The 69,709-nt window shown below is 51.3% G+C and overlaps 2 protein-coding genes across 5 annotated transcripts in view; both read left to right on the top strand.

Moving 5' to 3' along the window:
• The first annotated feature begins 19,803 nt into the window (after positions 1 to 19,803).
• ELMO2 (engulfment and cell motility 2) lies at positions 19,804 to 57,935 on the top strand. Of its 3 annotated transcripts, none has more exons than XM_040638416.1 (21): positions 19,812 to 19,892; positions 30,837 to 30,964; positions 31,304 to 31,344; positions 31,793 to 31,865; positions 32,229 to 32,279; positions 35,474 to 35,655; positions 37,435 to 37,534; positions 38,645 to 38,796; positions 41,214 to 41,292; positions 44,429 to 44,479; positions 48,735 to 48,857; positions 49,194 to 49,328; positions 49,892 to 49,996; positions 50,077 to 50,185; positions 50,566 to 50,702; positions 51,810 to 51,973; positions 52,057 to 52,169; positions 52,344 to 52,451; positions 53,208 to 53,290; positions 54,895 to 54,972; positions 56,376 to 57,935. In XM_040638416.1, exons 2-21 carry the CDS (start codon positions 30,887 to 30,889, stop codon positions 56,574 to 56,576), a joined length of 2,163 nt encoding a protein of 720 aa, XP_040494350.1. In that variant the 5' UTR covers positions 19,812 to 19,892; positions 30,837 to 30,886; the 3' UTR covers positions 56,577 to 57,935. The 3 variants fall into 3 exon arrangements, with proteins under 3 accessions (XP_040494351.1, XP_040494350.1, XP_008696260.2); XM_008698038.2 differs by lacking the exon at positions 19,812 to 19,892 and adding an exon at positions 30,521 to 30,632; XM_040638417.1 differs by lacking the exon at positions 30,837 to 30,964 and having other exon boundaries at positions 19,804 to 19,892.
• A 1,569-nt stretch (positions 57,936 to 59,504) lies between these two features.
• Positions 59,505 to 69,709, top strand: part of SLC35C2 (solute carrier family 35 member C2) — a 13,521-nt gene continuing 3,316 nt past the window's right edge. Inside the window, exons 1-8 of one of the 2 annotated variants that reach the window (XM_040638414.1) lie at positions 59,553 to 59,568; positions 62,592 to 62,742; positions 64,190 to 64,564; positions 65,395 to 65,545; positions 66,616 to 66,679; positions 67,375 to 67,447; positions 67,997 to 68,165; positions 68,248 to 68,331. In XM_040638414.1, coding sequence (XP_040494348.1) covers positions 64,445 to 64,564; positions 65,395 to 65,545; positions 66,616 to 66,679; positions 67,375 to 67,447; positions 67,997 to 68,165; positions 68,248 to 68,331 — 661 coding nt within the window. In that variant the 5' untranslated portion in view covers positions 59,553 to 59,568; positions 62,592 to 62,742; positions 64,190 to 64,444. Of the gene's footprint in view, positions 59,569 to 62,591; positions 62,743 to 64,189; positions 64,565 to 65,394; positions 65,546 to 66,615; positions 66,680 to 67,374; positions 67,448 to 67,996; positions 68,166 to 68,247; positions 68,332 to 69,709 lie in introns of both variants that reach the window. The other variant, XM_040638415.1, reaches the window with a different exon arrangement.

The following is a 69,709-nucleotide window of genomic DNA, read 5'->3' as shown; positions in this document are numbered from 1 at the left end:
CAAATCCCCAGAAAAGGCAAAAGAACTCTACAGTAAACATGTCGATACAAACCATCTAGATGCACCAGCTGTTACGATTTTGCCACATTGGCTTTATCTCTCGGTCTCTCTTTCCATACATTGATACACATTTTTTTTCCTGAATCATCAACAATAGTTACCAATATTCTGACGCTTCACTTTTTTTTTTAAGATTTATTTGTTTATTTGAGAGAGTTGGGGGTGGGGTGGGCAGAGGGAGAGAAAGTCTCAGGCAGACTCCACGCCCAGCAGAGAGCCAGCCTGATGGGGGCTCAATCCCAGGACCCTGAGGTTGCAACCTGAGCCAAAGCCAAGAGTCGGGCTTAACCCACTGAGCCACCCAGGAGCCCCTATGACACTTCACTCTTCATCATACATCCCTGAAGAACAAGGACTGTCTCCCCGTTGCCATAGCTGGCTTTCTCGGAAAAAGATTCCAAGGCAGAGGTTTGCATGCGGAGCACCCTTGGGGTCCCTATCTGTGAAAGGGCAGGAAGAGCTGGGCAGAGTGAGGAGGGGGGCTGTTATATAGATTCAGTAAAAGCAGGTGTGAGCTCCAGAGGAGCTCTGAAGTTATGTGGGCACTTCAGAGTTGTCATACAGAGTTGTATGAGGGGAGCAGGCCCTTTGTACTCCCCTGTCAACCAGTAACTGGACATGGGCTGTGGGGGTGGGGGGAATCCAGGACCTTGGGTGAAGCAGTTTTCGTAAGCCCAGGCACTTCCCGAAAAGCTAACAACAGAGGACTATCTGCTGGTAATACTTCCAGCAGCCATGGGAATCGGTCCTTCCCTCCTGAGGGGGAACGGGGCTCTGCATCCGGTGTCCATGACTGTCCACCCCTGCCATTCAGCGCCGCTTCCTCATTGTAGTTCCAGGACTCCCACGGGCATCTTTCCTGGAGGGAAAATTTATAAGAGCAACCTTAAAGGGGCAAACCACAACCCCTGCTAATGCAGCTGGTCTCAGGGCCACACTGATCCTCTTGCTCTGTCAAGGTGTTCGGGATCCAAAAATTGGCTTTGATCTGGAAACAGACAAAAAGGCAAGAGTAGCAATATTCACACCAGACAAGTTGGATTTTAAGATTAAAATCCCCAATTGGATAAAGAAGGACAATATTACTACACAATTTATGAACAGGATGTAATGGGCATAAAACTTTCTGCACCCAACAACACAGCAGGTAAATCTAGAAAGCAAAAATGATCAGAAATACAAAGAGAATCTCATGAAAATACAGTTTCAGTAGGAAGCTTCGATCTCTTTCCAAATCGGTAGCTCTGATTAGGGGAAAGTAGGTGCCTTGAAGAATTAGTAATAGAGTCCACAAACTCAAATAAATATTTCTTCATTTACAGAAAAAATATATATATTTGTGTATACATGAGCATTTACCAAAATGTATCATCTACTTGGTCATAGAAAAATCTTGAAAAATTCAAGAAATTAGATATCTCATCGACTACCTTCTCTGCTCATCATTCAATTTAAAAAAAAAAGAAAGAATTTAAAAGATTACCAAAATATATAACTACTTGGAAATTAAGTATAAAAAACACACTGTTCAATAACACTTGGATCAAAGAAAAGCAAAAGAATTATCTAGAAAACAGAGAAAAGGAGACACCCTGGAAAACTTATGGGGCCAGAAAAAGCTACACTCAGGAAATTTTGTAGCCTTAAGTAACTCCATTAACAAGTGAAGAGAACTTGCTTCTTGTCTGTGACTCACTTTGCCTCAACTCTGGAGCCGCACCTGCACCTCCCCCGTCTTCCCTGCCTCAGTCACCCCTCCCTTCCTCTGTCCTCAGGCACTGTCTTGCTTCAGTGAACCTGATTTGTTGGTCTTACTACGTACAGCAATTCTTCTCAAACTTCAAGGGGCAAATACATCACCTCGGGCTCTTGTTAAATTGCTGATTGTTTTGGTAGTTCCGGGCTGAGGCCTGAGATTCTGCCTTTCTAACAAGCTCCCAGGCGAGGCGCTAATCCCCTCCCCACACCCATACTTTTTTTTTTTTTTTTTTAAGATTTTATTTATTTGCTTGAGAGAGAGAATGAGCCTGGGGAGAGGCAGATGGAGAGGGAGAGGTGCGATCCCAGGACCCTAGTCACAAAACTCTCAGTAATGCTTGGCCTCACCCTGGCTCTCCTCCTCCCTGACTCACTTTCCCCCCTCAGCCTGGTGTCTCTGAGGCTGCACTCCTCCGTGACGTGTTGGCATGCAGACTTTTGCCACAAGCTCTGTTTTCTGGGAGGCCCAGGCTAAGCCCATGCTGCCCTTGAGAAATAGAAAAAGAATGAGAAAATAAACTGGAAAAAAAATTAAGGAGAATTCATTAAGATAGAATGGTATTTTAGGAAGAGTAGGAGAAAATATCCCCAAATCTCTTTCTTTGAGGAAAACAATCCCAGGGTATCAGTCGGGGTTCTGTGTGGCCAGTGATACAAGCCGATACTGGTGATGAAACGGCGAGCAAGTTTGTTAAAGAGACACTAAGTAGCTCACACTATTGCTCTGAGGCCTGGAAAGCCAGACTCAAGGTGAAGTAATGCCCCCAACTCTAGCTGTGCTGTCCTGTCACTGACCCTTCCCCATGCCAGGACCTTGACCTTGGGACCATTGCCGGCACTGCCACCTGCAAAGCTCATTGCCTGTCCCACTGGGACCTACAGAAATGGCAACTCCATGCAGAACTTGATTCCCCTTGTAGCCAGCCCACTTCCCATTCGTCCCACAAAGGTCCGGCGTCCGCATTCTAATAACGAAGGAGGCTTGGGAACTTGAGTTCTGATCCGAGCCTAGAGAGACAGGACTCAACAACTGAATTTCTCCAAATCTAAGAGCGCTGTTCCGAAGATGATTCAAAGTGGCGGTTATAAGACAGCTGTCTACTAGAAGCAATAAGACAGCTACACCCCTCGTGAGCAGATCAAAAATAAGAGAAACGGACCCAACATGTTTAAGAAATAGTCCTGGCAAGCTCATTATCTGGAGTACTGCTGTCCGGTATTAATATGATGGAAGCTGTGAATGTCATTAAAATTTCTCCAGCAGTGACATTAAAAAGAATAAAAAAGAGGGGCGTCTGGGTGGCTTATTCATCAAGTGTCTGCCTTCAGCTCAAGTCATGATCCCAGGGTCCCGGGATCGAGCCCCACATCGAGCCCCACATCAGGCACCCTGCTCGGCAGGGAGCCTGCTTCTCCTTCTCCCTCTGCCTGCTGCTCCCCCTACTTGTGCTCTCTCTCTTTGTCAAACAAATAAATAAAATCTTTAAAAAAAAATTTTTTTAAGGATAGAAAAGAACTATGTGAAGTTAATTTTATTTTTTTTAAAGATTTTATTTATTTATTCGACAGAGATAGAGACAGCCAGCGAGAGAGGGAACACAAGCAGGGGGAGTGGGAGAGGAAGAAGCAGTCTCCTAGCGGAGGAGCCTAATGTGGGGCTCGATCCCATGACGCCGGGATCACGCCCTGAGCCGAAGGCAGACACTTAACTGCTGTGCCACCCAGGCGCCCCTAATTTTAATGTTTAATCCAACATATCCAAAATAGTATGATTCCAACTTTTATGAATGTAATCAATCAATATAAAAGTAATGAGACATTTTATATTCTTTTTTTTTTCATCCTAAGTCTTGGAAATTGGAATATATATTTTTTAAAGATTGTATTTATTTATCTATTTTAAGAGACAGAGAACACAAGGGGAGAGGAACAGAGGGAGAGGGACAAGCAGACTCCACGCTGAGCACAGAGCCTGATGCCGGCCCCATCCCATGAACCTGAGATCATGACTTGAGCTGAAATCAAGAGTCAGACACTTAACTGACTGAGCCACCCCGGTGCCCCAGAAATTGGTGCATATTTTAAACTTACCATTCGTTTCAGTTGGACCAGTCACATTTCAAACGCCCAAAAGCCACACGTGGCTCATAACTACTATATTAGATAGCGCAGAGATAGTAGAAATAAAATCAGAACCTTACTGCACATATCATTCGAACAAAAACAAATTTCAAGTGAATTCAGGTTTGAATCTAAGAAATAAAGTGATTAAAATCTTAGAAGAAAACATGCAACACTATGCCTACCTGGCACTCGTAAGCTCTTTCTATCCACCTGCAATGCCGATGGCAGATAAAGGGTTAATATCTGTATGCAGGAAGAGCTTTGGCAAATTAGTGTCAGAATAAAAATGGTCAGAAGCTCTCATAGAACAAACCCGAATGGTTAATAAACCTAAAAAGATATTCGGCTTCCCCGGGAGTCAGGAAAATACACATTGAATAACAAGACATCCCTTTACACACATCAGACTAGCAAATTGGAAGCTTGAGAATACCTACTACCAGCTAGGAAGGGGCTCTATTCACCACATCCGATTGCTGGGGAGCAATCTGGCAACATTTTTCAAAATAAAACAAATGCACCTAATTGTTTGGCCAGCAATCCCATGCCAGGAAATCCACACCATAGAAGTAAAAGCATCAGAATATATGTAGATAAAGGTGTTCACATCAACAGGGTCATGAGCATAGGTAGAGGAAGGGCTGAGGAAAGTGTGACACGTTTATATCATGGCATGGCATGCAGCCACTAAAAAAGAATTCCTCGTCTCGAGGAGACTTCCATCCTCCATCTCTGCAAGATGCAAAGCAATGTATAAACTAGGGTTCCATGGCTGTAAGAGACGGGGAGAGAAATCTACATAGGTGTATCTGTTTACATCTGATTTTATAAGCATGAAGAGAGAGCTAGAAGGAGATAATCGCTCTGCCATCCAGCTTATCTGAGAGGAGGAGAAGCAGGTGGCACAGATAGAAACATGGGAAGGCAGGAAAGAAAAATATGAGAAAAGGGGGGAAGGGTTGAAAGAAAAAACTATTATTTCAAAGAGGGACTATTTCTGTAAAGTTAACGTGTGTGTTTGAAAAGGGCAAACATTTATCTCCACAAAAATCTGTTCGATAACCCTTGTGGGTGGCATTTCAAATCTTCCATGTGCTTTACTTGATGTTTCAATGGCTTGTTCTGCAGATTTCTAACCAGCATATTAAAGTTTCCCACCGAGCTGTGGATTGCTTGTTTCTCCTTGTAATTCTATCAGTTTTAGTGTTACACGTTTCAATCCTATGTTACTAGGCACATACAAGCACAAAGGCTAGATTTATTGGTAGATTGAATATTTGTCAACGGATAGTTTGGTCTTTTCAAATAACTCTGATCAGTGTTGCGTGGAATCCATTTTGCCTAATGCCATGATTGCACGGCTTGCCTTCCTTCCCCCAGCTTGCCCAGTGCACCTCTTCCCTCTCAGCATTTCCAGTCTTTCTGTGTTACTCTGCTTTTGCTCTCTCTAATAAAACAGATATGCTTTGACTTTTTTTTTATTCAAGAGTCTCTGTCTTTTCACAGTGAATGTAATATATTCACACTGATTATGGTTATTGATGCATTTGTGCATTTCTACCAATTTACTTTGTGTTTTCTATTGTATGTGCTATGTTCGTGTTTCTTTTTCATCTCTACTTTTCGGGTACGTTTTTCTTCTAATGACTTAGAAAGTATGTATTCTGTTCCTATTATATTTATTTGTCAAAACACATAGTTAAGCATAGTAACTGATATCTATGTCTTCCTACCAAATAAAATGATCTTAGCATGCTTTTACTTTTCTCTCCTACCTCCTTTCCAGTCTTCATACCTCCCCATCCCACGTTGTCATCTCACACTTTAGTTAAGTATTATAAGTAAAGATTTTTGTTGAGACTTACATTTTGCTGACTTCCTTGCTTACCTGTGTGTCTTCTATCCCATGTTTTCTTCTTGGATCCATTTTCTCTTCGTTGGAATATAACTGCTACACCAGTGGTTTCTCAACCAGAGGCTATATCGCAGCCCTTCCCAGTGTGGAGTGTGCTGTATTGTCACAGTGACTAAGGAGGAATTCCACTGGCATTTGGTGATGATGGTCAAGGACACTAAGCAAACTGCAGTGTGTGGGTCCGTCTTACGCAATAAAGAATCCTTCCACCCAAAGTGCCAACAGTACCCTGAACTGTGAGTTCACGTAGCATGCGAAGTTTTTTAGTCCATTTCTCTCTTAAAATGTCTTTATGATGCCTCTATGTTTGCTTGATAGATTTGGTTGAGTAAGGACTCCTAAACTCCCAAGTATTCCACCAGAGAACTTTGAAGATACCATTCTGTTATTTTCTTGCTTACAAAGTTGCAAATGAAAAGACTGATGTCAATCTTAGTCTCATTCTGTCCTGGGTAATTCTTCCCCCCCCCACCCCCACTCTGGAAACATTCAGGATTTCCTTTTCATTCTTAGTGTCCTGAGATTTCAGGATGACATAAGTAGATGTAAGTCTTTCCACAATCTTCCCATAAATATTCACTAGGTCCTCTCACCATAAGAGCTCGTATATTTCTTAAGTTCTAAGAAAATGTCTTGAATGGGCACCTGGGTGGCTCAGTTGGTTAAGCGACTGCCTTCTGCTCAGGTCATGATCCTGGAGTCCCAGGATCGAGTCCAGCATCAGGCTCCCCGCTTCTCCCTCTGACCCTCTCCCCTCTCATGCTCTCTCTTACTCTCTGTCTCTCTCAAATAAATAAATAAAATCTTTTTTTAAAATATCTTAAATTATTACCTTGCTTCAAAGACTTTCCTTCTTTTGTTTTCTTCTCTTACTCTGTAACTCACATGAAGCAGACAATGGAACTTTTGCAACTGCCCTTCACATCTCCATGTTCCATTCCTACTTTCCATCTGTTTATTCTTTGGCATTGCATTCTGGGAGAATTCCCGAGCTCCATCTTCTGGTTCATTACTTCACTCTTTAATCCATTTTGCTATTCAACCCATCTATTGAGATTTTTATCTTTAAAAGAATTACTATTTTTCTTTTAAGAGGAATCAAACTTTTTTTGTATTTAAAAAGCTGTTGTGTGCTTTTTGAATGCTTTCTTTTTTTTTTTAAGTAAATCCAACCGTGACATGGGGCTTGAACTCATGACCCCACATCAAGAGTCCCATACTCTACCAACTGAATCAGCCAGGCGCCCCTTGTGTGTGTTTTAAAAAAATTGATGCAGGGGCGCCTGGCTGGCTCATGCGATTCTTGATCTCGGGGTTGTAAGTTGGAGGCCCATGTTGGGTGTAGCAATTACTTAATAAAATCTTCAAAAATTATAAAAATAAAAATAAAAAATGGATGCAATAGGCCCTTTCATTTGTCCAAAATATCAATGATACTTATTCTATAATCTGGTTCTCTTCACTCTCTTAACTCAGTTTCATCATCTGCGAAGCAGGAATAATAATTCCTACCACTGAGTTTCCTGGTGATTATTAGAATTAACATAAAAGAATGCCTGGCACGTAGTGCATTAAATACCTAGCTGATGAATAGACAAAGCAAAATAATAAATGTAAAATACCTGGCACATACATGGTAGGGACTCATTAAATGGAAGCCTCTTATCATTATCCTCATTGTTAGCATTTGCTGAGACAATGGCGTTCAAGATTTTACCCTCTGGGTTTTGACTCTGTCGTAATACCACCACTACTCCCTCCCCCAGATCCATGGCATGGACGGCTTCGTAACTCTGCTAAGGCACGAGTTTGAACTCTAAGGTGCAAGGCTGGTGAATGGGAGTGGGAATGTGCCCAGCATCTGTCTCCCCAAATGGCTCAATGTTTTTATTTAATATATCAAGCCAGGTAACCCTCACCCCCTCCCTGAAAGGCAGGTGTCTTTATGCCACTTTCATAGGATGATAAACCCGAAGAAAGCACAAGCTGTGGTCCACGAGGCAGTGGTTTAGGAAGCTGTGCTAGGCAGTCAGAGTTCTTTCTGACTCAAGAAATGGACTCAGTTTATTCTTCTGTAAAATGGGCCTTGCTGTGCCTGTTTTGTCCACTCTGCTGGAAGGCTACTTCGCACTTGGCCTTGGATGCCGCATGGTCACTTCCGAGGATTAGAACCGTTCAGGAGGAACGCCACCACCTTCCACCACTCCCTCTGCCCCTTCACTCGCCTAAGGCGTCACCCTTTGCTGGGAGTCGGCTGGCTGTACCTGCACCTGCCCCGTCATGGGACTGGGAGAAACTGGAAAGACGAACCGAAGGCAGCTATGAGGTGATTTCCCCAAGTCTTAGAAACAGAGCTGCCCTCTAAGGACTAAATAAGACAAACCAAAGGACAAATTGATGAGATGAGTTGCCATTGACCTGGTAGCCAGGTTGAAGACCAGCCTCAGACTCTCAGTGGAGTCTTCCTAGGAGTGTGCAGGCTTTTCAATATGCACATCCCCCTTGATCTTCCCACGTCCACCTTTGTACCCTACAAGCCATTCTCAACACAGGCTGATCACAGCAACCCATGGGATCTTTCTTCAAAACTCAGACCAGTTCCCTCCTTTCCTCGGCCCTCGTGGTGTGTGAGGTTGACTGTTCCTCTCCAAGTTTTCTCCCAAGACTTCAGGATTAAGTGATTCCTGGCCAAGAAACAAAGGCAGAACCATCTCATTCCCCAGTGGATTGGGAAGAAAACTGGTAATAAAATTAGCTACAACTCCAGGAGGAGGCAGTGAAGAAGAACGAAGCTGGGTCTGCGAGGGAGCACGCGTGAAATGGCGCACACGTTTATGCGGCCGAAGGTACGTGCTCCTATCCTATTACTCTGGGAACTTCACTACTACCCGAACAATCGATAATTTTCATCAGGGAAATGATTCTTCTCTGTCACTGCTTCTGCAGCAGTAGGTTGGTGGAGTAATAAATATGAAAGACCTCTCTAAAACTTTTTTTTAAAGATTTTATTTATCTATTTGAGACAGAGAGAGAGAACACAAGCAGGGAGGAGGGGCATAGAGAGAGGGAGAAGCAGACCCCACGCGGAGCAGGGAGCCTGATGTGGGGCTCCATCCCAGGACACTGGGATCATGACCTGAGCCGAAGGCAGACGGTTAACGGACTGAGCCACCCAGGCGCCCCAACATGCAAGGCCTTTGATTTGAAAAAACAAATTCAAATCAGACAGTGCTACTCCCCTGCTTGCAACCCTCTAGTTTATTCCCATTGCACACAGAAAGCAACCTAGACTCTTCACAGCAGAGCTGACAGGGCTGCATTAGCTGGCTTCTCCCTACCCTCCTCTTCCCTTTGCTTCGATGATCCAACCACCCAGTCCAAGTCAGGATCTTTCCTGCTTCCAGGCCTCCCCACATTATACTGTTCTTCTGCCTGGAACATTCAGCCTTTGACCCTTCACCTTTCACCCTTCACCCGTGAAGTCTCAATGCAATTATCATTTTATTTGTCAAGTCTCAATGCAATTATCACCGCCTCGGAGAAGACCTCCATAACCCTGTCACCCTCCTGCTTTGGTTGCTGGAATGCGGGGAAGTGAACCTAAGCATTCTCCTATAACCTTTATCTCAGTGTATAATAACATATTTTATTTATTTGTTTGTTTGCTATCTGCCCTCTGGGGCTGTAAATGCTCTGAGGACAGGGACCGTGCTTTTGCTCCCCACCCTATAACCAATGTCTGCGTGCACTGAGCGCTCAACAGACGTCTGTGGAAAGCGCAGATGAATTCTTGGGTCGGGAGGTCTCCTACGGTATATAGGAGCCTCTCCACATGGTTTCCACCCCAGGCCAGACCTCCAAGGCCAGGCCCTCTAGCAAGAGGGGGCCTTCATTTCTTCTGGGATGGCTGCCTCAGTTTCTCAACAAATAGGCAGGTACTCCAGACAAACCAGGTCAATTCAATAAAACTTAGGAAGGGGTCTCCTGGAACAAAGGAAACACCACCGGTAAAGGAACCCCCACCCCTCCTGGGGGTCCGATCTCTAGGCGCAGGCTTATAATCAGAGCGATGGAGGCAAGGGATGGTGTCACAGAGGACTCAGGTCAACGAGGCTAACACGTGTGCGCGCGCGCGCACACACACACACACACACACACACACACACAGTGGTTGGCCGTTAGTAACCACCCCCATTGACCGAATGCCCCTGTGAGCTAGAAGCTGGACCTTTACTTATTTTACCTCATGTAACTCCCTCACCAGTCCCATGAGTCAGTTTCTACTATTATCCCTATTTTACACACGAAGATAAGGAATTTCAGGGGTGCCTGGGTGGCTCAGACCGTTAACTGCCTTCAGCTCAGGTCATGATCCCAGGGTCCTGAGATCCAGCCCGGCACTGGGCTCCCTGCTCAGTGAGGGTCTGCTTCTCCCTCTCCCTCTGTGCTAGCTCGCGCTCAAGTAAATGAATAAAATCTTAAAAAAAAAAAAAAAAAAAAAGAGAGAGAGAGAGAGAGAAAAGGAATTTCAGAGAGATCAAGCCAATTACCCCAGAACCCACAATAAGGATGGCAATATTCAGCCCGCGTAGCCGCCCCGGTTGTTAAAATATTGAAATTCTCCCATATTTTTTGGTAAATAGTAGCTGCTTCAAATCCCTTAGTGTTTTCTCCACTTGGTCAGCTGCCCTGACCTCTCCCTCCACCCCTAACCTCTTCACCTCCCCGCATTCCAGGAACTTTTCAGTCCTGGTCCTAGTGATGAGGGAACGAAGGCAAGCTGAGGACAAAGCAGAAGCTGACGCCCTGCACCCCCCCCCCCATGGGATGTATGTGACATTCCTCAGGCACTCCTGGCTGCCCTGAAGGACAAAGAAACAGTGAACCTATAGACACCACAATCTTGCAAGACTTGAGTCTCCTTCAGTTTAGCAGTTTACAGGAACAAAGCTATCAGTAACCTGGCTTCCAGAAGGGAATGTATGCAGACACAATGAAATTTCCTTACTACCTACAGCCCGTTGACGCGTCCTTGAAACAGGCCCGGTGACATTCCTCTAGGAACTCAGCCTCGATGTTAATACTTTTGCTAAGGGTGAAAGGCAGTCCTAGCCTGACCCCCTCCCCTCCACCAAGATCCTGTCAGTCTACTTTAACGTATAAAAATTCCTTTGGAAACTTCCTTTATCTCTAACCCACCCCCCCCCCCAAGATACTTGTTGGCAGTCATCCCCCAAGCATATGGCCCACCGATAGACATCTGAAGGGTCTCATGACTCAGGTTTTATTAGACGGTAATAAATGACCGTTTCCCAACAGTAGCTAGCCCCCTCAAGGTCCTGGAGACCTTGCTTCCAAAATTCCTTAGAGACTTACGCTATCCCTAACCCCCTCCCGACTTGAGGGTATATAATGGGCCATTCCTCACAACCCCGGGGCAGCAGCTCTTTCTGCCCACGGGTCCTGTCCCCGTGCTTTAATAAACCACCATTTTGCACCAAAGACGCTCAAGAATTCTTTCTTGGTCGTTGGCTCCGGACTCCACCCCACTGAACCTCACCTATATTCCCCAACCTCATCAATAGTGATGTGGAAAATGCCCTTACTGCCTACAGTCCATTGGCAAGTCCCTGAAACAGGTAGAGTGACCTTCCTCTTGGAGCTGAGCTGCCTCGATGTTGACACTTTGCTAAGGGCAAAAGGCGCTGGAACACTACATCGAAAACTAATGATGTCCTGTATGGTGACTAACATATCATAATTAAAAAAAAAAAGGCAGTCTTAGCCTAACATTATCCCGATCCCCCAGGATCCTATAAGCCTACTTTAACATATAGAAATTCCTTTGGAAATTTCCTATATCTCTACCTCCCAAGACATATGTTAGTAATCATCCCCCAAGCATATGGCCCAGTGATACACATCTGAAGGGTCTCATGACTAAAGTTTTATTAGACAGTAATAAATGACCTATAGCTATACCCCTCAAGGTCCTGGAAACCTTGCTTCCAAAATTCCTTAGGGACTTACACTATCCCTCACCCCCTCCCAACTTAAAAGTATATAATGGGCCGCTTGTCATGACCCCAGGGCAGCTCTTTCGGCCCATGGGTCCTGTCCCCATGCTTTAATACAGCTGCCTTTTTGCACCGAAGATGTCTCAAGAATTCTTTCTTGGCTGTTGGCTCTGAACCCCAACATTTCCTACATCAGTGGGGGGGGGCAGAGAAATCCTCTAGGAATCTTCTCCAGGAGTTGTCTGTTCTGATCGGTCAGTCCTGCCCTCATTCCTCCATGGTTGCTAAATATTTTACCATTTATTGTTTGGGATCCTCTGCTTCCGTTGTAACCAGGATGCTGGAGAATCAGATCCGAGGAGCCACGTTTATCACTGGCTGGGGGCTCATCTTCCATCCAGACAGGCGCAGTGGGGGTAGGACCAGTCGCCAAGAGGAATCTACACCCTCCCCCAGCCGCCCACGGTAGAGTACAAAAGCCGCAGGCTCACCGCGAAATCCTAGCGTGTTTACCATTTTCTAAAAAATGATGGAGCCGTTGCTGTGTGTCTGCTCAGAGTGAGGTTCTTTTTTTTTTTTTTTTTTTTAAGCAGGAGCAAATCAAATTAATAGTGTACATATGGGGAATTCACACAGACTTGGAAATTCTAATGACCGGCGATGTGATAGCTAAGGAGAAGGGTAGGGGTCTGAGGATACGAAGGGGAGAAAGACCATTAGCAGGAAGGTGAGTTGGAGATGTTTGGAAAACAAAGGTGGTCCTGTTATGCAGAGAAGTTTCTTAGGCAAAGAGGAATCTCTGTTAATAGCTCTCTTCCTGGTAAAGCAGGCAGTTGAGGGGGAGGTAAAGAGCTTTTTCTGAATCTGCTCCGTTTGGATTGCTTTTAACTCAAAATAACGTTCCTGCCAAAGTGGCTCATCTTGGGGCGCCCTGCCCTCAGCCCCTGTAGTTCCCTCCTCTGAAACTTCCCCGAAGTTTCATGCTCTAAAAATTGAGCTGGTCAACTGTTCTGTATCACTGAACCAGTCTTAGTCCTGACGATAGGTCAGTTCAGGTATAAACTCATTTCAGGAGGTGGCGAAGCAGATGTGTTTCCAAATTTGGGTTCGTGGTTCAAGAAATCAGGTACTAGGGGCCCCTGGGTGGCTAAGTTGGTGAAGCGTCCAACTCTTGATTTTGGCTCAGGTCATGATCTCAGGGTCATGAGATCGAGCCCCGTGCTGGGTGTGGAGTCTGCTTAAGATTCTCTCTCTCCCTCTGCCCCCCCAACCTTTCTCTCTCTCTCTCTCTCTCTCAAAAAAAAGATTCTAAACAAGAGGCCTTTCTATGGAAACAAAAGAAAAGCAATGTTTAATGATTAGGTCAAAATAGAAATCAGTTTTTGGGTTCTGAGGACAGCCAGTGAGGATTTCTAGGTGTCAAGGTCAAAGCAACTTCAGAGAGAGTGAGAGCACGCAGTGGCCTTCTGGCAGATGTTCCCGGCGTGTGGTCCTAATGTCTCTGGTGATCTCTGAATGACCCACACAGCGACAGACATGAGCTGTTGTGGTGGTTTCCCTGAAGTTTACATGAGGTCCTTTATATTTAGTTTGCAAGGCGTTAGGGAAAAAGGCAGTTTTCATTTTCAAATGAACCCACCTCTTCTGCCCGTTTTTTGTCACATTTCCCAAGGGTCCCTCAGCTGCAGTGGTATCCCGGGGCAAGCAGGGTCCAGCAAGTTAAAGCCTCCTGCCAACTACACCAACTGTTCTGCCCTTCGAGGTCCTCCTGGCTGGACTTAGAATCAGATTGACACGAGCCAGATTAACAGGAGAAAATCAAATTTAACAGCTTCAGTACAGGGAATCCAGACATGGAAATTCCTGGGTGAGGCACTTTACAAGGGGACTTGCCAGGGGGCGCTCCAGACATAAAGAATGGCCAGTTAGTGGTTTCCGCAGCACGGGTATGTGGGTTCAAGTCCCAGCTCTGCCACTTGATAGCCGTATTATAAATGATTAACCTCTCTGTGCTTCAGGTTCCTCTTGTAAAAAATGGGAGTAAAAATAATAATTTCTATTTCAGACGATTGTGGTGACGGCTAAATTAGATGTAATATGTAAAGTCCCAGGAGTCAATAAAATTAATGTAAAATCTATACAACAGCGCCTGCCCCCTACCCTGTTATATTGGTAAGTGGTAGCTATTATTTTTATATACTGGGTGTGCTAGACATTTCTCAAATCTCATTGCATATACTTCCCAATGCCCTCCTGCCCCGCCACACACACACACACCACCCCCACCACCCCCCACCACGGCTTTAGATGTTGGCGATGACGTCCCATGACTTCCTACGCCAGCAGGGGGCGCCGGTCTCACACAATAAGCTCGTGCACTCCCCTGCTGCGGCTGACAGCTGACTGCTCACCGGGGCCTCCAAGACACCCTCCCGTCTCTTCACTTCCACTCACAAAAATACCCGATAAGCCCCAGTTCCTGGAAGAATGATCTTTGCAAATTAAGTTATCATGAGTTATGTGAACCCCCAACCTGCGAGAGCCGACGCTAGACTGGCTGTCTGTCTCCTGCCCTTTGCTTCCCACTTAAAAAACCAAGTCACCATGAATTTTCCTAATGACACTTTATTCGTCTGTTTTAGTCATTTTTCTTCTCTTTCTATCTGAGGCAGAGAGTTGTCTTAAGGGAGATAGCACAGTGTTGCAGAAAAAACTCAGGCTTTGAAATTAGGCCGAATGGATTTGAATACGGGCTTCCCACTCTACCAAACAACCCTGGGCACACGTCCACACGTCAGAATCTTCCACTGCAGAGTAGAGGTAGTAACAGATGCGCCTCGTAGGAATGTGAGGAGCAAATGAGATAATTAATGTACGGACCTTAGCACAAAGTCTCATATGTATCCCGGCTTATTAATGATTTGAGAAATAGAACAAATTGGAGAATGAAATGCCCAGGTACTATATTGTTTTCAGGGGGTAGCATAAAGAGAAGGACAGGTACTTTGAAGTCAGGCTGACTTGGGTACCACACGAGCTGGTGGCTTTAGCAAGTTTCTTTGCACCACTAACCCTCAGTCTTCCTCATCTGTAAAATGGGTATTCTAATACTCCATAGACATTGATAACTTTGACTAAGCATATATATAACAGTCTCCGACATAAATCTTGGCACATAGACCCACAATAAATACTAGCTCTATTTCTTCAAGCAGATAGAAGTAGGTTCTGACTTTTATGAGCCACCAAATCAGAAATCCTTCCAGTGTGGTCGCAGGGATTATATTTCAACAATAATTTATGTGAAGGGCTACGCTTAGTATATGAGTGTTTAGGAAGATTCAGATATAATATGAGTCAAATTCGTAGAGCTGCTCCATTTACCCATGGCTTGTTTTCCTTTGTTTATTCAGTGCTGCAATACATAACATATTGACCACGTATCGTGGGCTAGATCCCTCTCGGCGCTGGGGATAAAGCTGCAAGACAGTCGACATCCCTGACGCCGTGGAACTCAGGACTCTTGTGAAGTCAGGCAAGAAAAAAGGAATGATGTCGAGCACGTTGAAGGAAGTTAGAGCAGGTGAAGGGACCAGAGTGGGGGTGGGGGTGGGGCTAGATCTAAGCTCCTAGGGTGGTCAGGGAAGACTTCCTGAGATTTTAGAGCAGACCTGAATAAACTGAAATAAGCGGTGAGGATCAGGGGAAAGGGCAGTCCAGAAGAGGGAACCGCATATGCAAAGGCCCAGAGGTGGGAAATCAGGCTGTAAGTCTGCAGCTGAGTGAGTGTGGGGAGACTGAACATAGATGGAGTCAAAGTAGTCAAGTGCCGGATCATCTGGGGTCCTGAAGACCATGGTGGAACCCCCACCATTCTAAAGATGGGCCACCTTACAGCTTAGGCAGACGCGGTTGGGTGTGACAGAGAACCAATGGTGCAGGGGCGACAGGATCCCCACAGAAGCAAAATCTGTGAGTAGGTGAGAGGAGATGCCATCTTCGGAACACCTGCCTGGTGGCCCTTACAGGGCTCCGAGAAGGTGCCTTTCGGTCACAGGAGAGAAGGCGGAGCTCTCTGGTACTGAGGAAGACAGGCTGGGGGGGTTGGCAATAAGAAGGGGAGAGAGTTTTCTCCTTATTTCCTGATTGTTTCTTTTTCTTTCTTTCCTTCATTCTTTCTTTCTGTTGTTTTTGGTTTTGGTTTTTTGTTAGAGAAGAAAGTCATCAACGACAAGTGAGGAGCTGAAGGCAGAAGGGAGAAGACGCAAGAGCCTCTGGGAGAACAGGACAGGCTGCCCCAGGGAAATGCAGTGCAGAAGGGTTGCCCCACAGTGCGGAGGACCCACTTGGGCCCCCAAAGGGTCTGTATCTCTCTCTCTGAGCCCGTCCATTGCTGGGCACAGGTGAGAAAAGGTGGTGAGCTGAGTTTAAGCAGAGTTGGGACTTTCCAGGTGAGTCAGTGGAGAGAGAAGGGAGCACAGGAGTTCAGCATGAACACAAGGGAGTCATTGTCGGGGAGACCAGGCTTCTAAGCTTGAAAAGGAGGGAAACGAGGCCACAAAGGGGACTCCAGACTATCCGAATGTGGAAGGTCTGTGGGTTACAGAACAGGGAGGGGTATTTCGATACACCCAGTTTCAGATGTGGTTTCAGAGGAACTCAAAATATTCTAGATAATTCCCTCATATAATAATACTTACTGAAGGCCTGCTATAGTTTTTAAAACTACCTACAATTTATTGAGCACTTGTTATGTCAGACACCATGCCAGATGTCGTTCATTTCCTGCCTCTCATGTAATTCTCAGGACAATCCCTTAAGGTCAGTACTGTTATTATCCCCATTGTACAGATGAGGAGACTGAGGCTCACAGAAACCTAGTCAGTTACACAAGAACGCCCACCTGGTACGTAACAGAGAGCTCTGTATGATACAGGGCTCTACCGTGTGCCAGATACCGTGTTGGGTTTATGTCATCATGACATCCAGCGTCAGGTAGTTCTCCTGCTTGCTCTCATCCTGAAAACAGACCACCTGGCCTCAACTGCCCAGGGGGAGCAGCTGGGAGTGGAGGTGGAGGAATCTGGAATTCTTCGCCTGTGCACAGTCTGGGTGGAGCGGTCAGTGAAGGGGTCTGCCTTCCATAGCTGAGGGGAGGACGTGTTGCCTGAGCTCAGCCAACCGGACTCTTGCTCCAGGGACTTTGGTTCTGATCAAAGACAGATCTGTTTGAGAAAGGGGAGAAAAGGATGGAACTAATTCTTTTTGACTCCCTCAACACCCACAGCATCTCCAGTCTCTGTCTGGCCCTAACCTGGCCCGCCAGCTTCCTGTCACCACTGTGAGCTAACCGCCAGCCTGCCAACAAATTCCTTTACTGCCGGAGTTAGCTAGAGCTGGTTCCTGAGACTTGCAGTGGCATATCAGGAAAAAAAGACAAATTAGTATAAAGCTAACATGAGTGACTCGTTCCGGGATTAATGCGTACTGAGCAGGGCCAGGACCAGCGCGAGGCAAGTGAGGCACCAGGGCGCAAAATTAAGGAGGTGTCCCCTCAGGCCGTGTAAGTGCAGGACTCGCTCTAATAGGTGCCCCTCTCCTTCTGCGCCCCCCGCCCCCACCCCCGCCAAAGTGAATGGCCTAAAGAACAAAGATTAACTCTCTTTTACAGTAGAGTATGAAGTGACCTGGAAGTGTTCCAGGTCAGCAGGTAGCTTTCTGCTCCACGTGATCATCTGGGGACCCTGGCACCTTCTGTGTGGTGACATTGTCATCCCCCTGCACATTATCATCATGACAAGGTCAAGGCTGGGTCTAGCCAGTGAGAAGGACAAAGAGCAGGGAGGAGGCAGGCCCACTGACTAAAGGCCTTGCCTGAAGTTTCACTTCCACTGGCAAGAACTTAGTTACCTGGCTGTTCTTTTTTTTTTTTTTTTTTTAAGATTTTATTTATTCATTTGAGAGAGAGAGAGAGAGAGCACAAGCAGGGGGAGAGGCAGAGGGAGAGGGAGAAGCAGACTCCCCACTGAGCCTGGATCCCAGGACCTGGAGATCATGACCTGAGCCCAAGGCAGATGCTTAACCCTCTGAGCCACCCAGGCGCCCCTACCTGGCCTTTCTTAACTGCAGATGGGGCTGGGCAGTGAAGCTTAGCTGGGCAGCCAAGTTACGATGGAAGGCAGAGAGAGGGATTTTGGCAGACAGCTGGTTGACCACGACAGTCGCTGACCACATGGAGACCATGTCTCAGTAACAATCAAGGCTGCTGTGTATGCGCACCATGGGGGCTCAGGGAGGGAGAGGTGTTGATGGGCTGGAATAAATGGGGAAGGCAGGAAGGAGGAGAATGTTCCTCAGGAGGTTAATTATAGGAGTTAGCTTTCCCTGGGCCTGGGAAAGGTAAGGCGAACATGGCTTGCCACCTTGCAGTGGGGCAGGAAGGAGTGTGGTAGACAGGATGGGATTCAGAGTAAGCAAAAGCTGGATCCGACTTCTAGATCTTGCACTGACCTCAGGCACATCCTTAACCAAGCCACGCCTTCCACTCCCCCCTTGTAAAAGGATTGAGATGACAGCATCATCAGCAATAATAATAGACAATAACAGTATGGATAATAACAAAGTTGCCGTGAGGATCCCACAAAGCAACGGTCTATACAAGACTCTGATATCCAGCAAACACGTAGACCAGGGGTGGGCAAACTATGGCCCCAGCCACCACCTGGAACACAGCCACACTTGTCTGTTTATCTGTTGCCTGTACTTGCTTTCCCACTCCAACAGCAAAGTGGAGTAGCTGTCAGAGAGACCGTATGGCCGGGTATTTACTATGTGGACCTTTGTGGAAAGTTTGCGGAGGACCTCTGCGGGGGCTGAATTGATGTTAGCTATTACTGACCTTCAGCTTCCCTGAGCACCAGTTTATTCACCGGGAAAATATGACTTAACAAAAGTCATCTTCGAAGTTTCGGGGATCTAATGAGACTGTTTGCAGATTGCAAGCTGCACTATAAATGGTCATTATTTAATCCTTTCTGGGTAGAATCAACCCCATGTAGTCTCTGCGGCGCATCTGTAAAATGGGCAACAAAAGACATGCTTCTCAGGACTGTCGTAAGGATCTGTGAGACAAAATGGTGAAACCATAAACTTTAGGATCAAACCAGCACAGTGTGGCGTCTTGCTCTGCGAGCCACTAGCTGTAGGATGTCTGGCCTCAGTTTTCTTATCCGAAACAAAGGGATCAGCATAACACCTACATCAGGGGTGCTGTGAGTATACTGGGAGAGAGCAGGAGTGAGGCCTTGGCTCGGTGCCCAGCCTTGCTCTGATCCGCAGGTGCGGTGACAAATGCCACCTCCCACGGGACTCCACTGACAGTACGACAGAGCGGTAGCCCTCTGCCTGTGCTCAGCGCCCACGGTCAGCCCCGGGTGCCGGTATAATTAGCTCCATCTCGGTGGTGCGCAGCCACGGCTGCTCACAGCCTCTGACACGACTGTCACCTCCCACTCAGTTATCCCCACTGTTGAGTGTGCATTACACGCCCGCTGGGCATGGGACTGAGTGCCACCAGAGGACAGCTCAGCCCTCAAAATCTCCGAGTTGTCACAAGGATCCAAGGCCTTTGCCTTCACTCCCGGGCTGTGCCAAAAGAAAAGTTGGAGGGAGAAAAGGCTGCCTCTTGGATCGGCTGCGAAATCCCGCTCCCTCTGACCCCCACAGCCCGCGGGGTGGGTGGTGAGGGTGGGAGGGAAGGAAGCCTGTTTCTTTAAGAGGCCTCCGCCAGTGGGGCGGGGACAGCCGGCGCTTCCCCCGGCAGTTGGGCCCTCCCCCTCTCGAGTGACGGGCAGACAACCGAATTGAAGAAAGAGAGTTCAGCGTGACGGCAAAGCGGAGCAATAGGAGCCCGGGTCGGCCTGCGGGGGCGGGGTCCCGGGAAGGCGGGGCGGGCGGAGGCTGGAGGAGCCGCGGAGGCGAGACCCGGGCGCGGGAGCTGGGCCTAGGTCAGCGCCCTGGTGAGTGAGGGGCGCGCCGGGCGCTGGGGCGTGGCGGGCCGCGGAGAGGGGCCTGGCCGGAGGGATGCGGGGAGGAGAGGCCGGGCCGGGAAGGGGGCCGGAGGCTGCGGCCTGCATCTGCTCCGGGGGTTGAGGGGCTGGAGGGCGGGCCCCAGCTGCACCTCGCGGGTTCGGCAGGGGGTCGCGGCCCTGCTGGGTCCGCCGGGCGGGAGGCGCGCGGGTCCCCGATCGCGGGGGGGCGTCGGGTGGGGAAGAGGGCGGGCCGGGCGTGGAGGAGCAGAGGGAGGAGGAGGGTGGGAGGATGGAGGCTGCGGGCGCGACCAGCAGATGGGGGAGGGACGGGGTGGGAGAGCGCTCGATGGGAGCCCGGAGAGTGTTTGCGGCTGGGTGGCCCTCGGCCGCGGCCGGGGAGTCTCTCTTGACATCGCCGCCGCCGACGCACACGCTGCCCATCACCCAGCCCCGTCGAGTTGGCCGGCTCTGTGGCCCCCAGTCCATCTACTGCTCATCTCCGCCGCTCCTCTTCCGTTCAGGCGTCTGTCGCCTCCTACCTGGGCATTGTCCTACCTGATGTTGCCCCCCACGCGCTCGGGCCGCTCTGCTGTGGGCCTCGCACGGTGCGTGGTCAGTGGGATGTTTGAAAATGCACATCAGATCCCGACACTTAACTGCTTAAAACTGGCCAGCTGCCTGCCTCTTGCAGGGTCAGCCCCAGATCCTCTCCCAAGCCCTGGAGATCTGGAACCTCCAACCTCTCCCTCCTGCTCAATAGTCTTCACACTCTCCTTTTCCTGTTCCTTCTACAAACCAAGTCCTGGCTCCCCTCGAGGTCTTTACACTTAGCCTTCTTCTGCCTGGCCCGCTCTTCCCCACCTGNNNNAGTCCAGTAAACTCATCTTGGTCCTTCAAATCTGCACTGAAGTATCACTTCCTTGGGAGGCATCCCTGAGCCCTGACTCCTCCTCCTGGCGAATTCCCCACTTTTGTCACCCTGTGTACTTCACCACACTTGAACTACTGCAGTTTTTTTTTTGTTATTTGTGAAAGTGTTATTTGTGAAAGTGTTAAAATGTCTGTCCATCCCACCAGATAATAAGGTCGAGAAGATAGTGTCTGGTTTTGCTCTTGTATCTCCAGCATCTTACACAGGTCTAGGCACTGGTATTTATGTAAATATATTTAATAAATAATATATTTATATAATATATAATATAATATATATTTATATATAATTATATAATATAATTATATTATAATAAATGTAATATATAATATAATAAATAATATATTAAATATATTTAATATTTATTAAATAAGGGGATGGAGAACTTGGCTTTGACAGGAGGAAGGGGATGTGAATCGTGGTCCCTGATAGCCTGCGGGTGAGGGAAGGAAACCAACATTGGAATACTTTCTGTGTGCCAAGCTCTATGTAGAGCAATACCCAGGGTCCAATAGAAATAGAACGCACTACGCATGTAGTTGAAATTTTTTAGTAGCCGTGTTAAAAATGTAAAAAGAAACAGGTGAAATTAATTTTTGGGACACATTTTACTTAGCCTGTTATATTCCAAAGTAATATTATTTTGACATGTGATCAATATAAAAACACTGTTAACGAGATAGTTCTCGGTTTTGCGGAGGCACTAAGTCTTTGAAGTCTGGTGTGTGTTTTCTACCTATAGCCAGTCCGTTTCAGTGTGTGGTAACCACATGCCCCGTGCTCAGTGGCTACACAGGACACGGGTCAGGGGCTATCATATTGGGCTCTGCAGTTCTAGAAGCTTTGTATACCTGTGGCGTTTAATCCCCTGTAGAGTTTCTTGAGGTATTGTTACCTGCATTTTACTAATAAAAATAAGGAAGCTCCTAAAAGTTCCATTGCCTGCTGGTGATCATCCTAGAGTTTGCGAGTGGAGGAGGGACCAAGAGGACCAGGACCCCATGTGTTAATCTGGAGTCTGGTCTCTCTATACCCTGTGCTGCCTCTAGGAGGTGCCAAGGAAGTTTGGGGGTGCAGGAGGTGGGGACTAAACTTGAGAACAGTGGCACCTGTGGCTATATTGCGTATTCTGTCTGGTTTCAGAGTAATGTGTCTGGACGCATCAGTACCACCTGTCTAGGTGGCTCAGGAACAAGTATATTTGATGCATTTGGAGGAAAACCCTGCAAAGCAAGTCCTTCTTTGACCCAGTCCCTGTACCTCTCAGCACACTCTACACCCTGGTCCCAGGATCTGGGGAGAAAAGTATACACGGCCTGCAGCATCGCAGCAGTGCTGGGAGCGCCACGCTCGAGTTAACACTCTGGCTGCTCAGTTCCACAGTTGCTCACCGAGGGAGGTTCCCCTTACGGTGAGGCCAGCACTGTTCTAGGCTATTCAGGGTGACTGGGGAGTGTAGGTCACAGCCTTCATTTTCAGGATGCTCACCGTGGAAAGACAAGACCAGATCACAGGGTGATTAGATGATAACCACATGGTGTGATGGAGAACCAGAAGCAGGGGTCTGCGGGAGCCTGGAAAGTTGCTGTCGAGGCCAAGCTGTGAAACGTGTGTGAAAGTGTTGAATTTGAGTTCCTTTAGGTGGGGTGGATGCTTTGCAGTTTGCCTCAGTGTCTGCATAGACACTACTTGGCTTGTTTACTTATCTGCCCGGCTGCTTAAGGCATTTGAGTTTGTCACCCCGCTAGGCACGCTGGTTTAATGTGAGTCACCAGGAAAGATGTGTTGAGCACGCCTGTTACGTAGCAGGCCTTGTATTGGCCATGGCTCTGAAACGGACTAAAAAGTCTCCGAGGTGCTTTTCTAGAAGAAAGTAATAATTGTAATAGTGGTAATAATAATAATAATAATAATAATAATAGAACACCCCCACCAGCAGTGCTTTGCCTTTTATATTGATTTGCCTCCTCAGTTGCCTTCACATATGATCTCGTTTTGTCATCAGTATCCTGCAGCCCGGAGGGTAGGAGTTTTTTATGCTGGGAAATGTGGTTACCGTGTTTTTGCAACTTCTTCAAGTTCACACAGCTGGAATTCTGCTTCCTCTGTGTCAGATTATCCCACTTAATATTCATAACCACTTTAGAGAGTAGGGTTGCGTCGAATCCCCATTTTAGATTCGGAAATTGTTAGAGCTGGGATCCGAATCCAGGTCTGGCCCCCTCCAGAACACAAGCTCCTAACCATTAAGTGACCCTGGCTCGCCAGAAGGTCAAGGTGGGAAGAGACCTCAAAAACATCTAGTCTGAACCCCTCACGTCGATCAGGACAAGGGGGCCAGAGAGGCTTGTGGTCGTGGTGAATCTGGGCAGCCGGGTCCTCTGTGCTGCAGAGAGGAAACTAACCAAGACCTTCTTTTGTCCCCAACTGGTGGTGTGGCCTTGCCAGCTTCTCTGGACCTCAGTTCTCTTATTTATAAAATGAGAGGGCTTGGCCTGATTTTACAACGAGAACAATGCTGTGTTGTTATGGTCGGTATTGAAAGAGTTGGGCGCACAGCCCGGGACTTGAGCCATAACCCAGGACTCTTCTGGGCTCACCACACCCCCTCCCTACACGAGCTCTGCCACCCTGTTGCAACCACAGTGGTCTGTTGAAGGGGAACAGTTTCTTAAAGTTCATCAGTATTTTCCATGTCAGTGTCTGTTTCACTTCCAAAAACTGAGGCAAGTAGTCTGTAAGCACTGAGCCCTTCTCAATCTGTCGATTATTATAGTTAGGGATCTGTAAAGTTCTAGGCAATGGACAGCTCTCTGTAGTGTTTTTATTCTTGTTGAAAGGCAGTTAGGTCTCAGGACATCCTGGAGGGTATTTTTATTTTATTTATTTATTTATGTATTTATGTGTTTATTTATTTATTTATAGAGAGGGAGTTGGAGGAGGGGCAGAGGGAGAGAGAATCTTAAGCAGACTCCATGCCCAGCGCAGAGCCCAGTGCGAGGCTCTATCTCACAACCCTGAGATCATGACCGGAGCTGACATCAAGAGCCACCCAGGCACCCCATGGAGGGTATTTTTAGTGTGGAATGCTACAGGCGCCGCAGCGTGCCAGGCATTGTGCTGCGAACTTTGGGGAAGAGTGGGCGGGGGGAGGAGACACAGGCTGGATGCGTCCCTGCTCTCAGATGGCTGACAGTCCTGTTGGCTGTGGCTCTCCGCCCTGACCACTATTAGGATCACTTGGGTGGGGAGGGGGTACAGTGGCCTGGGGTGGGCATCGATGGTGTACAACCAGAGTTGAGAACCGCTGGTCCAGAGTCTGCTTCTCAGACTTGAACGTGCATGGGAACCCCCCGGGGGTCTTGTGAGAAGGCAGATGCCGATGGAGGGGGGTGACCCTCCATGACTGCTGTTGACACTGCTGGTGTGCAGCTCACGCTTCAGTAGCAAGAGAAGAGGCCGCACAGAGAGACTTGTAAGTCAGTGGCACTATGAGGGTTTGTATAAAAGACTGGGGGCGCAGAGGAGGGTGCAGCTAATTCTGTCTAAGGCAAGAAGCCGAGGAAAGCCATACCCATGAGTGACTGTGTGAGCTAGGCCTTGAAGGATGAGTAGAAGTTTGCCAGTTGGCTCAGGTGGAAGGCGTAAAGGCTCAGGCGCGCAGACTCAGAAGAGCATGATGTTTAAGGGAACAGGATGGTCTGGTGCGATGTGCTGACATCTACCCGGGAGGGTCCGGGAGCAGTGCCACCCTGAAGAACCACTGAGTGGAACTGGGGTCAGCCTCGTGCTCTGCTGGGGAGTTTAAACTCTGTTCTGTACGTAGAGGAACCCCGCAGACGGTTTCTGTGCAGGGTAAGAGGGGACCTAGGTGATCCTTAGGGTAGATGTTCAGGGGAAGAAGCCCTGAACAGTTAACCCGGTTCCCATACCTTCCTCACTGCGCTCTGGCGCCAGGTTAGCGGCTTTTAGTGGAGTCTGGTGTTCAGCACATTTCTACAAAAAGAAACGTCAGCCGCCGTGGGCATGACGGTCCCTCTCAGCGTTTCGAGCAGTACCTGGCAGAGGCGGAATCTGCCAACCCGGTGCCCCTCCTCTAGACCTGAGAGCTCATCTCGTTCAGCGGGCCGAGCTCAGGGAAGTTGAGTCACTCCCCAGATGAGAAGATTTCAGAGGGAGAAGCCTCTAGTGAGATTGTGGTTTCGCTTAGAAAGAGGGTGTGACCTCTGGTTCCCTTCCTGGTATGGTGGACTCCGTTGCAGGAAACATAAACCAGACTCACCCACACCACCACCACCCCCCCACCCTGAATCAAAAGCAGAAGAGAACAAAAAAGCGCAAGTCAATCCTTAGCCTTAAAAGAGCAGGGAGGAGGGGGGTGGGAGGACGGGGAGCTGGAAACCGGGCATCTTCATTCTGAACCCCTTGCTAGTGGGAAGGGATCCTCTTTCACTTCCTTTCTTCGGATGGGCTGTGTCACCCCGCCGTCAGAATCCAGCTCTTCGGAGCAGTCCCTGCATGGGTGATGCCTGATAAAAGCTCCACGGGGCCTTTTGTAATGGTGTTGATTTTATAAGCACACCTTCCAGAGGCCACTTAGTGAACGCTCCATTGGAGACACCGATGTTACTATTTCTCTCGTTTCCCCAGCTTTGCCTTTGAAAACGTGCGCTTTCATTCTCCTGCCTTACAGAATTACCTTCCTCAGATCGAATGTGTGCCTCTGTCCTGTCTGTGGCATGTTGAGTTTGTCCAGCCGGCTTGATGTCTGCAACGCTTGCTTTAAAGGGGCTGGGAGGTGAGGGGTGGCAAGCGGCTTCATCTGGAAGAGGGGTATCACTCCTTTGCCCCCGGGACCTGGATGTAAACCACAGCGCCCATATCCCGGCTGTCTGCCGTTGAACCCAACAGCACCGCTGAGCGGCCGAGCAAGAGGCTATTTATAACCCTGAGAGTTTTGCAATGTTATTGAATTGCTTCGACCTAATTTCCACTTCCTTTCTAAAATGAAAATGAAGAGTAAGCAAGCAAGTACTGAAGGAGTTCCCCACAAGGAGACCCTTCATCCAGGAACGTGCTGGGGAGAACCGGACTGCTCCTACTCGCCCGTCTCCTGACGCCTCCACAGCGAGAAAAACGGAGGGACACTCGCTCCTTTCTTTGCAGTAGAGTCAGGGGCACTAAACCTGGTTTTCCAGGGAGACACCTTCTGATGTCAGAGATGACAGCCAGACTGTCAACAGTGGAAATACTGTGTAGTTGGAAGGTGGTGGGGCGTGGAGGGAACACCAAACAACCAGAACAGTTCACGCCAGTCCCTTTCCGTTCAGAGGCAGCCCTAGTTCCTAGGAGTTGAGGAAGTCAGAGGGGATAGATTTACGTAGACACTGGTGCTTACTGAGCCCTACCTGCGTGCCAGGTGCTGTGCTAGGTTAGTGGGCTACAGGGTGTGCCTTCCTTGGAGGAGGAACTAGTGAGGAAGAGGGATGCATAGTACTTAACTGTCATAGTAGTAGGTATGATAATAGTAATACCCGTAACGGAGTAGGACAAGAGCCCTCATAGAGGTCTGAGCAGAATGCGGTGAGGACACAGTGGCCCCATCCTGTTTCACTTTGCTAGGGAAAGGTGGGGACAGCTCAGAATGGTAGAGAGGAAGTGATACCTGAACTGGGCTTTGACGTTTGAGTAGGAGCTCTTTTGACGTCCAGGGAAGGAAGAGGACAAGCAGAGGGACAGAAGAAATGAAAGAATGTGGCCTGCCTCACAGAAACAGCAGGCAGTCTGGGAAGATCTGGCCAGATGGAGAAGAACTGCTGGCACGTGAGGAAGTGTGACTCTTCTCTAGACAGTGGGGAACCACTCCCTGTGGGACCGCTGAGCTCTTGCTCTGCAGGTCTCTTCCCTTCAGGGTGCTTTTGCTCCAGGTACGGCAAACCAGAATCCTCCAGGCACCTGCTGCGGGCCACAGACAGCTCTACCTGCTGCTCACATGGCTTTCAAACGACACCAGACTACCCGGAATCTAATAATTATTATTCGCTGTGTGACACTGAGCATGGTCCTTAATGTCTCTGTGCTTTGCATTGTCTTATCTGTTAAATGGGCATAAAAATATACCACACAGGGTTGCTGTGTGGATTAAATGAATCGATACATGTTTTAAAGTCCTTAGAAAAGGACCTTAGCACCACGTACTAGTTAGCTAATGTCATCAGCATCAAAGAAGTATTATGTAGAGGGAAAAGAACTTTGAAGTCACACAACTCAGGCTTGAGATCCAGTTCTGATCTGATTTCTTTCTTTTCTTTGGAGGGAGAGGAGGCGTGGGAAGGACCCTGTGGAAGACGAGTTTCTTAACCCATCTGAACTTCAGTCGTCTCATCTGTAAAGTGGCGATGATTTTCAGGGTTCCTTGAGCATCAGCTGTAATAATGCTATGGCAGGGAGTGTGATCAGGGGCGCCTGGGTGGCCCAGTGGGCTGAGCGACCAACTCTTGATTTCAGCTCAGGTCGTGATCTCAGGGTCATGGAAATGAGCCCCCCATGGGGCTCCGTGCTCAGCAGAGTCTGCTTATCCCTCTCCCTCTGCTCCTCCACCCACCCCCCTTGTAAAATACATACATACATACATACATACATACATACATAAAATCTTTGAAAAAAAGGAGTGATCAACTATAAGGAGGCTGTCTACCCATTACTATTATATACCACATGATTACTATAAGGCACTTACATAACTGATCTGTTTTGAACACACCAGACTTCTCTAAGTGGGTTGCACTCTTCATTAATGGAGCTGGTGTTAAGTAAGGGCCTGCTCACTGCCATTATCCTGTGCCTGTTACACCGCTGTCTGTGCGGAACCCCATATCAGAGTTCCTTCAAAGCTTAGTGTCAGGCCTTCTCGTTGCAGTGAACAGAAAAAGCAGCTAACGCCATCTAAAGGAGGTTGTTTTTGGCAGGATCCAGGGGAATTTCAGGCACCCCAAGTGCAGGAGTCGGAGCCATGGAATCTGGGAAGTCATCAGGCTTTCTCATCTCTTTTTGGGACTTTGTGGTTTCTGGTTTCTGGCCTCCACTTATCTACACGTTTCTGGATTCTTCCTGCAGAACAGCTTCCTCTGAAAGGCTCTTGGTTTTTGCTTCTCGGTATCTTTGGCGTGCCAGCGGCTTTGGCTTGCCGCGGTACCTGCTCTGAGACTATGACCTTTCTGCTCCAGGGCCCCTTGTCATCCAACTTCCTTGTTCGTGTCTTTAAATTTAGGAGAAAGAATTGGATTCATCCAGCCGAGGTTGAGTGTTCACCTCGGTCCCACCAGCTGGGGCAGGGGTGGGGAGAGTGTCATTCAGTACAGACGGACAGCCTGCCCTATGACAGAAAGGGCAGAGTCACTGAGAATGGGGGCTCGTAGTATCTCTTGAATAGTCTTGGCGGTTGCAAATCTCCACGCTTTAAAATGGATATGAATTTTTGGAACAGCCAAGAATCCCTCAAGGCGAAGTTGAGTAAAGAAACAGTCCACCGAGGAAATGCCAGGCGGGGTCAGAGTAAAGTGAAATGGCTAAAGAATGAGCTTGAGTTTCTTTGTCTCCAAAGACGTATCCAGAAAGGAGTTCTAACAAATACGATCGTTTCTTAGCAACACTGTTGAAATAAGGGCATAGTTTCTTTGAAATGGGCAATCTTCATTTGGATTTGCAAGTTCTACTTTAGAATCGTGGACTTTTAGACTTAGGAGGCACTCTACACGTGCTTTAGTTCAACACTCCCATCCCACAGTAGAGACTTGGGTGAAAGGGACACGTCCACTTCGCCCGGACACCTAGGGATGAGACTGTGACTGGGTCCTGAGTCCGTTGGGTCCAAATCCAGTCACTTCTTCAGCAGGACAGTTATCCCATCTCTTGCACCTGCACCACCTACTTTTTTCAAGGAAAGAACCAAGTGACAAGTGGTCTAAGAAGCCATCCTGTGCGCCTCCGTGTGTACAAAGTACAAAAACAGGCAACACTCATGTATGGCGAGTGAAGTCAGAAAGGAGTTGCCTCTTGGAGGGCTGGAAGGTGGGGGATTGACTGGAAGGAGGTAGGAGGGAATTTTCTAGGGTGATGAAAATGTTCCAAGTCTTGTGTCGGGTGGTGGTTACAGAGAGATGTGTGCATTTCTATTCTAGATATACACACGTACATGAGCTCTGTGCGTTTCGTATGTAAATTATATCTCAGTTTTAAAAAATGATCTCACAACTGTACAGTCATACCTCCTAATTATGGCACATTTACCGGTAAGGATAAGGATGCCTGCCCTAGGCATCCAGAGAGTCACGGTCCCACCCCTGCTTTGCTATGTCTCCTTTCAACCAGGAGGTATTCTAACGGGAGCAGTTCATTGGGTGTCTAGGCGCACGAACATCCCATGCAGGAAATGCTGCTTGGAGCTGCAGATGTCGCGGAAGCTTTAGGGACCATCAGACCAGCACCCCACAGCCCCTTTAGGCTTGATTTAGTTGCAACGAACAGAAATTCAGGCTGGCTCGGGGGGGAGGGGAAGAGCACCGGCCAAAGTCAGCCCCAAGTTCTGTCCCCTTTCCTATTAGCTGGTTGAACTGGGGCCCTTTAACCGACCTCCAGCTGTGTCATCTCAGAGGTAATAGTCTGATTCCGCCTACTTCATGAGGCTGCTGGGAGGGCTCAGCAGAATCAGGGAAAGCACTTGGAACACCATCTGTGCATTGTCACGTGCTGGAAATGCTGGCAGTGTTGACACTGGCCTTCTGGGGCAGCCCACCCTGATCAGGAAATGGTCACGGAAGCTTCCCTCTCACTGAGACTCACGGTGTGTAGGGGAAGGGACTTTTACCCCTTTCACCAGACGGGTCTATGCCCACAGGGCTGTGAGAACTGACCTCTGCGTCTGGGCCTAAAAGTTGATAGCACACACGAATAACAGCTTAGCAACCGCTCTGCTGAGAGCTCGGGTGAGCCAGGCGATCTCCATCAACGAAGCATGAATTGCGGCTGAGCCTGGATGCCGGAGAAAGGTCTTTTTCATTAAGAGAGAGGCCTCTCCTGAACCTGTAGGCAAGGAATGTAAATATACATGGAAATAATCCATCAGTCGAGTGACTTGCCTTCATCAGACCTTGGAGAGAGGACGCTTTAGCTGCTGCTTAGAATACCACTAAGCTAGCGGAGTTGCCTAGGAGACCGGTCACGTGGGCCCATCTTCCAGACCTGTTCAAAATGATTTATTTTCCTTTATTTTGGAGACAAATGGGGGAGGGGTCAGAGATGCTTCCGAAGCCTCGTCCTCCTCTAAAGGGGCCTTTGTGTGAGGCCATCTTTACCTCCTTACACTTGAGATCCAGCAGCCCTTGCCCTTGGCAGTAGGGACTAAAATAGCATTTCCTGTCCCAGTTCTCTTCCCCATCTTCTGAACTCTGCGTCATCCCACACAGAGGAGGCTCCACATTGTGTCCTTTGAGGGGGAAGGAGTGGCAGCAGTAACTAAGGAGGAGGCGAGAGAGCATGTGGCCAGGCCTTGCTGACACTGGGATCTTCCTAGGATGGCTGTGGAACAGAAGTGGGCTGGCTCCGTCAGCCAACCACTCAACCAAGAAAAGGCTCTGCCTATTCTTATCTGTCTCAGAGCATATGCTTCTCCCTCCCAAGGTCCCAAGACAGGAATCTGCAGTAAATTCATTCTTCTACCACACAGTTCTCCTGACCCTTAGACCGAAGTGTCAACGTTGGCAGACCTTGCTACTGGCTGAACTGCAGTTGATGGATAGGTCTGTCCCATTTCTACTTGCTGATTTAATCTAAAAGAGACAAAAAGCCCAAGGAGAGGGTCTGGTGTGATGTAGAAAAATTCCAACCAAGTAGTCCCATATGTTACTTTGGACACTATCTGTCTTCTGATTCTCAAAAATATCTAACGAGTGAAAAATGAAGGCAAACTCTCTCTTTCCTTCTCTTGGATTCTTTCTCTCTAGGCGGCTGTGTCTGTGTGTGTTTCTTGGAGAAGTAGGGCCCATTGGGAACAATGCCACCGCCATCAGACATTGTCAAAGTAGCCATTGAGTGGCCAGGTGCTAATGCTCAGCTCCTCGAAATTGACCAGGTGAGCTCCTTAGAGGAGAAGCAGAAGCAGTGACACAGGGCGGGGGCAGGGGGGCGGGGGATCGGGAAAGTGCACAGCAGGGGGTGTCTTCAGGGATGGGGACCTTTGGCATTAGGAGTAAGAGCCAGCCATAGGAAGGTCAAGGCCTGTCCCACCCATGGAAGTTCGGTCCCCCGGCTTGGGAGAGTGGCCTCCTCTGCAACAGAAGCTGTCAGGGAGGCAGTCCCCGCGCAGGCCCCGGGTTGATCCTTCTTGGTTCTTGGCAGCCCGTCATCGGAAGCTTGCCATGAGTAGCATGTGGTTGCTGGTGAAGGATCTCTCTCTCTCTCTGTCTTTCAGAAACGGCCTCTGGCATCCATCATCAAGGAAGTTTGTGATGGGTGAGTGGAAAGCCCTCGTTCCGGACGATGGTAGGCTAACCACTACAGGAACCCTGCCCCACCTTGAGAGGAATCTCGTTAGTTGGGTCCAGGAATGGAGCTTCTGTGGATCATTGTCTTACAAAGGAAGTAGAGCTGAGGAGGATGTCCCTAAGACCTCGTAGAAATCCTTCTTTTTCCTGTAAGCCCAGGAATGCCCCGCCTGAGGCCCCAGTGGGGTGGGAGGTCCACGCAGAGTTGTATGGACCACCTTCTGCCACGCCAGCCGGTACCCAGGGCTGAGCGGGTGATTCGGTCAGCATCTCAGCCTGAAGCTTTGGGTCCCGCATCCTCCAGACAGGCCGCCCAACCCCTGAGGCGACTCTGGCAGAAATGATGAATACACCTGCAGCTTCTAGGCGGGCCCGGCGGAAGGGCTGGACGGCTGTACTCTGTGTTTCTCACACAGGTGGTCGTTGCCGAACCCAGAGTATTACACCCTCCGTTACGCAGACGGCCCGCAGCTCTACATCACCGAGCAGGTGAGTGCGGGAGCGCAGGTCAGCACGGGGGCTGCACGGCCAGGCCCGAGGAGGCGGTGCAGCCGGCCTTGCTGACATGCGGGCAGCTTCTGTTTACGGGGGAAGGGCCGCCTCCGGGGTAGATTGGGGCACCCCAGCCCTGCCTCCTCTAGTGGCTGGAAAACCGTGGCTTCTACCTCCGGAGGGCCCGGGGCACATGCAGGGTGTCTGAGAAGTTCTCGGGCAGGAAGCACGCAGAAGGAGGCCTGACCGAAGAGGCTCGGTCACAGCTACCGTAAAAGACAGCACAGTCTCGTTGACTCAGCTGGCTTGCACAATTTTAATATTGTATCTTAGTTGCTCTTTTTTCTCTTTGTTACCCAGACGCGCAGTGACATTAAGAATGGGACCATCTTACAGCTGGCTATCTCCCCGGTAGGTATCCGGCTCTCCTCAGGAGTGTTTTTAACACATATAGGACCACCACGGGCCAGACTCTCTTCTAGGAACCAGGACTGCAGAGCTTAGAAAGTCCATTTTTGAGGGGCGCCTGGCTGGCTCCGTCAGTGGAGCATCCGACTCTTGATCTCGGGGTTCTGAGTTCGAGCCCCACGTTGGATGTACAAATTACTTAAAAAAAAAAAGTCAATCTTTGCTCTCACAACCTTGTTAGAATTAAACAAAGGCCTCTCTCAAGGATCTTGACAGAAAGTTGGTTGGGAGCTGTGGGGATTCCGAAAAGGGGCTGCCTGGCTCAGCCTGAGGATTCCCAGAAAACCTTTCCAGAGAAGGGGCCGTTTAGCGCACATGTTGAAGGATAAGCAAGAATTAGCGGGAGAAAGAAGAAAATGAAAAGTGTCCCAAGCAGAGAGATGTGCTTTGTTTGGGGGAGGCGGGGTCTGTAGGAACCAGTGGGGAGCCAGACCTGGAAGGGTCCTAGATGGCCTGCTCATGGGTTTAGACTTGATTCAGAAGGGAATGTGGGGACATTGAAAGATTTTAAGCAGGAAGGTACATTATGTTTAGATTTATATTTTAGGAAGATCACTGTAGTGACAGTGTGGAAGATGGGCTAAAAAAAGAAGATGGGTGGTAGGAGGAATCTTTAAGAAGCTAATGAGGAATGTTAACAGCCCATGAAGTGAAGGCAAGTGACAGTGGAGATGAGAGGACAGGCATGAGAGGTATTTAGAGGTAAACCTGGGGAGATGATGATATACTGGATGTGGAAGGAAAGGGAAGACACTGAGGCGACTCCCAGATTCCTGCCAGAGGTCCTGAAAGATAACTAAGGAAGGGACCAGAAGGGCAGAGAGAAAACCAGGAGACCCAAGGGGAGAGGGGGCAGGGAGTGTGAGGTTAGAGGAAGGCGTGGTCTGCAGCGAGCAGAGATCAAGTCGACAGAGAGCAGAAAAGCTGTTCACTGATCCGGGAAGTCCATGGTCCCTGGTGACCTCTGTGAAGACAGCCCTGGTAGGGTGATGAGTGACAGCCAGGCTACAGCGGTGGCAAAGTGGGGTCCCCGACTTCACCGCATTATCAGGAAGCTTGGTTATAAAAGGAAGTAGACAGCAGAAGGCAGGAACTCGGGGATGTGGAGCCAAAAAGATAATGCTTTTTAAAAAGGGGTAAAACATTCCTGGGTTACAAAAATCAAAAAGTTTGACAAAGATACAGTGGAAGGTCTCCCTCCCACTCCCATCCCTCATCTACCCAGTTCCCCGCCTCCTCTGACCCTCCATAGCTGCTGACTTCTGTGGCAATTTATGTGTCTTTGAAAATAAGTTGAGATGGAAGAGAGGAAGGTTGATGGTGCAGGAAAGGGGGTAATTAATGGAACAGGACCTCACTGGGTCAGACGGGGGAACCCAAAGCCCGGGTGGAGGGATTTCTGACGGCTCGGTCCCCGAGGAGGAGGATCCGTATGGGGGGTCACTTAGCTGTAGAAGGGCTGCCAGAAAATTAAGGGCACGGTGGCAGCTGTTTTCTTGGCGAGGCAAGAGACTGGACCATCTGAGCCGAAGGGTGGCGAGGAGTAATAACATATAGTGTATCCTCTCATCTTGACAGATACCCGAAGAGATGGGTACTCTTGATAGCCCCGTTTTGCAGATGAGCAAACAGAGACGCAGGTTAAGTGACTTGCCACTTGTCACACAGATACAGACGTGGCTGAGCTGCCTCTCAAACCCGAGGCTGTGTGACTCCCGGCCAGTATTCTCACCGCCGCGTTCTCCTGCTTTCCCCCTTCTCCAGAACCCTTCTCATCCCAAGGACTTCATTTCCCCCCACCCCCCGCCCACGTGAGCGCTGATAGCTTAATGTGACCGTCTGGGAGTTGCTTTCATAGACGTGCTGAAGCATTTTACAGGCCTCCTGCGCAGAGTGGTTGACTTTCCCAGGAGTACATCTCTCTGGAGCAGGAGGCAGCGGCCCAGAAACGCTGTCTCAGGAGGGAAATTAACATTTGGAGTTGGAAGTTTCTAAGTGTGATGCAGACTAGTGCTCTTCAAATTGTTCTATCCTGTGACCTTTTCTCGCGGAGTGCATTTTCTCCACCGTGGGGAGCCTGGAGGATTTCTGTGTCATCCAGAGCCGTGTGCCGCTCTAGGGCCATCTGTGTGATAATCAATGAGGAGAGGCAGAGGGGGAGAGAGGTGACCAGGCCTGACTCCTTGGCCAGCAGCAGGAGCCGGGCTGCAGTCACTTGCTGAGCACTGTAAGAAAAAATAAAGACCGCAGGGGCATTTTGCTCTCAAGGCTCTTCCATTCCAGCTGAGAATATTAATTAACAGACAAAAAAAAATAGAGAATGATGAATGGCAGGTCGGTCACTTGTGGGGGCCCTGGCTCTAAAGCTAGGAAGTTCAGCAAGAGGAAGGGCCGGTGGACACTAGCGGAGGGCTTGTGGCTGGAGCTTGCAGAAAGGAAGCAGGCATTCTGCTGGGAAAAGTTCATGTGCTAGGAGAAGGCTTGGTCACCAGCCATCACTTTGAAGAAGCTATTTTGAAAGCTTCCGGTTCCTTGGTATTTTTAAAAGTTCCCCAGGACCATCAGTTTGAGGAACAATGATATAGGCTTTCAGAGAAAGTTAAAAAACACTTGTCAGGCTTATCGCATTTTGAGATCAAAAGGGACTTTAAAGGTGATCATCAGATTAAGTCCTCCACCCAATGCAAGAATCCCCAGTGTAGCATCTTTGACAGCTGGTTTTCCAGATTCTCCTTGATTGCTTTTAGTGACCGAGAGCTCATTACATCAAGAGACGCGGCCTGGTCTACTGTCTAATGGCTTAAATGAATAGAAAACTCCCCTCTGTTGAGTCAATGTCTGTGTCTCTGTGACTTGCAAAGGTGACGGACTGCTGTCTCCCCGGTGTCTTTTGTAGTCCTTCAGTGGGAAGTTTGTGTAACCCATAGACCAGAGCGCTGCGGAAAGGGCATACGTAGCTCCAGATTGGTCTTGGCATACTGGTAATTTCCTGATTGATCCAATAAGCATTTAGGAAGCAACTCCACGAGTTCTGCCTCGGGCTTGGATGTCCACAGAAAAGCCTTTATGAGCTATTCACAGAGCAGTAACCTGCCGCAGGAGCAGACGGCATATGCATCTTGTCCCTGGTCCCATAGTCCCGGGCTGCACGCCAGCTGATGGAGAGGACCCAGTCGTCCAACATGGAGACCCGGCTGGATGCCATGAAGGAGCTGGCCAAGCTCTCTGCTGATGTGACCTTCGCCACTGAGTTCATCAACATGGATGGCATCATTGTGCTGACACGGCTTGTGGAAAGTGGAACCAAGCTCTTGTCCCAGTGAGTATTCCTGAGCTCTTACTGGGGGGTTTCAGAGACCGACTTCGTTCTGTAGGGCAGCCTTGTCTCCTCTCCGCCGGGTCACTTGAGTTCACTGAACACCTTCTGTGTGCGGAGCAGTGTGCCGCGTACAGGGTCTGCACACCGGGATTCGCTGTTGTGGTCCTGGATGCTGTTCTGAATCTAGGTGGTCTTCACAGATGCCGAGCAGTAGTAAAATCAGGGGGCACGGAAGTCAGGAAGAGAGAAGGCAGGTCATGACAGATCCGTTAATTTATGGAAAATGATTGGCCCGGTGGAAGCTAGTGAGCAGACTAGCTCCGGAATTGACCAGAACGGGCATCTGTCTATTCTTTTTTTTTTTTTTTTTAAGATTTTATTTATTTACTTAACACAGAGACAGCCAGCGAGAGAGGGAACACAAGCAGGGGGAGTGGGAGAGGAAGAAGCAAGCTCATAGCGGAGGAGCCTGATGCGGGGCTCGATCCCATAACGCCGGGATCACGCCCTGAGCCGAAGGCAGACGCTTAACCGCTGTGCCACCCAGGCGCCCTATCATCTGTCTATTCTTAATCACCCGCCTGCTTCCTCCGTTTCCAGTCACCTCCCCACCCCACACACGCACACGCGAGCACACACACACAGGCCTTCCTCTGTGCTCAGCATAGATTCACCATCTCCCTACCGCCCATTTTCACAGGGAGGAGGAGCTCCAGAACTTTGCAATAGGCCACAGACATCTCTGTGATACTCCAGTGCTCAGATGAGTGCGGTGGGACACCGTGCCCGTGGCCAGCCGTGAGTGAACAGATGTTTAGTTAGCCGTCTAGCCTGTGGTGGCTTTCTGTCCCTCTCAGCTGGCACAGAGGGAGTCAGAAATCTTTTCAGCTGATGGGCCAGCTATTGAAATTTTCAGCCAAAGCCAAGCACCTAATCTTAGGTGTTTAGTCTCGGATTTTGCAGCAGCACAGACATCCTGAAGCGTTCAGCGGCCCTTCGAGACTTCTGCCGTCTCCAGGAGGTACAGGATTAGACTGGCCTTGGTTTCCTCCTCTTTAAAATGGGGCTGCTGCTTACACTGCAGTGCTGTCACAAGGAGTGTTGTTAACGGATCCGAACCTGCCTTGCCAATGGGAATAGGGCTGGTTAAATGTAGAGCACTGTACAGCTGTATAAGGGGTGGTGTGTAGAAAGAGGAGGGACACAGGAGAGAAGGCACTGGACTCCCCATTCTCCATCAGCACTGAAGCCAGGGTTTTGCACACATTGTCATCTTGCCTTCACCATGACCCTGGGATCTTAATGCTGTGAGATTCATTCAGTTTTACAGAGGAGGAATTTGAAGTTTGGAAAGATAAAATTTGCACAGTTAGTAAATAGTTGAACAGGAATTGAGCCCCTGTCCAAAGTTCGTTTGCTGCCTCTTGGCCTTGAACATGGGCTGTGAGCTCCCTTGGGTACCCTGCCAAGTACTGGGGTCGACAAAGGTCTGATACCTTTTTTGGTTTTGGGAAACGGATGAGTGATCGTGTTGCCCTGAGGTGAGGTGATATAGGGAAGGAAAGCCAATCCCCCGGCAGCTCTTTTATCCCAGAGATGGATACCTGGACAGAATCTGCGGCACACCTGGCCAGGTGTGCATGCAGGTGCTTACTCACAGCTGTGCTGACCATCCCGGCGCTCACGCTGAAATCCGTCCCCATTGCGGCTGCCGTCACACCTGTGTTCCCCAGCTCTGAATCTTTGTATGATTTGGGGTGTGTTTTACTTATGTCTCAGCTACAGTGAGATGCTGGCATTCACCTTGACTGCCTTCTTAGAGCTCATGGACCACGGCATTGTTTCCTGGGACATGGTTTCAATCACCTTCATTAAGCAGGTGAGGCCTCCAGCATTCCGTCGTCCTCTCCTCCCTCCGTGGCCAGTTGTCCTGTCGATTTATGGAGAGATGCAGGCAAGACAGCCATTCTGCTGAGGGTCGGCTTTCTATCCCCGAGACCTGATTTTTCATCCTCACACGCGGGTCTTCCTGGGGCTCCTGAAAGAGTCCCTTCACTGTTCTCTCAGGGCCTGCTCTGAGAAGATGGAAACGGGCTCTGGGAACTGGATGTGGCCAAAGCAGGATGGAATTGCCAGTGAGACTTGGGATGACACCAGCCAGGCCACCAGTAGCAGCCCTGAGTCTGCCGACCTGCTTCCCGAGCGCTGCCTTCTCTTTGGCTTCCATGATCATTTTGTTCGCCTTAGATTTCTAAGTCTGCGTTCTGTTGACAGATCTGCAGAGCAGCCTGTTTGGATTGTCAGATCGAACTCGGTGGGTGGGAGGGGACACTTCTACTTTTGCCTTTCCTTTCTTCCGCAGGAAGAGGCGGTGTCGATTCTCAAAACTGGACTAAAACCAATGAGTCATGTATCCACTGACCTAGAATCACACCTGTCATTGGCTTGGGACATTGGGAACTTCCTGATGCTGGAGATATTTAGGCAAAAGTGAAATGACCATGTGTCGGGGACATTATAATGGGGGTTGGGAATAATGGGGAGTTTTTAGATTACAAGACTCTGAGGCCTTCCTGCCTCCCGAGTCTCTGCCGTCCTGTGTGCATGTAGGGACAGGACTCGTGTCAGGAGAGGGGTACATGGAGGTAAAAGGAGATCCCGGTTTCAGGAAGATCCTGTACTTTCTACACTTAGCTTTTTCATGCCTCAACCCTTATTTTGAAAACAAATGATTGAGCCCTTAGATTTTGAGGAAACACAGTTGACTGGATGCTGTCATTTGAAATGTAGTTGTCCATGCCTAGGGAAGTCCCGGCACATTGGCCAGGGTGGCCATAAACCAGATACCACTGTCCACATGGGGACAGCCTCTCCCATGTGGGCCACAAACCCGGGAGGAAAGCCTTCGTGGGCTAACGTCAGAAACCCAGGCCGTCCAGCACTCCTAGGCACTGGGCTTCCTGACTGACCGGTCCCTCACTGGCTGTAGATTGCAGGGTACGTGAGCCAGCCCATGGTGGACGTGTCCATCCTTCAGAGGTCCCTGGCCATCCTGGAGAGCATGGTCTTGAACAGCCAGAGTCTGTACCAGAAGATCGCGGAGGAAATCACCGTGGGACAGCTCATCTCTCACCTCCAGGTGTGAGTAAGAGACCCTGCCCCAGCTTCCCTTCTCACCTCTCGTCCTCTGTCCATCTCCCAGCCCCCGTTTGTTTGTGTTCCAAGCCGCCAGTCTGCTCATTCACTCATTCATCAGCACTTCCACCCTATTGCCGGGACGCTCCCGGGATTTGGACCCGATCATGTCATGCTCCTGCTAAAATCGTCTGTGGCGCTCCTCGTCCCTCAGGATGAAGCCGAGTGCTCCCAGCCTTCCTGTCCCACCGCGCACCAGACAGAATTAGGCGCTCTCTCCTCCTTGGGCCAAATAGTCTCTCTTTGTACCTATGATAATGATATAAAATTCTTTATTTTTGTTACCTGTCTCCCATTTTAAATTTTGAACTCTCTGGGAAGAAGGACCAATCCTTTTTGGGTCCCCTGCTTTGATTTAAGTAGAAGTCAATTAGTATCTGTTGAATGAACATTTAGCAGACGAACGGTATGCTGTGGGGCGAGCAAAAAATACCGCATTGGGCGTGAGTTCGGGCTACCAGTCAGATCCCAGCTCTTCTGCACACTGACCAGGTCTCTGCCTTCAGCAAATTACCTCGTCTCGCCTGGTCTCGGTTTCCTCCTCTCCAGACTGGGGTTAGTCCTCTCCACCACTCAGACTTGTAAGGATCAAAGGAGATAAAAGATCTTGGATCATGGCCAGCACAGGATAGGTATTCATTTCAGGAGTTGTTTGCTTTTGTTTGTTTTCTAAGAAGCTTAATACGGGGGCGCCTGGGTGGTTCAGTTGGTTAAGTGTGTGACTCTTGATCTCAGCTCAGGTCTTGATCTCAGGGTCATGAGTTCAAGCCCTGCACTGGGCTCCACGCTAGGTGTGGAGCCTACTTAAAAATAAATAAATAAAAATAAAAGTCAAAACAAAACAAAACTAAGAAGCTTATCACATCCTAAAACATTTTACCAGACAGTAAAACCAGAAGACAGATGAACCCTTTGGAGCACCGTTGCTCTCCTCTCCATTCTTTTCACTTCACTTTAAGCCTTCTCTACAATTTAAGAGGGCTGGACTCCCCCAGACAACGTGGTGACACTGTTGACCCCTTTCTGACTCTTGCTCCCTGTTAGCTTTTTGGACATGGGCAGATGCCAACAGAATGTCCTATCAGTTCCCAGCTTTGCTCGTTGATAGCACCCTGGTCTTCACCCGGCTCTGCTCCCTACCTGTCCCCGCACCCCAACTAATCCATGTAAAAAGGAATTCTTCAGTCTCTGTTTTCATACCCAAAGCCAAAAACGTTGTTTGAAGTGAAGGGACCATTATAAGCTCCAGATGGAGAGTTCTGAGTTTCCTGACGTCAGACCTACCTCTGTTTCTTCATTTCTGAATTCCCCCAAGGATGGTAGAGGACCATGGCATTTCATAGGGGTCAGTCCAGGACTGTTTTCAGCCTGTAGCTGTTACTAGACATTATGTCCTCCTGTGTTGGGGCTGGGACACTGAGTGCCTTTCATAAGACCTCCAAGATGCCCCCACCTGACCAGGAAGTCTGCCGGCCCATCTGAAAAAGAGCCACCAAGTGTACCCCCAGTGTGGCCGGTGGAGACATCTTGCCAAGTACCAGGATTATAAGATTACAGAGAACGGTTGTAGTAAATTTGTTTAAAAATGAAGTAAGTTTGTCGTCGAAGACTTTGAAAATACAGAAAAGCACAAAGAGTGAATCCTTTGCCCGTTTTCCCCCCTCCGGACAGAACCACTGTTCACATTAAACTGACTGCCCTCCCAGGCGTTTTTTTCCACGCGTACTTTTAGTAGAAGCGAGAGCTTACTCTGTATACTCTGTGTACCTTGACTTTTTTATGGAGTAAAAGCTCTTGCACATTTCCCCATGTTAGAGATTCTTCTAAAAGGGTAGTTCTACATCTTTTTTACATCCCATATGCCTTTGAAAATCCAGTAACAGTTATAGACTCTCACTTCCTTGGAGAAAATAACACATAGTCAACCAACTGCGTGGTATAGTTTCTGTACCGTTTCTAGGGTTTACAGACACTCCAAACCCATTCCCGAATCCTGGGGGAAGAACCTGTACTCTACAACGTGATTTTAATGGCGACTTAGGACTGATGTGTACAGAGCTGCGTCGGCAGACGTTTGGATTATTTACCGGTCTGTCTGTCTGTCTGTCTTTCTTTTTTTTGACAGTATTTGAACGAAACGTTTTGTCAATACATCTTGCCCAGCTCCCTGATTACCGTCTTTGGATAAATTGTTATTAGTAGAGTTGCTGGGTCACAGAGTGTGCCCACTTTTAAGGCTTCTGAGAGATCACGCTGGATGATTATTTGATTACCATCTGTGAGCGACCGTTGCAAATGCACCTGGTGTCCTCTTGCTGGTCAGTCTTCTAATCTCCCTCTACCTTCTTTCTCCACTGGCACAGCTCCAACCAGGAGATTCAGACCTACGCCATTGCACTGATTAACGCGCTTTTCCTGAAGGCTCCTGAGGACAAGCGACAGGTCTGTGGCTGCCTTTTCCAGCTTTTCATCTGGGCTCTTCCAGGAGAAGAATTGTCCCCATCCACCCTTTGTTGTGCAGACAGCAGACACGTGGCCATTTCCCCAAGAGTCCTTCCTCCCATCCCTCTGTGTCAGGGGCCCTCAGAGCGGCCTTGCTAAGGAAGGCCCAGGGAGGCCCAGGTCTCAGGTCAGAGCAGGGCCTGCAGACTTCTTCCTCTGAAGGGCCCGAGAGTAAGTATCCTTTGCTCTGTGGGCTTATGGCCTGTGTGGCAGCCGGTCAGCTTTGTCATTAGAGCCCAAAGAGCCTCCGACAATAGGTGAACAAACAGGGGTGGCTGTCTTCCAAGAAGACCTTGTATACACAACTAGACGGCAAGCCCAGTCTGGTCTTCGTTGCCGACCCCAGCTAGAGGATGGCGAAGGGAGAGGAGGCCCTCTAGGCATCACCGTCCAGTTCAGGGACAGCGGGACAAATGAGATCCTTACTTAAGGAAGCCAGAGTGGGGGAACTTGGCGCGAAGTTTCATGTCTAAAGACCCTCAGATTCGAAGCTGCTTTGTCCCCCGGCCCGTAGGCTGTGTGACGCGATGCCCACAGCTCTGCTGCTCTGAGGCCCGGTGTCCTCACCTGTGCTTGGGAGCAGTAGCACGTGCTCTGTGTACTTCACAGGGGTGTCGTGAGGAGAAACGAGCCCAGTTTTACGAATGAGGAAACCAGGCATCATCCGGGCCGGGGAGCAAGCCCTGACCTGAGCCCGGGGCCCGGAGGCTAAGTGCGTTTCTGGGCTGGGCAGGTGCTCTAACCTCTCGGCTCTGTTTCTCTTTCTGTAAATGAAAGAGCCAGATTAAATGATCTCTAAGGGCCCTTCCAACTCTGACACTCTAGATATCTCTGGTAAAAAAAAAAAAAAAAAAAAAGCCCAAGTGGTGTACAAAAGAAAGACTATTAAATTCTCTCTCCACACCATGGGCTCTGGAAGTTGAAATTCATGTGGGATCATGAACTAAGCTCTTGGTGGCTTCCCGGGGGAGGCCCAGGAGCATCTATAGTTCTGTGTGTCCTCGTCTTTCTTGGATGGCTTTGTTCTGTTAATCTCTCCCTTCCTAGTCCTGTTTTGAATGTAAGCTGAAAGCTCATTCTTCCATCTGCTTCTCTCTGTGCTTTTTGCTTTCTGCCGGCAGGACAAGCACCTTAACCCTCTAGACCTGCCTGTCACTGTAAGTAGCACCGCCATATGGAAAGGGCCCCAGCTCTCTTCCAGGTGGGGAGGTCAGAGCTGGGCGAGAACCTCTTGTTCTGATCGAGGGGTTCACGGAACTCCAAGACCCAGGGAAAGGTCGTGTGCTGTGAATCTCGTTTGTTAGAACACTCAGGGAAGTGCTGGAGACGAGCGTTATATCCAGGATTAAGGGGATGCCGGCCCCAGGGAATACTGCCCAGTCTTTCCTTTGTAACCTGCCTTTACATAAGTTTGTGGTTCAGCCAGGGGAGATCAGATTCAGAAACAGCCTGAGACTTTCATCTAGATGCTACCACGAATGCATCCCCCTCCAGCCTGGTGTGGCAAAGAGTAAAGATAAATCCACGTTGCTTTGGATGCGCACTAGACCATAGGAATTTGAAAAAGTTCGGACGGTTGTCAGGAGGGAATTTGCATGCTTGTTCCTTGGTTCCTTGGTTAGAGGGAGCTTTCGAGGTCGGCTTTACAAGGCTATCAAAGAGGATGAGCGCTTTCCCCCAGCTCCACAGAGAAGCTTCTGGTCTAAAGCCGTTATATTCTAGCAGTAGGCCAATGTCAATTACCCACTTTGTGAGTTGTCCACAGCAAGATTTAATCTCAAGCCAACCTCCTATAGCTACCAAAGAAGTTTCTAGGCCACCTTCCTCCTCTGCCAGCCAGCGTGTGCTCAGGGGATGCAAAGTAAAACTTAATGTCCCTGGCAGCGTCAGCCATTTGGAATATGGCTAGAGGTGGAGAAGGGAGAGGGAAAGGCCTTTTAGCTCTGAGAAAAATGAGAGCGCTCACAGATACTGCTCCATGGGAGAGGTGTGACAGCTCCCTCAGGCCCATCGATTTAGAATTATCCATAAAATTAAATTAAGGCAGCAGTTTAGAAAGTGAAGTCATACTAATTAACGTGCTAAGAAGCGATGGCCGAGATTGGAAGGAGGAGACAGAAGAATTATGAAAAGCTGTCAGAAAGATTAAAAGCACAGGAACCCTGGGGCCATTTTGTTGAGGGAAACTAGCCGTGCATTTTGGAGCTCCTTGGGTGTCAGAATGTCAGAGCACACCGCTCTTCCGGGGAGGCCGGGTGCTTGGCTTGATTAAGTTGTGATCATTGTCGTCCCTTCAAAAATAAAGAAATGTCTGTAATATGTTTTTAGAGAATTTGTGTAAAAACGGTCAAAACAAGGTCCTTGACAGGACCCTCGAAGCTTCGCTCCCTGGAAGACTCCTTAGGTAGGGTACTTTATTTCCCAAGTGTGCTAAATAAAGCGTTACTGTCAGAAGCTGAACGAAATACAATAAAAACGATGACCCTGTTATGAGAAATTACCCGAACGCACCAGCATGCCGTTCTCCAAACCAGAGGGAAGTGAACCCCGGCTCCTTACTGCTCCAGAGCGTCCGCGCCCCGGCTCCATCAGCCGGTGCGGCGCCGGGGGCCCAGGAGGGGGCGCTGGGGCCAAAGCCCTGTCCTCGGGTTGGAGGAGGCCCTTCCAGCCTTGAGGGTGGCTGTCTGCCTGGAACGGTGCATGGGAACCATCTCACCGCTCTGTGCTCCGTACGCATTGTCCGTTGCCCGGCATCCTTGTGACTCGAGTGTCTCGTCCTGAAGCGGTCTTTGTTCCTGTTGGAAGATGATGTGGTTAACTGTGCCATTGGGGGGGGGGGGGGCGCCCAAATTGAGTCCATTTGCACTCCCAGAAATAAAGGTGTGGGAATTTTTCAGAGTATAAAATATGTTTGACAGTCCGTGGATTTTTTTTTCCCCATTTGCCCACTTTTTATTTGAATGGAGAAAAAATTTCAGAGAAAAAGCCCCAGAGCCACGATATCACTTTTCGCTTGGTAGTTGTCACGGCTGGGTGCCTGCCACCTCGCCTTACATTTGCTTGTTTTTCTCAACAGGATATGGCCAATGCATTTGCACAGAAGCACCTTCGGTCCATAATCCTGAACGTAAGTTCCCAGAACAAGCGGTATTTTGCTACTGGTGATAGTAATTATTACTGTTACGGTAGTTGTGTTATTATTATGACATTACTGTTGAGTGGGGAGGGCGCTCAAAGGGAACCTGCCAACAGATAGGTGCTAATAAACCCTTGTGAAACGGACCGCTTTTTCCTGTAATCCTCCGTAAACAGAGCTGTCTCTAGGAGGCCATCCCTCCAGGAATCGTAGAGCCTCTGAGGAAGTATGAAGCCCAGCCAGCTGTGCTGTTCGTTGCCCTGCAACTCCAACAGTGTTTATCCAGAAGAAATGTGTTAAAATAGGCCCCAAAGAGGAAAGTAATTCATTGAGCTAATACCAGTCAGACCTGAGTTTGGTGGGGCATGAGGAGGGAGGAATAAGACCATGTGTTTGCTCTCAAAGACCTTCCGGTCCCATGGAATGGCGCCAGGGCACCGTGTGGTCGGTGGTTCCCTAGAGCTTCATGGTCTGGGGGGATTTCAGGAGGAGGACCAGGTGTCAGGAAGCCTCTAGAAGAATGATGGTAGGTAAGGCTGAGGCCCCCTCAGCAGACCGAGAAGGAGCGTGTGACTGGGTGGCGGGAGGGTCAAGGAGCAGATGTGGGCCGCGGCTGGCGGCTGGAGAGTAGCAAAGACCAGGTCAAGTAGGGCCTTAGTCTTTCTCCCAAGTGCAGTTGAGGGGATTTCGTCGGGATGGTGACATAACCAGGCTGGCGTTTAGAAACCTCACACTAGCAGGTGTGTGTGTTCTGGGGGTGTATGAGGGAGGAAAGGAGAGGGGGAGGTGGCGAGGAGGGAGGCATCTGGGAGGAGGGCTGACTCCCTGTCCCCACGTGGGAATGTGGGTGGGAGGGAGCTGGCTGGGGGGGGGTGTGGCGGGTGAGAGCTGGGAAAGAGAGCTGGGGATCTGGGTGAAAGGGAGGCCGTTTTATCAGTTGTCAAAACCGAGGGAAAACCAGGAGGCCGCGGTGGAAGGAATAAAATGAGAAATGAGAAGTCAGGTGTAAAAGGCTGGATAATTCTGAGCGCGAACTTCAGAGTCACCAGCCTCCACTCTGCCATTACCCAATCTTTGATCTTGAGCAATTCACTTAACTTGGATTTGCTTTGATTTGCTCATCTGGATGTGAGGCCTGCCCGAGCTCTCATATACACAGCGCTTAGCAGGGTGCCTGGCCCTTGGTAAGCACCCCGCTCACATCAGCAGTTCTTTTACTGTGAGCAGGATACAAAGGTGGTAGAATTCAAGAAGTGAGCTCTGAGCGCTTGCAAAGCCAAGCATCGGGCTGCACTGAACACACAGAGCCCACCTCTTCGCCTTGCAGAACCGTCTCCTGCCTGCTGGCCGTTTCCCTGGTCAGAGCCCCCCCCCCGACAGCCGGCAGGAGGGATGTGGGCAGGAGGGACGTGAGCAGACGCTCCGCGGGCCGCCCGTGAGCGGGGCAGAGCGCACAGGCCCACGCATGCTTGACCGCATTCCTGAGCAGCCCTCTTGGGTGCCGCCCTCTGCATGTGTGGGAGGGAGGGTGCCCTTCTGAGGGAAAGGGAATGAATTTCAAGGTTTATCATTTATCTCAGTGGGATTAGTTCAGCTCATTTCTGGACAAACCTTGGAACAAGCGAAGATTCTTTTTTTTTTTTTTAAGATTTTATTTATTTATTTGACAGAGAGAGAGACAGCCAGCGAGAGAGGGAACACAAGCAGGGGGAGTGGGAGAGGAAGAAGCAGGCTCCCAGCGGAGGAGCCTGATGTGGGGCTCGATCCCAGGACCCTGGGATTACGCCCTGAGCCGAAGGCAGACGCTTAACGGCTGCGCCACCCAGGCGCCCCGCGAAAATTCTACTATAGAAGACAGTTCAGGGTCAGGGCTCAGGACTTAAATGGTCTGCTGTGAAATGGTTAACGCGTGCTCACCGAAGTCCCGGGAGTTCATGGGATCAAGCCCAAGAGTGTAGGCCTTCAATTACTCAGCACTCAAATAGGACTTGAGGTAAAAGCTCTGAAGCTGCGACCTCTCAGACGGGCTGTGCTCCTGGAAGCTGCTGCTGGCAGAGCGGTGACCTCCCCGCTGTGATGTCTCTAATTTGAGAAAGGGGGATTCAGGTGAATGCAAACCAGATCACATTAACTTTAACCTCTTCTCAACGTAGTTTGATGAATTGTGGAGAGAGGAGAGGAGGAAGGAAGGGTAGGGAGGCTTCGGAGTGGCAGAGGAAGGGGCACGGAGAAAGGAAGAGGCTCAGAGGGAGGCAAAACGAGGTGTGGAGGGGGCCCGAGGAGACCCCGCACTGAGAGGCTGGGGGTGGGGTGGCTTGCTAGGGTGGGGGGAAGAGGAGGAGAGCAGTCAGCGTGGGATGGAGAAAAGCACCTTCCCTGAGCGGAGCGCCGCAGACAGCCACCACCTGGAGGGGGTGAGGGCCTTGCACATGCTAGTGAGGGGTTGAGAGCAGCACCGTCCGTGGAACCTTCTGCAGCAGGGACGTGCTGTCCAGAGTGGTGGCCACTAGCCATGTGTGGCAACGGGACACCTGAAATGTGTGTAGTGTGACTGGGGAGCTAAATTTGTAATTTTTTAGAATTTCAGTTAAAATACCCACATGTGGCTTGTGGCTGCCGTATTAAGCTGCGCAGATCTAGAGAAATGAAGAACACTCTGGAGTCACATGTCGGGGAGAGGAAGTCTAGAGCAGTGCCATCAAGTGGAAATACAGCACGAGCCACTTACACATTTTAAATGTTACAGTAGCAACAGTAAAAAAGGAATATGGGGCATCAATTTCAATAATATATTCAGTTTAACCCACTGTATCCCAAATACTGTGATTTCAGTGTGTAATCAATAGAAGAAAATTGGTAATGGCATATTTTACATTTTCTTTTTTCACATTGCGGCTCTGAGAGCTGACGTACATTTTACATCTGCAGCGCATCTCAGTTTGGACGAGCCACGTTTCAGGTGCTCAGCAGCCACATGTGGCCGGTGGCTACCAACCAGACTGCACAGGTCTAAGGACATTGATCTCGAGCCAGAGCAAACTCTCGAGTCACGGAGCTGTAGAGCAGTGCTGTCCGGTAGAACTTTCTGTGATAACGGAGATGTTTTAGAGCTGCTCTATCATTGGGTGGTAGCCAATGGCTGTATATACCTGTTGAGCTTAAAATGTAGCTAGTGTGACCAAAGACCAGAATTTCTAACCTCAGTGGATTCTAACTGATGGAAATAGGTACAGCCACATATACCGAGTGGCTACCACATTGGACAGCACAGCTCCAGAGACATAGATAGAGCTAGACTGAAAGAACACGAAGGACACGGAAGGAGTGTGTGTGGAAAACTGGGCAAGAGTCCCATTTGGGTGAGAAGAGACTAAGAACGATTCAAGATGGCGGGGAAGACAGAGAAAAAGCAAGCAATACAAGGGAGCAAGCCAGGAAGAGCAGCCATTGTGGGAGTGAGAGCAGGGCAATAGGAGGCCAGAACCTTTGCCAGGCCTTGATCAACCCAAGGGACAGAAGGAGAAGTAGCTTGTGAGAAAAAGAGGTGGGGCATGAGGGAAGGAGGAGGGAGCCTGAAGTGGGCTGGGCGGCAGAGGGCTGGAGGTGAGGAACTGAGAGGGCGTGGTGGGGTCATGGAAAGAGAGGGGGCAGGACAGAACATAGGGGACGCAGGGAGGGGAGCATACACAGAGTGATAGGAGAGAAGGTTGGGTGGGAGCGTTGGGGGCTGGGCAAGGAGCATGAGCTGCCCTCCTTTATGTAGATGTCTCCATACCATTTCTAGAAAGTGGCCTTTCCTAAAGCCTCTACTTGGTGAGGCCATCCACGACAGTGTATTTTTCTACGGGAAGACAAAGCGGAGTCCTCCGCACACGCTGTCTGTGTCTTGGATTGAGTGCCCACCTGGACGAAGGTCCAGCCGCTGCGCCCAGCATCATAATCTTAGCCCGGCCGCCTCCCTCATCTTCCGCGTGACGGGATACAGCCTCTGCCCTTGGTTCCACTTCCCCTGCCCAGGGGAATATGGAAAAAAGGACTGTGCCCTTGGGGCCTGGAGGGAATCATCTCAGCCTGAATCGAGCCCTTTCCTGCTCCATCCCTTCTAGAACATGAGGTCTTGAAGTTCTGTGTGTGGGAGGGAAAACTTGTTCCCTGCCCAGCGTACTTTCTCTTTCACCAGCATGGATGTGAGTCTTCAGTGGAAGAAAATCAGTTCAGCCCTCTGCCCCTGCCTTTGCTTTTCCAGCATGTGATCCGAGGGAACCGCCCAATCAAAACTGAGATGGCCCATCAGCTGTATGTCCTGCAAGTCCTGACCTTTAACCTTCTGGAAGAAAGGATGATGACCAAGATGGACCCCAATGACCAGGTATGTGTGCAGTGGGACAGAGCACTCCTGGCTTAAGTTGTATGCCATCTGATGTGGTGCATTCCCCTGGTAGGCTATGCGTTGAGCACCCGCAGTGTGCCAGGGACTGTGTTTGATTGTGTCTGCAGAAATGGTTTGTGTTGCCCTGGGAAAGCTGACTCTGCCTGTCTGCCGTCTCTTCCCGCTGGGCGACCCTCTGGGCCAAGTCCACCTCTGACTTCTCAGGACAGAGATTGACGGGGGCCAGAGTCCTGCCCAGGAAAGCCTAACCTGCTCCTTCTTTTCCTCGCTTCCCTGGGTTAGCTGATTTACCTGCTGGCTTGTTTGACTTCTCAGGCTCAAAGAGACATTATATTTGAACTGAGAAGGATCGCATTTGATGCGGAGTCTGACCCTAGCAATGTCCCCGGGAGTGGGACTGAGAAGCGCAAAGCCATGTATACCAAGGACTACAAAATGCTGGGCTTTACTGTAAGTTTCCTGAAGTACGGACCTTGGGAGGCCTGCTCCCCTGACAGGAGGTCAGAGGGCGTACCCACACATAGCCCCGAGAACCCCCCTTCATCATGGTGGCCCTGGAGTAGATGACACTAAGAAGCTGGAGGAGCCCTGACACTTGGCGCTGGCAGGTCACACATTTCCATGCGGCATTTGGCCCCTTGGAACGAATCCATCTGTTGGAGGGTCCAGGAGGTCAGTCACATGGGTAAAGAGAGGACCTCTCCTGAAAGCAGGGAGGTGCTTTGAAAAGCGGAAGTGGATATCTTGTGATGGGACACACTCAAGGATGGAGTTAATTCAATTAAACACATAGCGTGCACCTACCCACTCAGCGCACAGTATGCTGCGTGCTGGGGAGACAGAATGAGCCCGCACAGTCCTGGGTCAGGAGCTCCCAGTCTTTCAGAGAAGGCGGGCAGGAAGGAGGTAACACAAGAGCTAGTGGCAGAGAGTAGGGCAGTAGGGCGTCCCCTCAGCCGGCACTGCACACGGGAGGCTACCGAGTCTCAAATCCGGTTCCTTTATTTCCCCAGAACCATATCAACCCAGCAATGGACTTTACCCAGACTCCTCCTGGAATGCTGGCCTTGGACAACATGCTGTATTTGGCTAAAGTCCATCAGGACACCTACATCCGGGTAACGACTGGGGGCCAGCCGGCTCAGCCCTGCTAGCACATGTCTTGCCTCCCTAATCCACCCTGCCTTCCTCCCCCCAGATCGTCTTGGAGAACAGCAGCCGGGAGGACAAACATGAGTGCCCCTTCGGCCGCAGCGCCATCGAGCTCACCAAAATGCTCTGTGAAATCCTGCAGGTTGGGGAACTGCGTAAGTCCCAGCCACCCCCCTCTTCTTTCAGCCACTCCGTCATCAGGAACCTAGGGGTCAGTGGGACTGGACAACTAGTGTGCTTTGTTTTGACAATCACCGGGTGAGCCGTGAGCCGTCTTAGCCTCTTTTACGGGACTCATGGCTGCTGCTCGGTTTGAGCGGGTCATTTAACGCCTCCGTCCGTTTGCCCCCGTGTGTCAGGCTAGTTGCTGAGCCTGAGAGAGGGCAGAGCCAGACAGAGAGGAGAAAGCCGAGGAAGTAGCGGAAGGCCCGTGCCACGCTCTTCACTTGCCCTGGCCTTGCTCTGCTTTTGTTCCTTGGGACTTGGGTGCACGCAAGTGCCCGGCCTCACCCTCCCTGCTTCTCCTCCTCCGTAGCCAACGAGGGCCGCAATGACTACCACCCGATGTTCTTTACCCATGACCGCGCATTTGAGGAGCTCTTCGGGATCTGCATCCAGCTGCTGAACAAGACCTGGAAGGAGATGAGGGCGACGGCCGAGGACTTCAACAAGGTCCGTGTCACAGAGCTCGGATGCCCACACGTGGAGGTGGGCACGTGCCAGCCTGTGACCAATGGCCGGAGCCAGGGGAACCCCTGAGCTGGGTCAGCAGCACCGGGTCACAAGATGCGGCCCTGGAGAACCTCGGGCCCCTCTGCTTGTGCTTCCCCTGTAGCCTGGAGCAGGGCTCTGCCCCTGGGTGCCTGGGCCCCTCTTGGACTCAGCGGAGCCGTACCCGCCCCGCCTGTCTCCCGTGGAGGGCAGAGGCTAAGCCTAAGCGTAACAGCGCTGGTTGACTGAGTGCTTACTGCGTGCAGGCCCTGGTGCGGTTGCGTGGCCGGGAAACGCTAGGGAGAGGAGGAGTGGACTGGCACGATAGGCACGTCCTGTCTATCCACTCACTCGTCACTCCTGACGCACACCGAGGCCCCACGCTCCGCGGAGCACTGCTGGGTCCTCAAAAGCTGCCAGTCTAGAAGCCGCTCATCTCATTGTAAACAATTTGCAAAGTATAAAGAGGAGAAAGTTCTCTGTAGTTCCACCACTCAGTGATGACCATGTTCACGTCTCCCTCTAGTCTTTTCTCCTGTAGACTTTTCCCTGCGCGGGCGCGAGCTGCTGGACATGCTGTGGGATGGCCTGTTCTCTCTTTCACTATAGTTGGAGGGGAAGTAACACATCTTTAGAACCCATGCCAGTGTCAGGTGCTGTGCGACCGCCTAGCCCCTCCCCGTCCAGGCAGAGTATATCCGAAAACATGTCTTCCTTTCTCTTGTTTTAGAGATGAGTCCGGGGGGGCCTGCAGAAGGCAAGCGGCTTGCTCAAGGTGCAGATTAAGAGATGGGGTCAGGATCTGAGCCGCTTTCTCTCCGACTCCCAAACCTGTGCTCATCCTACCACACTGTCAACTAGTTGAAATTTGTGGGAAAGAAAGCATTTGTCCCCATCAGGCATTTGTCCTCAGGAACCACCTAAGCAGGTGGACCTTCGAGAGTCAGTACTCTGGCTCACCCAGCAAGTGTCCGGAGTGCCTCCAGGGCAGGGGCAGAGCTGAGCTGCCTGGAACCAGCCTGGCCCCTCAGGGGAGGGCCTGAGGCAGCCGGCTTCCTTCCCTTTCAGGTCATGCAGGTGGTCCGAGAGCAGATCACTCGAGCTTTGCCCTCCAAACCCAGCTCTTTGGATCAGTTCAAGAGCAAACTGCGTAGCCTGAGCTACTCTGAGATCCTGCGACTGCGCCAGTCCGAGCGGATGAGTCAGGATGACTTCCAGTCCCCGCCAATCGTGTAAGTGCCGCCGGGTGCACTGGGGGGCACCACCTGCTTTGCCGTCCCCTCACCTCCCTTTGCTCCCATGCACGTGCACCCAGGGAGCTGAGGGAGAAGATCCAGCCTGAGATCCTGGAGCTGATCAAGCAGCAGCGCCTGAACCGGCTCTGTGAGGGCAGCAGCTTCCGGAAGATTGGGAACCGCCGGAGGCAAGGTGAGGGGGCCCCGGGCCGCTGGGCGGGTCCTTACCCACCGCACTGGGGAGGGAGCCTGCTGGACAGACCCTGCAGGGAGCAGGCCGGGAACACGTCATCCTTTTGCCCTCCATGCGCCCAGGCCTTTCCCAGAACTGTCCTTGGTCACCTGCTTGTCTTGCTCTGTGTTCCAGAACGTTTCTGGTACTGCCGCTTGGCACTGAACCACAAGGTCCTGCACTATGGTGACTTGGATGACAACCCTCAAGGGGAGGTGACATTTGAATCCCTGCAGGAGAAAAGTAGGTTCATTTCTCCGTTGATGTGTCACAGTAGCTGGACTCGATGTCAGGAGACCTGAGTGTTAGTCCTGGCTGTCTCAAGCCAATGATCTGGTCATGGACCGCTTGTCTCCCTGGACCTGTCTCCTCATCTGTCAGAGGTCATGTCTGCCTGGCCTACTCACAGGACTGCTCGGGGATGTCAGTGGGCTCCCCAGTGGGAATGGGGTCAGTAGATTGTTGGGGTGCTACAGGCTATATTGAAAGGCGGTGGTATAAGCAGGGCTCTGGAGCCAGATTGCCTGGATTCGAATTCTCACTTTGCCATTAATGTTAATTAATGGCAAGTTAATTTTCACCTCTGCCTTGGTTTCTCATGCAAAATGGCAGTAATAGGCACATTTCCTTCATAAGAGGACTGAATGAGTCATGTACGTAACGGCCTTAGGACAGGGACTGGCAGGTCCTAAGCACATCTGTTTGCACTGGTGACATTGTCACCTTCGTCACGGAGCCGAGGAAGTGATGTGAGCGTCCAAGGCCCCGGTCCTCGGGGAGACGATCCCAAAGCCCTGAACTGACCCCCCGTGAGATTTGACACGGCCCAGCAGGCCATGGCCCCTGGGAAGGGACCACAGAGGGGGAGCTAGCACCAGGCCACTGGCTCTGAGCTGACACAGCCCTTTGGTCTGGGGGCTGGGGCTTCCCTTCCAGCACTGATGCAAAGACCCACTCACAGCATAGATCTTCCAGAGACTAATTCCCTTCATTTCCCAGTTCCTGTTGCAGACATTAAGGCCATTGTCACTGGGAAGGACTGCCCCCACATGAAAGAGAAGAGCGCTCTGAAACAGAACAAGGTAAGTGGAGCAGCAGGCCTGCCTGAGTCAGGGTCACAGTCACTGTCACAGTGACGCCTGGATGGTTCAGTCGGTGGTGGCTGCCGTTTAATTGCACGTTCTCCCACCCCCACTCTCTCCTCTGAATTATTCCTACGGGTCTTACTAAGAACAGTTTTGAACATACACAGAAACTGATAGAACCCCCACATATGCGTCACCCAGCCTCAACAACCTTGGCGGGTCCTACCCATCCACTTATTATTACTTCAAAGAAAATCTCAAGTATGATGTCATTTCCTCTTAAATATTTAGAATGTATCTGTAAATGATAAGGACTCTTAACATAATCGCAATACCATTATCACACCTAAAAAGAAATTTTAGAAGTTGTTATTTAATATCAAATATTCCACAGATGTTTGCATTCCTATAAATAACATAATTTCTCTGTATAAAAATATATAAATGTTTACGTGCACACACGTGTGCACACACATGCATACTCATACACGTTCTGTTCACTGAATCAGAATCCAAATAGGATATGCACATCGTGATTAGTCTCTAGTTCCCCTCTCTCTTTTCCATCTTTGTTTTCCTCTTTGAGGTTTATTAGTTGAAGAAACCAGGTTGCTTGTTTGGTAGTTTCTCCGAGTCGGAAGTGTGCTGATTGTCTCCCCATGGTCTAGTTTAGCTTGTTCCTCTGTCCCAGATCTGTACGTTGGTGGACAGATTTAGGGGGAGGCTTGATCCAGCTCTGGTTTGACCCCCTTTTTTGGGGGGGCGGGCAGGATGACTTCCGAGGTGGCATTATGTTCTATCAAGAGACATATGATGTGATTGTCTCTCTTTCTGCGATGTTAGCAGACTCCTGGCGCTAAGTCCCTCTTCCACGAGTAAATTAAGATTTGCAAAGTAGTGGTGTGCTAAAGCGGTCATTCCTTTTCATTTATGAGCTGAACTAGTTCTCTAAAGAGAAACTTAACCATCATCTACTCCTGGCCTCCCAGTGGTCCAGTTTATGTAAGAAAGGAGAATAGTCCTTGCTTCTTTCCTTTTATAAAAGTACCTGCTTTTAAAACAGTGAGTTGGTTCTCTGGTATCGTCCAGCAGTGACCAGTTTTGTGTGTGTGTTTTGTTTTGTTGCATTTAGTGTTACTGTGAACTCATGGATTTAAGCAAATTGATATACGTTCCAGTGCATTACAGTTATGTTGTCGATGCTTAAATTCTCTCATCTTTGGCCACAATTTGTTGTGGTGGTTGTGGTTTCTAAACCATTAAGACTGTCAGTCTGATCGCCAACATACATACCAAAGGTAATCTACAATCGTGGACTCTGAGATACAGAGGGTTGAGCGTCGCGAACTGACTTCTCTCCAGTGTTAGGAGCGTCCGCATTGTAGGCATGACTCGGGGGGAGTGGGTGAGTTAGCGTTCGTCCCCACCGCGTCTCGTCCCCAGCCACACCTGTGCACATGTCCGGGGCCTGATGACAGATGTGGATCTGAGTCAGCACGTTCAGTGACGGGGCCAGGTGACGAGGAATTTGGCCAAGATCTTGGTGCGCAGAGCCCAGGCCACTGCCCTGCGCCACAGAACTGAAACCCTTTGTCTTTCAGGAGGTGTTAGAGTTGGCGTTCTCCATCCTGTATGACCCTGATGAGACCTTAAACTTCATCGCACCTAACAAGTACGAGGTGAGCAGTGTGGACAGCCCAGCCCTCTCTGTGACTCTTCAGCCGGAGGGCGGGAGTGGGCACAACAGGGACATCCCCTGAAGGCAGGGAACCACAGCGTGTCATGAAGGCTTTCTGGCACCGAGGATCTGCCAGGCTGGGGTGCATCCCCCTGAGCTGGGCCTCCAGGTTACTCGAAAGCAGCAGCCGTAAGTTGCCATTAGAAAAACAGGGTCACCACCTAACTTGTCTGGACTAGGAAAATTCTCCTCCTTTTCAGTCTCTGCCTGGCCACCTTCCCGAGCGAACCCGACAGACCCTCCCTCCTCAGGGCTCCTGGGCACAGGCGGTAGTGGGTCTGGCCTGGGCTTTGAGGCAGATGGGTCTGGTCCTCCCGCAGATGTCCCTGCAGCACTGGAAGGTACTCTGGGTTACATGAGTAACTGTGCTTGAGCCCCACGTGGCCGCTGAGCTCGGGGAGCATCAGAGGGCACTAGAGGTGGGGCTTCTGGAAGAGGAGGCACTTCGGCAGCCCCGAGCTGCCAGTGGAGTTCTATTGGGAAGAAATGAAGAATTTGCAGGTGGGGAGACAGGTGAGCAAAGGCAGGGAAAAAGACTGAGCAGGAAGAATGAGAGAGGGATAGGTCGACAGTTCTCTATTATTCCTCCTTATCACGAGACCCTCAAGTTCAATTTCTCTGGCACTTAATTTTTAAGATTTGTTGACTGGGCTTTTTTTGTGTGTTTAACTTTTTTTGAAAAGAAAATTGAGATCCTACAGTGATTCCTTTTGAGTCCTACATTTTTCACCTAATATGTATTCTCCCCAACTGTTGCTCATTTCCTGGGCAGTTTTGGGTAGCTGATGCCCCAGCACTCGGGTCTCATTTTGCTGTATTCATTAGTTGCATTTTATTTTTTTATTTTTTATTATTTATTTATTTTTTTTTTTTAAAGATTTTATTTATTTATGTGACAGAGAGACAGCCAGCGAGAGAGGGAGTACAGCAGGGGGAGTGGGAGAGGAAGAAGCAGGCTCATAGTGGAGGAGCCTGATGTGGGACTCGATCCAGGTACACCGGGATCACGCCCTGAGCCGAAGGCAGACGCTTTAACAACTGCGCTACCCAGGCGCCCCCATTAGTTGCATTTTTAAAAATCATATTTAAAAAAAATAAAAATAAATCCTATTTCAGATTATCTTAGGAAGCTTCAATGTAAAGCCCTCATAAAAGCCAAAAGGGTTTTTTTGGGCAAGTGAATGATCACCTCCCCTTTTATCTTTGCCATCATCCCAGACCAGCTTTGCCAACACTAAGTAGTGTCAAGAGAGACTGTGGTGAATCCTCTCAGCAAAGGGACCTTGGCAGGGCCTCCGGCTGACCAGGGGCTACCCTGTGACATTTCGCAACTTGCTCCCACAGTACTGCATCTGGATTGACGGCCTCAGTGCCCTTCTGGGGAAGGACATGTCCAGCGAGCTGACCAAGAGTGACCTGGACACGCTCCTGAGCATGGAGATGAAGCTGCGGCTCCTGGATCTGGAGAACATCCAGATTCCCGAAGCCCCGCCGCCAGTGCCCAAGGAGCCCAGCAGCTACGACTTCGTCTATCACTACGGCTGAGGCTGGAGCCAGACTCCACGGTACCCAGGAAGGGATTTGGGGCCCAGGAGAAACACCCACAGACTGGTGCCTTGTCTTTTGCTTGTACAGAATCTGTAGTGACCTCGGTGGCCAGTAAATGCCAGCCGTTCCTCAGACTCACCTCAGACCACCCAGAGCTTCCTCTTGGTCCCTGCCCGCCCTAAGTCACGAAGGCAGGGTGCTCGGCGCTCCCCGTCACCGCGGAGCCTGGGATCGGAGCGTGAGGAATGAACAGCAGACCCCCTTGCCTTCCGGGCCAGGGACTGCTTTGGGCTGGAGTTAACAAGAGTCACTCACCTTTTCTTCCTGAGCCTGCTCTCCGGTCAGCTGGATCCCCGTGTGGACAAGAGCGAGCCCAGCAAAGGCTGCCCGCAGAGGACAGACGTTCCGGGCGTGTTGAGAGCCTCCGAGAGACTGCCTTCGGGTGACCCGTGCCTGTGTCTCAGATCCAAGCGGAGGCCGTGGCCTTTGCTTAGTGGATGCCTTGCCCTTGCTTTTGTCGCCTTCGTGAGGGCTCACTCCGGCCTCATTCAGTGCCAACAAGCTGCTGCTACTGAGGCTCGGCTCTAACATCTCTGGTCTCCGGAGCCACCAGATCTCTCTCGCCCACACAGTTGTCTGGGCAGATGGAAAGTTCTCCCTCCCAAGCTCTCAGGCTCTCATCCTGGGAAGTCAAAGACGTGCGAGCTATGTCCTACCCTCTAGTCTCAGAGAACTCTGCAGGGAGAGCCCAGACGAGGCCTGGGCCGAGACTGGTGAAGCCACTAGAGTCCACTCCCTTCCCCCGTCCCCCCACATTTTTATCTTCTCCTTCCTTAGAGAAATCTCCCACCTAACCTGAATGGCAGCCCCCTCCTCTTTGCTTTCCTTTGGCCTCCCCGACCTCAGGAAGTTTGGCCTTCCCTTCCCCCCATCCCAGTGCTGTGGTTTCTGCCACTGGCCATGATTTCAGGGAGCTAGCTGAGGCCACAGCTGTGCCAATGGGGCTTCCCTGGTGCTGCGGCACTTGTACACCACGCGCCCAGCCTCTCTCCTTGGACGTGGGAACACAGTGGCATTCAGTATTGGTAGCCCGGCATGGTAGGTACTGCCCGATGAAGAGTGTACTATATATTTTCTTTACTAGAGGCCATACTTATACAGACGTGTATATATATTTATATAAGATCTACCTATCCTAGAACGGAATGTTTGAGGGGAAAGAAAATTGGAGGCTCCCCCTAAAAAAACAAAAACAAAAACACCACTTCCAGTTGTGGGCCAAGAGAGTAACCCGAGAGCAGCCAGGAGCTTCCTGTCAGTAACCATGTTTTCAATAAATACTCTTTCATGTACAAACCGTGGTACCTATTAACAGCTGTTTCTCTGTACTTGCTCTGTGCCCAAGGGAGCTTTCACCTTGACAAGGCTTCATTTCATCATGTCTGGGAGACTTCCTCCTTTACAACCACTCTGCCCTCCCTGGGTGTGTGCACGTGTGCACACACACGCACGCGCGCGCTCACCTGGACAGTTAGGGATGCTCCCAGATTGCTGCAGCAGGACAAAGCGTTTTCCGCTCAGGCTTGCCGGGCACAGCAGGAAACGGCATGCTGTACACCCCCATGAACATATCCTCCCTCTTATCCCTGCCAGGGGCACAGTCAGAGAACAGCTCACATTCTTGTGACTTACAAAGAAGACACGTTCTTCACCCTGTGTGTCGCCGGTGCTTAGTGCCCAGCCTTCCAGCTGGTGTTTTAGGCCGTTGCTCCAAAACTCAGCCTTGGTAGCTGGGAGGCTTGAATGAGGGTGGCGATGAAAATAGATACTTTCTTTTCCCCCTGAGAGAGAAGGGGGCGAGGCCAGTCTCTTTCAAAAGGCACATCAAGTGCATGCGGCACAGGCCTTGAAGACTGGATACAGGCAAGACCTTGGGCAGTGATGGGTGCCATTGTAGGTGCTTGGTAAGTGCTGAATGAATGAACTAATGCCTGCATGATGTCAGCTGGCAGGGGCGGGGGGCAGCAGTGGTTTGCATAATGCGCTGCTTACACTCTGGCCTAGAACCTTCTGTTAAGAGGGGCCAGGGAGGCCAGCTGAGTCACCCGCAGGGATCCATGTTTGCAGCCAGTGTTAGAAGAGAGCACAGGAGGCACTGGGAAGAGAGGGCAAAAAACCCCTAACTGGGCCTCATTCTGCAACCCTAGCCTGCTCTGACCTCCTGGGGGTTCTGGTCCCGGGCTGTGCCGCTTTTAATCCATCCTCCAACATGAGTAAGATCTGAATTTCCTAGCTGGCATTTTTGAGACCACTGCAACCTGCCCCATAGCTACTTTTCCAACCACAGCTTTTGTTAACTCCCCTTATAAACGACTGGGCTTTAAGACGGGCACCAGCCTTCCCCTCTCCTTATTTCCTCTGCCACGACACTCCCTCACAACCTCCACTCAACCTATTGAAATTAAGATAATTCTTAGAAAGTTTCAGGCGCACAAAATGTTTCACAAATGTGTATTATTTATTATCTCCCATGGATCTTCTAAGTCCTAAAATTTAATGCCCCTGACTTATCACTCCCCAGCCGACTTAAGCTCTCAGAAGAAAAAGCCCATGAGAGATTTTTCATGTTTGCGGTTCCATGGTTGCCCAGCACTGGGCTGGAATAAGGTACTCTGTTCAACAGAAGTAAACAGGTGGCTCTTTTCCGGCTGCCCCGGGTGCGCATGCCATCGCAGCACGCACTGGGGCTCCAGAACGAGGCCGATGGAGCGCAGGAGACACAAGCAAAGACAGCACGGCAGGTTGCTTGGCGCTGGGACTCTGGGGACTGTGCCCGCCGGCCCACCTCCGGAGCCCCGCCCCGCCCCGCCCCGCCAGCGGCCGGCCCCGCCCCTCGGCCTCTTCTGGCGGAAGTGCCCCCCCCCCGCGCGCCGGCGCTCGGCCTCGCACTTCCGGCGGGAGGATCCAGCCCGGAGCGCCCGCTGCTGAGGTGAGTGGGCGCGCCGCGGGCCCTGCGCGCGCTCCCGAGGGCGGGGGAGGGTCCGGGAGCGGGGTCCCGGCCGGGCTCTGCGCGCAGCGGCCCGCCGGGGCTCCTGTCCCTCCCGGGCCTCCGCGTTCGCGCCGTGAAGGGGCCGGGGCCTCCACTCGCCCTCCCCGGCCGCCTGCCGGGCGCGCTTCCCCAGAGCTTCGCGCGCGTGCGGCGACGGGCAGGGTCCCGACCCAGACAGAACTTCGCGAACGCGACCCAGCCCTCCGAGAGGCGGCATCCCGCGGTGGGGTGGGAGTGTGGGGCGCGCAATAAACACGTGCGCAAACAGGGCAACGTCAGGTGGTGGGAGGTGCCAAGAGGATGAGGAGCGGGACCTCGAGCTGGGTTCAGCCGAGCAAAGGTCCGCGGAAGAGGGAATGTTCAGTGCAAAGAAGGACGTAGGCTCGATGGGCCTGGCGAGCGGCCAGGGGCCAGCGTGGCGGGCTCCGGGGCAGTGGCGGGAGAACGAGGTTGCAGACACGGGCAGAGGCCAGATGGTGGAAGGGCCTGCTAGGGGGTTGGGATTCGCCCTTTGAGGGCGTGGTCTGCTTTCGGTGAGTAAGCCTTCACTCAGGCTGCTGTGTGGACTCCAGGCTGTCGGGGAAGGAGGAAGCAGGGACACCAGTTAGGAGACCGCTGCAGTCCCTAGGTGAGAGATCAACATGGCTTAGGCTGATGGCCGAGCGCAGGCGAAGACAGGTAGCTGGTCTATACGGATCTGGGAGGAGGATCTGACAGGATAGGATTGGAGGAAGGAAGGACAGAGTGGTCAAGGGTGAGTTCATCATTCATTTGGGGGCTTAGGCTTTAAACCAGGTATATTGTGCTGGCATTTACTAATGACTTGGGAATAGGTTGGGGACACCTTCAGTTTGAGGTATCTTGGGTGCAGCTACCAAGTAGACTGTTCGATGTACCAGCCTGGAGCTGCCAGAGAAGGGTAGGGCTAATGGAAAGAATGTAGAAATCACTGGAATGTCTGTCAGATGGGATGAGATTACTCAAGGGAGAATGAAGAGAAGAGAAGCCAGGATCCAACCCTCAGGTATTCAACTTTTACCAGTTGGTTGACGAGGAGGAGCCAGCAAAGAAGGCCAGGAGTCCAGAAAAGCAGAAGAAAAAGCAGGAGAGTATGGTGTGGCATCCAAGAGGCTTTACCAGGAGGAGGAAGTGGTCAGTTCTGTAAGGTGCCGATGAAGACAGAGACTTGGTCCTGAGAGGGGCAGCAAGGTGGAAGGTGTGGTGACTCAGTGGAGCAGTGGGGACAGGCTGAAGTGAGTTTGGGTGGCAGGAGAGTAGGGACAGTAGTGCAGGGGACCCTGGGGGAGTTTTGCTGTAAGGGGGCCAGGAGGGTTGTAAGCCTGTGCCACAAGTCACCATCAAGCGCTGTACCTGATGCCATCGGCTCCCCTCCCAAGAGGCAGATGATTTTATCCTCCTTTACTGGAAGCTGAGGTCCAGAGTTCAGGTCATTCGGGGGTCCCGATGTTCATAGAGGAGCCAGGACTGGATCCCAGGTCTTTCTCACTCCAAGCCCACACTGGTAGCACTAAACTGCACAGCCCATGTTACAGTCACAGAGCTTGAGGGGAGCCAGGTGCTGCGGGGGGGCTGTGCACCAAGTCTAGCCTGATGTGCCTGCTGCTCCCCGCTAGGCTGCCCCCTGGGGAAAGTCATGCACAATCTGGAATTCCCTTCTTGGCAATGAGATGTGAAAAAGAGCATTTGCCCCTTTCAGCCTGGTTTTCCTTATCATAAAAAAGGGGTGGGGACCTTATCGTATCTCTATTTCCAATGCTAGGCATACAGTGGTGCTTAATAAATGACCATTGAGTAAATGGCTACATGATTTCCAAGAGCCCTTCTAGCTGAGGCTGATTTTGTGTCTGGGGTTAAATGACAGAATGACAGTAAGAGAATGAGTGTTGTTAGCTTGGAGACAGTGCTCCCTGCTGGCTGGGGTAATCACAGGGACTCTCTGGAGGTGGAGGACCCGGACTGGCTGAAGGAAGGCTGGGACTTGAGCAGGAGGTGAGAGGGGGGTGGCACAGCTTGCAGTGTTGGAGCAGGAACTGCACGAAAAGCAGAAGATGCGAGAAGTTGACTCACAGAAAGGTCCAGACCGCTCTGCGGTGGGCGGGAGCCACGGAGAGCCGGTACTAAAGGTAGAAGGCCCTGTGGTTGCCTGTGTGGTGTGAGCAATCATTCTCCGCAGGGAGCACTTTTGCCCCCCTGACATTTGGCCCTGTCTGGAGACATTCTCGGTTGTCACAGCTTGGGAGGAGGAGGAGGGGGCTGCTCTAGGCATCGAGTAGGTAGAGACCAGGATTGCTCCTAGACATCTCACAATGCACAAAGGATTACCTGGCCCCGAGTATCAGTAATGCCAAGATGGAGAAACCCGGGTGTAGGGGAAAGAATATGGGCCTTAAGGTCTGTTAGGCATAGGTTTGGTGCCCATGTACCCCACTGCCTAGCTGTACAAGCAGGAGCCGGCGGGCGGGAGGTGCGGGGAGAAGTGGAAGAGACTAACCTGTCGTGTGGGGGAGAGAGGCTGGTGGCCTGGAGGGCAGTGGTGGTCGGGAGATGTGACCGTATTTGGGGATCCTTTTTTAAGACTGAGATGACAATACTTGCTGTTTGAATGTGGGCTGAGGGAGCGAGGACTCAGGGTGGGAACAAAATTTCTGGCCTGAGCAACCGGGTGAGTGGAGGTGCCACCGGCTGGGGTGGGAAGAGGGGCAGGTTTGGACAGCTCCTGGGGCTCGGGAGTTCGTGCTGGGTGGACGGGGGTGAGTGCCTGGTATTAGACATCCAGCATGGACGGACGAGTAGGCCATGGGGATTCTTCGGGAGGCGCGGGGAGGTGTCAGCGTACTGATAAGAAAAGGTCATTGAGAATTGAGTATGTTTAAGGACGTCCGTTCGGGGTACAAGGAAGCTAGAAGCAGCAGTGAGGCAGCCCGCGCTCCCACCACCCGCAGGGCCTCGGGGAGCGTGCTAGCAGCCGTGTGGGCCGCTGCTGTAGATGGTGTGCTTTCTCCAAACTCGTTAGCAGAATCACGTGCGTGGCAAACATACTCTTGGAAATTGCAGTGCATAGTAGAACCACAGAAAAACTGCTCTTCATCACAGGTAAGACAGTTGGGTTCTTGGAGCATCTGGCTGGCTCAGTCACTAGGGCACGTGACTTGAGTTCGAGCCCCACGCTGGGGGTAGAATTTACTTTAAAAAAAAAAAAAAAACAGTTGGGTTCGAGGTTCAGGTAATTATAGGTGAGTCTTAGACCTGCATGGGTTGTCAAAGTTACAAAGGCTGCGGAGCAATTCTTAGTTATGTGGACACTCTCAGAGACCCCCCCCCCATCATATCCCTAAAAGCTAAGAGAGTTCCCCAAAAACACCCCCACAGGTTTCCAAAGTTCCCTCAAGAGAAGCGCAGCCCTACCATATCCTTCCAGCAAAGCCTTATGCTGGCTCCCGGTTTGCCTCGGGGGAGGGCAGTGATAACCCAGCTTCCAGTGTCCAGAGCTGAGTGAAATTACTCCCAGAAAGGACTGGGGGTGGGGGAAGTAGGGTATGTCTGATCAGATGGTTCTAGGAAGGCTTCAAGGAGGTGGCATTTCAGCAGGTTGGGAACGTCTCAGAGGCGGAGATGGGGACTGGAGACACACACATGAAGCCGCAGGTGGGGTACCTGTGGACCTGGGTCAGCCGGGTCTCCTCAGAGCCTGGGTGCTCTGGACCCTCGTTAGGATTGCCTCAATGGAAAGGCGGGGAGTGGTTTAGTTCAGCAAGACCTAAAGCAGGCACCGCCGCTATGGGAGTGGTCCTTAGAGGCCAAGGGCAGGGTAGGTATTGGTTTCCTGGTGCATTTTTAGTGCCTTAAAGATCGGATCAGCGCCCTGAAAAGCAGGTGGCCGCTCTCTTGCACTGAGTCATCGAACCGTGTGGACAACTCAGTGTGCGTGGTGGGTCCTGATTCCTGGAGCTCACAGCCTCCCAGGGGACAGACGCCACTCAGATCGGCGTGCCCTGCACAAGTACAGCGGAGGGAAAGTAGGGGAGCCGTAGGAGCAGCCCCATCAAGGAGGAGGTGACAGTTGAGCTGAAGTTGCATAGCGTCCGCTGGGAAAGGAATGGAGGGTGGGCAGCGCGTCTGGTCCTCCAGGCAGTGGGAGAGAGCCCGTGTGTTTGGGGAACTGAGGCAGCGGCTGGGATGGGGACAGAGGGCCCGGAGCTAAGGCTGGAGAGGCCAGCAGGGACAGGTCAGGACGGCTTAGCTGACAGGAAGGCTTTTGGTCTTTATCATAAGAGCCTGGGAGTCACTGAAGGACTGACATCTGATCTGACATGATCAGATTTACGTTTTTAAAAGGTCACTTCGGCGGCAATTCATGGAGAACAGCTTGAGGCGACAGAGTGGACGGGACTGGAGCTCTGTGAAGCCTTGCCGGGCCTGCGCCCCTTCCTGCCCCCCGCTGGGTCCGCTGTGGTCTGCTCCCTGCGGGCAGGGGTGGGGTGGACCCATCGGGCAGCCCTTGCTCCGCCGGGCCACCCAAGCTTCCTTTCCATTCCTCCAGCCTCCGACCTGGGGACCTGCACGCCCTGCATCCACTTAATCATGGAGAGGGTTGGCTCGGGCCACCAGCCCCTAAGGTGAGACCTGTGCCAGGGTCTCCGTGGATGATTCCGAATCATGGAGGCGAAGAGGACTCCTCCAGCCAGGAGACTTTGTTGAAAGTCGTGGCCCTGCTCGGCTGGCGCTTCCCGCGGCCGTCTTCGGGAGAGCTGCCCGCCCCCACTGACCCAGAGCAAGGGATTTGCAGCTTCCCCGGATGGGGAGGTGGGCCCTTGACGTGGCCTTTGTGTGGAAGGCGGTGTTGACTCTGGGGCTGGTCCTCCTCTACTACGGCTTCTCCATCGGCATCACCTTCTACAACAAGTGGCTGACGAAGGTAACGGGAGGCTTCGTGGGCGGGGGGGGGGGGGCACGGCCGCAGCGTCCCCGAATATTTAGCAATAGCATGGCACGGACTTCCACTCATCAGCCTGGAAGCCAGTCACGCTAGCGATGGGACAGGGCCCTAGAGCCCTGCCACACCGGGGGTGCCCCTCAAATGGGTGGATCGAAGGGAAATTGGGAACCGGAGAGACACCGAGGATGAACTAGGGTAACTTGGGATTAAGGCAGCAACTGTTTACCAACCGGTAGAGAGGGACTTCAGTATTTTTTTTTTTTTTTTAAGATTTTATTTATTTATTTGACAGAGAGACAGGCAGCGAGGGAGGAAACACAGGCAGGGGGAGTGGGAGAGGAAGAAGCAGGCTCCCAGCAGAGGAGCCTGATGTGGGGCTCGATCCCAGGACCCTGGGATCACGCCCTGAGCCGAAGGCAGATGCTGAACGACTGAGCCACCCAGGCGCCCCAGACTTCAGTATTTTAATCACTGGTCCTGCTGCACTGGCCAGCACTGGTTATGACCCGGGGTGGGGGGGCGCTGGAGCAGGAAGCAGACGGGCCGGTGGACACGGTGGAGACCGCACCACGGTCCAGTTGAGCCCCGGTCTGCCACCTGCTCTCGGCATGATCTCCAAAATGGAACTATAAGTCTCTCATCCCAAGTGATTGCAGTGTGGGGTGGGGGTGGGGGGCCCCGGCCGCTGCAGAGCCCTGATGAACCACGGAGTTAGCGCCACTGCCCCCAGCCAGGGCAAGGAGGGAGGGGGAGCCGGACGAAGGCGGAGCTGTAAGCCAGCCGGTCTGTCTGTGCTTTGGGCTCCGCAGAGCTTCCACTTCCCGCTCTTCATGACGATGCTGCACTTGGCCGTGATCTTCCTGTTCTCTGCCCTGTCCAGGGCCCTGGTTCAGTGCTCCAGCCACAGGGCCCGCGTGGTGCTGAGCTGGACGGACTACCTCAGGAGAGTAGCTCCCACAGGTACGTGGCCGTGGGGCAGCCCTGGCCCTGGGCGGGTGGGGGCGAGACGGGGGGGTCGCTTGGAAAGCCGTTGGCTAAGGACAAAAGGAGCCTTGGTGGCGTGGAGTGGAGGCCCTCTCCATCCCCCCCTCCCACTTCACCCCGTCTGCCTCCCCGCAGCCCTACTTCTGCCTCTTGTGTCCTCTGCAGCCCCCCCCCCCCATACACACAACATGCATGCTGGCACGCACCAGGAAAAGTCTCCAATGCAGCACCGGCCTCGACCAGGCGCACTGAGGCCACACCTGCCCTCACCTTGCTGCAGTGGGACGATGAGGGCACCTCGGAGCACGGGGCGGCGGGGGCGGGGGGGAGCAGCGCAGACCCAGTGGGGAGGGCTTCCCAGAGCATGGGCTGAAATGGCCGAGGGTTTAGTGTCTGTGCGGGTCTGCAAGGGAACCAAAAGCGTGTCGGGACACGGGGAGCTCTGCGCTGGTGAGGAGAAGTGGGAGAAAAGAGAGAGTGGCAGGGACAGATCCTGGAGGAGCAGGTCCTCCACGAGGAGTGTGCCTTCGATCCTCAGGGAGGAGAAGCCACTCTGAAGAATTGCTCATAAGGGATGACGGAGAGGATTAATACTCTTCCTCGGGGGGACGGACAGGATTAATACTGTTCCTCAGGGGGACGGACGGGATTAATACTCTTCCTCGGGGGGACGGACGGGATTAATACTGTTCCTCGGGGGGACGGACAGGATTAATACTCTTCCTCGGGGGGACGGACGGGATTAATACTCTTCCTCGGGGGGACGGACGGGATTAATACTCTTCCTCGGGGGGACCATACTGCCCCAGCCCTAGCCAGTCAGAACAGCCTGCAGCCCTAATGCTGGAGGGACACCCCCTCCCTTTTTTGGCCAGGACTTAACCCTTCAGTTGCTGTGAAAGGAAGGCCCAAGGGCCCGAGAGAAAGCCGGGGTGTTTGGGGCAAAGCAGGGAGCACTCGGGGGCCTCATGGAAGTGTTTGAACACCTGGCCCGCCCATGCCGGCCGCCCCGGCTGCGTGTCCGGCGGGCGCCCCTGTCTCCGCAGCACTGGCAACGGCGCTTGACGTGGGCTTGTCCAACTGGAGCTTCCTCTACATCACCGTCTCGCTGTGAGTCCCAGCCGCCCCCCACCCTCCTCCAGGCTTGGCCCCTCTGTCTGACCCTGTCCAGCCCTGGGCCTGTGGGCTGGCCGCTCTGGGAGCAGCCCCTGCTCTCAGCTCCGCCCCGATACCCGGCAGCGCTCCCGCAGTAACCCCGGGCTCAGAGGGGTGCTGCGCCTGCCTGCCCGGTGGGCTGGGGGAGCCAGGGGCTCGGAACGGTGCCCATCAGGCCGGGCAGCAGGGGCACTGGCCGGTGTGGTGCACGTGGCTGCACAGAGGGGCACGTGTAACGACTGTTTCTCAGCTCTGACCTTGTACTTCAGGGGGCGTCCTCCCCACCTTCTCTTTTCCTCCTCCCCTCCTTCCTTCCTGAACCCAGTCACAGAGGGGCAGATAAATAAGAGGACTCGGGAGCTCACAGTTGACCCGCAGCCTCTTCTCTCTAGCGATAGTCAGAGGTCCCTTGGTCACAGAGATTTGTTCCATTTAAAGGTCATGTATCAGCCCAGATGACTCAGGCCGCCTTCCTTTGATCTTTTGTACCCAGATTGCCCAGCTGCCCTGAGCAGAGCCATTTGCCCTCAGGGAAGTCAGAGGTCCCCACAGCCTCCCACCTTCTCCAGCACAGTCCATGGGCTCCTGTCCTGGTGGCGGGCCTGAGCCCTGGGCCCCGCTGGTGCATCATGGGTCATTTGTCCTTGCAGGTACACAATGACCAAGTCTTCCGCTGTCCTCTTCATCTTGATCTTCTCCCTGATCTTCAAGCTGGAGGAGCTGGTGAGGCCCCAGCTCCCCTGGTCCCTCCTACCCCCACAGATGCTCAGACTAAAAGGGGTGTCTGAGCAGTGGCCTGTCGCTATGTGACAGAGGAGACGAGCCCAGCCCAGCTGGCAATAACTCCTATCGCTGAGGAAGGCCCTAGGACAGGCCACTGCTGAGAATACTTAGCAACCGGCGTGGCAGGTGTAATGACCAGAAGAATGACAGAAGGAGAAAGGGTTCAAGGATAAGGGCCAGGTGCAGCGGGGTCCTGGAGGCAGTCACCCTTTATTTGCTAGGTCCAGGGTACTGGGGGACCTCCTGGGGGCCTAGACCAGCTGTAGGAAAGCTGTTTAGAAGTTTAGATCAGCTAGGGATGCTGGGTACATGTCCACTGAATGTCAGCCCTGCCTACATTGATGGGAACGAGCTGGCCGGGACCCCCGAGGTCGCGGGGGAGAAGGGTTTCTTGCCACAGGGTCAGCCAACATAGCTACTGAGCCCACGCTCCAGGGTGGAGAAACTGGGGACCCTGCGGTCAGTGGCCACTGCTCCCCATCCTGGTAGCGTGCGGCTCTGGTCCTGGTGGTCCTCCTCATCGCCGGGGGCCTCTTCATGTTCACCTACAAGTCCACACAATTCAACGTGGAGGGCTTCGCCTTGGTGCTGGGGGCCTCGTTCATCGGCGGCATTCGCTGGACCCTCACCCAGATACTCCTGCAGAAGGCGGAGCTCGGTGAGCGCGGGCCCAGGCAGGGGGGAGGCGGGCGGAGGCGGGCCAGGCCACCCTGATGGCTCACCCCGTCCTCATTCTGCAGGGCTCCAGAACCCCATTGACACCATGTTCCACCTGCAGCCACTCATGTTTCTGGGGCTCTTCCCTCTCTTCGCCATATTTGAAGGTATGTTGGGTCGTCCGTCTTGGGGGCACCTCAGTACGACAGATGCCCCTTCCCTGCTCTGAGCCCAGCTCCATGGGTGCTGCAGAGGTTACAGAGATGGAAGATGCGGTCCCTCCATCGGCAGTGCCTGGTCTAAGGGCTGGACAGACATTAAAGCAGAGGGCTGGAATCCAGCACGAGAAATGCATACACAGAAAGTGTAGATAAAAGACAACAGACGATAATGACAGTGGACGTGTACAGCCCGACAGGTATGCCAGGGCTGTTCTGATGTGGGTTGTTTTTTAAAAGATTTATTTATGTATCTGAGAGAGAGAGCATGAGCAGGGGGGAGGAGCAGAGGGAGAGCGAGACGCAGACTCCCTGCTGAGCAGGGAGCCGGGTGCAGGGCTCGAACCCAGGTCTCCAAGATCATGACCTGAGCTGAAGGCAGACACTTAGCTGACTAAGCCACCCAGGCGCCCCTGTTCTGGTCGTTTTAAACATACTAACTCTTACACTCCTCCAAACCCCTGTGGCAGCACTAGCGTTATGGCCATCATGCAGGTCAAAGAAGCAGGTGCAGAGAAGTAAAGATAACCTTGCCCCACAAGCCAGAATTGGGTTCCAGCAGGTGGTTCCCGAGTCCTTCCTCTTAACTGTGATGTGTTCTGTCTCTTCGAAGGAGGAGAGGACCAGGATTCTTTCAGGGTGCTAGGGTGGAAAGCCAAGTCAAAAAGACTTGCCAGGCCACGGATTGTGGAGGCTGGAAGGGCTTTTGCCAGGCGGACGGGGGCAGGGCATCGCAGGAAGTGGGATCCGTCAGTTCAGAGGGTGGAAGTGTGCGGGATGATGTGTGTAGCCTTGGCCACAGCGCAGGAGGCTGGCTAGGGGGCCCCCCGCCCACCGTCACCTCCCAGAGAAGAGGAGAGGCGGGGAGAATCATCTAGGCTGCGAGTACACACCTCCGTACTTCCTCCCGGGTTTCGAGATGAGTCTTTGTCCCTGTTTATCCTTCTTCCCCGAGTCCCTTCCTTCTGTCCTCAGGGTCATTACAGAGAATGCTGTCCCACATCCATTTAAGTTTCAAGCAGTGAAGCGTCTCAAACCTCTCTGAGATGATTATGCAGCCCCGTTGTCCGGGAAGCTTCTTCTCTGCAGCCTCCTTTTCCTCCCAGTTAACATCTCCCCCCACCCTCACCTTCTGCCCCCTGTACCACCCAGCGCGCTCCCTCCCGTCCTGGCCGCGGACACCCTTCCCCATCCCTGCACACCCGAAGCCCCCGTAGTCGTCACTTAGCAAAGCTGCATGGATTTAGCTCCTTTAATCTTTTCTGGTAAATTAATCCCCCAAGCGCCTTCATTACTTATGTTGCTCTTTCCCGAATTCCCTTCAATT

This window comes from Ursus maritimus, unplaced genomic scaffold (genome assembly GCF_017311325.1).
Source record: "Ursus maritimus isolate PB19 unplaced genomic scaffold, ASM1731132v1 scaffold_22, whole genome shotgun sequence".
NCBI lineage: Eukaryota > Metazoa > Chordata > Mammalia > Carnivora > Ursidae > Ursus > Ursus maritimus.
This window is presented reverse-complemented; position numbering and strand designations above follow the sequence as displayed.

Coding starts and splice junctions, on each gene's coding strand:
- ELMO2 (XM_040638416.1), top strand. CDS start 30,887: ATGCCACCGCCATCAGACATTGTCAAAGTAGCCATTGAGTGGCCAGGT. Junction 48,858..49,193: donor AGATGGACCCCAATGACCAG/GTATGTGTGCAG, acceptor TTGACTTCTCAG/GCTCAAAGAGACATTATATT. Junction 50,186..50,565: donor CCTGCAGGTTGGGGAACTGC/GTAAGTCCCAGC, acceptor CCTCCTCCGTAG/CCAACGAGGGCCGCAATGAC.